Source organism: Ptychodera flava, chromosome 10, assembly GCF_041260155.1.
Source record: "Ptychodera flava strain L36383 chromosome 10, AS_Pfla_20210202, whole genome shotgun sequence".
NCBI classification, from domain to species: Eukaryota; Metazoa; Hemichordata; class Enteropneusta; family Ptychoderidae; genus Ptychodera; species Ptychodera flava.
The window spans coordinates 10540637-10601584 of record NC_091937.1 but is presented as its reverse complement, the minus strand read 5'-3'; the positions used below and the strand labels follow the sequence as shown (position 1 = coordinate 10601584).

The window sequence follows — 60948 nt, the reverse complement described above, 5'->3', positions numbered from 1 at the left end:
TGAAACCGTTCAACAGTGAACACGCAGATACAGCCGCAGGGGATGGGGTGCCTTGTAACCGTACGTGTTACGAAACGAGCGTTCGGTACGGCTTTTTTAGCGCACGCTAAATCCTATTGTTCTTGGTGGTAATTGCATAATAATACTCTTTATCAGTATTTTTCAATATTATGCAATTCTCTTTATCATATTGCACGGAACATGATGATTTTTCATACTGAGGGACATTAACGGTCAAGTCTTTAATGGAGGTTTTCACCCACAGAGTACCGATTTAAGGAAAGCATCGTCCACCATAACCCAAAGAAAATCCACCAAGTAAGGGTTATCACAGTTTGAATCGAACCACGCCACTCGACAGCGTCCCGTATTTTCCATACGTGACACAAGGTACAGAAAAAAAGTCAGCTTTTCCGTCATGAATAACAAAAAACACATCTTCCTCGGTCTCCTGTGTTTATCAACAGTGCACGTCTTACTGTATTCGCCAGACCGCATCACAAGGCATGGGTTTGGTAAGGCATTCAACTGGAGGAATGGATATGGCATAATCAGCATTACGCAGAAGGTAGGAAATAGCTGTGTTTTTATGGTTCAACGATAAAAGAAAAGGTCCTTTTAGACACTGTGCACGTCAGATTTGGTCATAAGTTGTAACACAAGCTCTCAAGGGCTTCTCAGGACATCCAACATGAACCAAACTTAAAAGCGCATCATTCTTTTCTCTTGTCCATTGTTTTGGTAAGGGCCATGATTCTACTTTTCCTATACTACTGGTAGTGACCGTTTCTATTGAAACGTTAAAAGAGGTAATGGGACAACCAAGATAGAAAAGCCACATTCAATTCCTTTGGAACTAGTAAAAGGACAGCTATAAAAGGTCGGTTTCAGAGAAGTTAAATAATGCCTTGTCACTGAAAATATATTTTCATACTTCAAGTATCATGAACAGACATACATTTCTAATAGAACGCGTACGTGTGGCACAGCGCACGACGCACGACATGGCCCGCGACTCCTAAAAATCTTATTTTCGACTGCCATTGGACGTTTCTTCGGGATTCAGGTGCTATATTGTGATTTTAGGTATCATGCTTTCAACAATGCTGAAAATTTCTGAATGTAGTTCTTCAGCTGGAGGTCTGGTACTAGTAGTTTTCTTTTTTTCATTGGAAGATATTCTTTCAACGCCCGGCCACTGTTCTAAACGTCACCAGCGTGAACGAACACTCAGTTGACTTGACGTAAACTGAAATATTGTGACCTTTACCTGGTGTAACATTTGTTTAAATGACATCATCCGATCACACAGAACTCCACCATTTTCCAGTGCCCGTTTTATGAGGACTTTTATCGCGTCATACGTGTTTTAATCTACTCGCCGACTTCCAAAAGGCTGTTGACCTGCGAGTAATATATTTTCTCCTTTTCATAGCATGACAACTTTCCCCACACAGACTTAGACGGGGTGGCTGTGACCAATCTGGCTTGAAATTGGTCATAGCCACCCCGTCTATCAAAATTCATGAGTTTACTTTTCTTGTTTATGTACATACTTATATCAGATGGAAATCTGAGGATTTGCGATTACATCAGGTTGACAACCCCCCACACAAGAGCAATGAATGTAAAAAGTGTGAAAGAGGCTCCCACCTAACTATCCAAAATGTTTTTGTGTCGAGTTTGTGTTTGATTCGTTTCAAAAATGTGTTCCTACATTCTTATCCGATTGTTTGTGATAACAAAAATGTTTGTTTCGCCTCGGATATTTGTAGGGAAGTTTGGATCAGTGTGTACGGTAATGTTTTGTTTGTGTGGGGAAAGCTTATGGCGAGACGCAGCCGGACCTATTGTGTTACAGAGTTGATAGAGTGGCCCTTTGACGCTTGCGTTTCGAAACCCGAGTGTGGTTTCTCATCAGTCGCAGTGCAGATTCTTTCCTTAGTTTGTGTTTGTGAAAAATTATTTTAATGCATTTTAGTGGTCTTGCTCTTCGAGTAGCGAGGCAAGTATATTAATGTTTGGGTCTCGTTGTGAGTCCGTTTGGTGATTCAGTTTGTTTGTTCTATGTTTCTTTACTTCAGTAAATTTGGTTTGAATAGTGTGTCTTTTAGAATTTTGCAGAGGTTTGAGAATTTTTAGGCAATAAGTACCACTGCGGGGTACGGATTTTATGTTTTCTGGATCAAGATACTTACAAGTATCATGATCGATGTGTTTGTTCTCGTACATTTTGTTTAATAGTTCGTGTACTTTGTTCACTGTTTGTTCTGTGTCGTCACTGGCTAGTTGTGTATAATACTTAGTGTTTCGTAATTGCCTTTCGCATTAGTGTACGTAATCTTTCGTGTTGACAAAGACAAAACCCGACCCTTGTCGAAGGGTTTTATGGTAATTTGTCTACTGTTTGCAAGCTGGTTTATCGCGATTCTTTGGGCACGCGACATGTTTTGTTTCCTTGTTTGAAAGGGTATCTCTGGAAGTGCGAGTTTAGCAGCTTCAGATAGCTTTCAGGTTTTTGTATTTTTTGCTGTTCGTGGAGTCCAATTTGGCTTTTCTTTGAATTGGTGTTGTTGCGGTTGTTCGTGTCTCATGATGTCTCCGGTGTTTGGCTTAATTGCTAATGAAACTTTTAATGTTAATTGTTTTCCAAGTCAACTATCCAAGCATTTTAAGAGGGGTGATCAAAAAGGCCAGAACAGCCAATTTTGACCAACCGGGTTCAAGAACCCGGGAAAGGTGTTTACGACATAAACATTACGAACAGTAGGATTAAGATAGGTATGAATAATCCAAACTGCCCAGTTCCTGTGTGGGGAAAAGTTGGAATGGTATACTTCAATGGAATGGCAACCTAGCCTATCTGCTGACTCTGACTTTCATTGTTGATCCACAAATTTAAAGCAATACATCATTTTCTGTATTTGATGACATCACCAATGGATTAGACTCTAATAGTTCTTCGAGCATTAAATCACATGATATACGGAAAGAGAAGTTCGGCCTTTATATCCTTACGTGTAACTTGAATTCTACTACACATTAACTTAACCACAATATCAACCATGAGTGCACAGAATCTATCATCCTGGGCCATTTCAATGTGAATATTATGGAAAATGACAAAAGTGACAAGTGGAAACGGTTTTTTTTTTTGTAAATTGATCACGTTCATACACAATTGATCAACCACCCGACAAGAGTTAAGAAGAATGTTGACTCTCTTGTCGACCATATCTTCGTTCCAAATCCCTGTACTTTAACAGTCTACTGTGCCCCATTACCATCTAAGCGATCATTGGCCTGTTTGTGTTACCCGTAGTTCTAGAAAACAGGTTGTCATACGTAAAGACCACTGTTCTAATATTACAAACGTTGAGACCCGAGTTCCGCGGCGATCGATTCTCGGTCCGCTGTTGTTTATCACGTTCGTCAATGATTTGCCGCTTCATTTGAATATTTCTCATTCCACAGCATTTTGCTGACGATACCACTCTCCATGTTTCTAGTAATATTGTCCTAAAATTGCGACAGCATGAACAAGATTTACGATCATTAATAAGTGGTGTGATGAAAACAGATTGAGTATAAATGGAGAGAAATCATAATTAATGTTAATTACACTGATCTGCACAAAAGCTGTGCCACGTTAGTTGCCGCTGCTGGGAATAACATTGACTAGGATTGCGTTCATGGTCAAAAATAAAACTATTCAGAGTCATGTTGCATCATAATCTGGATTGGTCTTATCACATGAATCACAGTTCCTCCACCTGTGTTGAGCGACTGTGATTGAATCCAAAGGTCAGTCTATCGAGAGTGAAGCGTTTTATGACCTCACGTTAAAAATATTGTACAACAGCTTCATTTTACCTTATCTTTGTTACTGTCCTAATGTTTGGGGCTCTACTTCCGCTGCCAATATAGATATTCTCGACTGTGTCCAAAAACGGTCAATTCGTTTAATATAGGAACTGACTCTTCTGTGCCAATAAAGAATCTTTATCCCCGATTACAACGATTGCTATTAATCATTACAGTAAAATTAATAGAGAAATCCTTGTTTCGAAAGCTACGAGAAAGATCGCACCGGAAAATATTAATGCGCTTTAACGAGAATCGTCTCACGAAGCTTAGGATATGCTGGTCAGTATCTTGTACAGATTCCCAGAGGGAGACCAGAGTTTTTTAGAATATCATTCCAAGCCAAGGTGCCAATGCAAAGAGCACTGTAGACAGTGTAAAACCTATGGAGTTATCGAGAGTAATAAACAAATAAAGATTAATTATAGAGTAGTATCAAGTTTTTGACTTACTTTATTATTGATATCAACATTGAGGTTTTCTACCCCAAAATGTTTTGTATATCTTTGCTTCGGGAGAAGGGAGGAGGGGGGGGGGTCAGTCCGTTTTCGAAAGTTGGAATTGGAGCCATGCCTGTTTTTAAGAGGTAGGTAAACCGACTTTTGATGTTCTCAAATAATAATCTATGGTTATGATGAAAGTGCCCAGTCCTTAGTGAGAGGAAGTGACTGGAGACTTTATAATACTATAGCGGACAAATTTTGATGATAGTGTTTACGCTAAAACGCATGTTTCAAAGAGTATAATATGTATTTATGTAAGTCAATAGCTTATACGCAGTCTGCTGCGAATGTGTTGATTCAGTGTAGAGATTACTACGTTTATCACCAGAAAGCTAGGAAAGAGTCAATAAGTTGTAGCCAATTTTTTTCAATGGCATTACTCGCCATATGAACGCATTGTTCAATTGAATGATACAATCCCCGTTTATGAAGCGAATCAAGGAGTATTACTTTTGGACTTTGAAACTATGTGTTAAGATGGCGTTGCACGTAACACAGTATGTTTTGCTCAGAATCGCCTTTAGCTGTAACTCAATTTCCATTACTTTATTAACCCAAGCTCCACATGTAATGACAGCTTTCCCCCAGACAGATCTGGACGTGGCCAGCTGTCGCTATCGCAGCCAAACAAAAAACTGGCCACTTCTATTAATATTCATAAGGTTACGTCATCTCTCAGCTATCAAACTGATAACACCTGAAAATTCACATATTTTGCCCTTACGATAAAGTGGTAACCCCCAACCGTTTAGCTGACAATGTTTTCTGAATAATGGACTTTCCTTTGCTTGGCAAATTAAATTCTATCGTGAGTTACAACCCACAAGGCATACGGTATGTCAGCAAAAGCTGTGACGATCAAATCTAGCGCAAATGAAACCGACCGCAATGGGTGCAGAGACAAATCCGAACTTTGCTCTTTTTAGCCACTCTTTCACAAGCATTTTGGATTTTGTCCACACTGCAATGACACTGCAAAATGACACAAGAAACCGCAAGCATCCAGATTTATTGTGGTTAGCAATTGCCAGCGGTACCTGCGCACTTAGATTTCAAGGATAAAGTAAAATAAGGGACTCCTATGCAATTACGATTGGAGTTGTGTTGTTTAATGTTTTGTGGTACGGCAGTATTTTTTATCCGTTCCTCCGTGACTAATTGTGTGTAGAATGTTCATGTTGTGCACTGTGTTGTATTTCGGATATTTGGTATTGGGTATTAGCCATGTCAAAACCAAGCCGGAAAGGTCATCTATATATGAGACACAACATAGTAGTCACTGAGCGAGTACACAATCGGACAATACCAAAACATTAAACCACACAACTCCTAACTATTTATTAATAGCCGATGCGTGGAGCCGCGTTCCCCCTTTTTACGATTTATAATATTTAATATCACAACCTTTGAGAATAAACAAATTACTTGGATGCAAAAAAGAAAGAAAGAAAGAAAGAAACATATCTAGGTGAAGGTAAGACTTTGCAAACATACGAACACCAACGACGAAGTGACAGTGTCTTAACACAAACCTCACAATATCGCAACATAGACATTCTAACAATTCTGTTGGATGAACACAGTGATTAAAATAAACCAAAAGACACAAAATCAAGCGACTGATGAAGGAACTGCTAAGGGCTCTGAAACGAAAGCGTCAAATGATCACAGTGTCTCAACATAAAAAACGATCTGGCGTCATAACACCGAATTGCCGACACACAACATGGTGCACAACATGGATATACTATACAAAATAGTCACTGACCGAGTACTAAAATCAGATAATACCTCAAAATATTGAACCACATAACTCGTAAAATTATTTAATAGCCGATGTGTGGAGCAGCGTTCCCTTAATTTACTTTATCAATAGCTTCTCCTTTAGAACCAGCTGTGAAGGAACAGGCCCTTGCGACTCAAACGAAACTTTTTGGTTGTGTAAATATATGTTTTTTTGTAGTTTAGTACTTATTTGTGGGTAAGAAGATGTCTAAATTAACACCTGATCAGTACATAGGCCAAGGGTCATGAGTCTTTCAATCCCTGCCGTTTAAGTATGAGAATATGTTTTAAAACAAAATTGTCGTTTATTTCTACATATACTGTAGTTTAAAAGGAAATGTCACATTTCATAAAGTTGTATCAAGTTTTGACTCAAATTAATGTTATTATTGATGCGAAATGACGGGTTTTCACTCCCAAAATGTACCTTTTCATCATTTGACTAAACTATTGCTACACCATACCAAACTTAAGCTTCTCGGCTGTTTGAAAATATATTCAGAAAAAATATATAGTCTAGTTCTTATGTAAGAATTATTGCTTTCAAAAAGTGTGTTACTAGCGCAACGCCGATTCAACTAACCAATTTTAAGTAGGAAGCAGTTAGCCGTAACGACAGAGGAGACTGTTGGTGACAAATAAATTCACCATAAAGTCATCCTGTCATCTACAACACGATTGGAACTAATTTGGGAAAATTGGATGAGAGTAATTTTGAGGAAAATGTAACGAAATCGAAATTTTTACAGCTGAAATTTTACAAAATGATAGAATAGTGTAAAATTTGAAATATTGTTCTCATCGAACAAAACAACGAAAGCACAATGATTATTGCATACCTCTTTCATCGGATTCATTTTCATGAAAAAAAGTTCATTTTTGTGCAAATGTACTAAAGAAACGGGACAAAATGCTTAAAATTTCTGTAATTGACGACTTTTGAGTCAGGGCACTTTTGAAATGCCCCTTACTTTTTCGTGAATTTAAGGCTTCATAAACATTAAATTGAGTCAGGGCACATTTTAAATGACCTTGACTGACTTAACTCTAAATCAGTCGAAAAGCTGCATTTTGTTCGAAGAAAAGTGACAAACTGAGATTATTACTTGTGTTTCCGTAATGAAGAAACTCCAGACAAGCTCATATATTTTCATTCAAATATGAATATTGTTCAAATGTTTTGAACAATATTGCATTAGATACTATCATGCACTGATTCTTACTCATAACATTTCAACAGCATTGTAAATTTTGAATAAAATTTTAAAGATGGTAAGCAAATATGGTGTAATATGAGACAAATTTCTAAAATTCTTGAGAAATTGCGCCAATCCAACTATCCCAATTTAGTTCCAATCGTGTTCTACGCTTAATCTCTCCTGTAAACCACTGTCATCTCCACTGTGACATTCGTTCTTCTCCTTATATATAAGAAATATATAAAAGGCTGTACATAAAAAAAGGCTAAGGAACGGGTGTTACTGTGAGAGAGAGAGAGAGAGAGAGAGAGAGAGAGAGAGAGAGAGAGAGAGAGAGAGAGAGAGAGAGAGAGAGAGAGAGAGAGAGAGAGAGAGAACGCTTGAATTTCAAGCAACGACTGATATTCGCTTGAGGGTACAATGTCCTAAAGCAAAGGATGATATACTGGTACTTTAAAGCAGTACGTCGGGTTAACTTATTTCTATTTTTAAATCTGAATTATTCATTTCTGTTTCAGAATCCGAATTCAACGAGTACAAGTCAGCCCGCGTCCTTGCTAAGTACCCACAATGCTACTGAGCATAATCCATTAGCGGACGACGTCTTGGCGACAACCATGCTCGCAACAACGGCATTGGATTCCACATCAAGGCGGACGTCGTATTCAGCTCAAACTGCTTTTAATACAATGAAAACAACAAAATCTATAAAATATGAGCCACAAAGAAATTACTCGTACATCCTGTCGCGTAAATTACGCCAGGCAATGCAAGATCGTTTCCTATTTCCAGTAGTACTTTTTGGAGGTGGGCCAAACTTCCAATTCAGACAGCTTAAAACGTCTATTGAGTTTGCAGTTTTCACAAACAGAAGTATAGTTATATCAGACTTCAGACACCATCGCAACAAATATAACGTCAGCAGTGTTCACTTTGAGGAAACCTTTAATGTCAGTGTATTAAACCAATTGTTGCCAACTGTTAACGTAAAACAGTTCAGAGAGAAATGCGGTGCACGCGGTAATACCGTGTTGACATTTTATAACCCGCGGAGATCTGTTTCAAAGAGAATCGCACATGCTTATCGTATAAGCAGAAGATGGCTAAGTAAGAGGGCGAATGTTAGCATACCCGATGAAATGATCGTCAGTTTTCCAAAATCGATGGCAGAATCGTGGCGCAAGTTCGATAAAACTGCCGATGACCGCTGCGTAGTCATGGTGTCGCCTTTAGGTTTTGAAGCAGTGCAACTTCCAAACAAGGCTGCGATATCGGACGCCATCGACAGGTACTTAGTGAGGACATCGTTCTTGCAGAAAGCAGTTGAAGATGTGCTACCTAAGCTGTGTGATGGGAAACCAATACTAGGTTTCCATTGGAGGAACAAGACTGGCGAACGGTGAGTACATCAAGAGATACGTCGGATAGGGGAGTGGACATGCACTCTCCATTCCACATGGTATGCAAATATACGGGAATTACGCATGGACTTAGAGTGCTGACCTGTAATGAGCTTGCTTCATCATCTGAGGTGTCCGCATATTCGTCGCTTTTGCTTATAATACATGGGGAGTATATTTCTGCACGATAGAGGGTCGTCTTATACGCGGTAACAGTACAGTTACACCTGGGACATTTAGTCCCTGGATATATGCCCTCTACCATTTGCCACCCGGCTATTTACTACCAGACACTTACCACTCGGACAGTTACCACACAATACATTTACCACCTGGACAATTACCCCCTCTCTTAAAAATTAAGCTTAAAGAATGTGTGATTCATTATCTTTATTTTCAAACAGTATCAACTTTGTTTTGACATGGCATAGACACTGTTTATGATTCAAACAGCCTTATGGAGGATATTTTATGATGATGGTGATGAAGGAATTAGTAAATATTTTATGAAACATCTAACACACATTCTACCGGCAAAACATGAAACTGAAGGTGTGTGTAATTTTCGATGCAACCCGGTTTTGACTAAAAAAGGGACAAAAATGGAAAAAGAGTCAAATATTATTGTTTAATGTTAGAGTCAAGGTTAGGTTTAAGGTAAGCCAATAAAATTATTCGTATAGAGACGTTGTTTCAGGCCGTTAACTCCATATAGTTGTTATTTTAATGTCATTTATAGTATTCACATATTATATAATGCATGGTTAGACATACAGTGTCAAGTTCAAGATTAACATTTCAATTGACAGCTGGAGATAACTTCGTATGGCGTAGTGGTTAGAGTGAGGTTCTTTAGTTCAGGCGGCCCAGGTTCGATTCCCGATAGGCATAGGGTAAAATGTAGGGTGTATAGTAGTAACACTTCTGGGTCAGCGTGAAGGGTAAGTCGCGTGGCACCCAATAAGAGACAGTCCTAGACAAGATGCACGCAGTAATCACGATTGTTCGGGAAAATTCTTGTTTTCCCATTTCCCATTTGACATCATTTTCGATAAAGCGATATTGTCGTTATAAATAGTATTAGGGGTAAATATCCGGTTGGTAAATGGTTGGTGTTAATTAGCAGGGGAGTAAGTGTCTCGTGGTGATTGTCCAGGGGATATTTGTCCAAGAACCTCATGCGCATGCTTAATGATATGCCCATGTCCTGGAGAGCGATGCTTTGATGTAAGGGTGTTCGGTAATACCTTTTATACAATAGCTTACTTAACACGCGTACACATGCCAAGGGACACAGTGATTTTTTACCCAGAAAGGACAGTGAGCACTTCATTTGTCATTTCTTAACAACTAAACAAAGACGTCAGATTAAAGTGCTACCATTCATGCTATCGATGTCAGTTCAGTCAACATCCCGGCTGTATAGCGTAAAATATCCCAGATTATTACATATTTAAAGTTGTAAATATTTTTTGTCATATAGTTAATATCTTTCAATGCTCTCATTTCTACCAGATGTCGCATCGGTATGTCACACACAAACGAACCCAGGTGTCGTAAGCTTTTGCAAATGCAGTGCAGAACCTTGGAAAGTCTGGCATTAAACATTTCATCGATAATGTCACAGGAGAATGCTGGTTGCATTTTTCTTGCCAGCGCGCCACGAGAACCTCGAGAGGTAAATAGACTTAGAGGATTGTATTATGTGCATTTCTATGCATGTGTGTCGTTTGGTGTTGATAGAGAGTTAAATAGGTAGGCAGACAGTCAAACAGACATACAGACAGAAAGAAAGACAGATAGACAGAGTGGTAGATAGACAGAGAGATATATATTTGATGTTCTATAGGTGAATTTTGCAATGTTACGGTTACAAATTACTCAAAAAAAACCCCTAAAAACAAAAACGATGGATTGAGGGATCAATGGATGAATGGATGGATGAATAGATAGATAGGTAGATAGATTTCAAAATACAGATGTGCTTTAGGGACAATGTATATATAATTATAAACAACAATGTATATATAATTTTCGATGAACTATGATGAACTATAATTTATATATATATATATATATATATATATATATATATATATATATATATATATATATATATACATATATGCATGCATGCATGCATGCATACATACATACATACATACATACATACATACATACATACATACATACATCATACATACATACATACAATCATGTTATTCATGACAGGCTGTTCTCTGTCGAAATAAGGCACGACGCTGTCTTCTGTTGTAACATATTGGCATGTTCAATAGATAATGTATATATAAATTAACAAAAAGTCATATTACACACTTCGCCCAACTTACATATAGTAGCTGTTCTCTTTCAGAATATTGTACGTCAGTTTGCCGTTCACAAATTGTCTAATATTATAATGATTGATGACGTAATCAGTCTACATAACCCTGACATTGACGCGTTTGCTGATGACGATTACTTCATATCTTTGATTGAGCAGGAAATTTGCGCAAGTAAGTCGAACGATTTGATTTGTAATTTTGAATATTAGTCTCGTCTATCGGGAAACTTATGAAACATTGGATAATGCGAGTCAAATATGCTGCAATGTTTTATGGAGAGATATGACATAACATGCAGAGTCTGTTGCAGAGTGGCGCTCTTAGGGCTTAATCAATTTCTTCCGGCGGGGGTGGGGTTGGGTTGCTTGAATTATATTGTGCGGGCATCAAAATGTGGTTAACCCGCTCCTGGGAAATAAATCGAAAACAAGCTGCCAAAACCCTTATGATTGGGTATCATAAAGGAATATAATACACACACAGACACACACAGACACACAGACACACAGACACAGACACACAGACACACAGACACACACAGACATACACACAGACACACACAGACATATATATACACATATATATATATATATATATATATATATATATATATATATATATATATATATATATCATATCAAATACATAGACCCAGTTACTTCAGGATCTATAGTATGACATCACACTATGGTAATACGGTTTACAGAATTTCCGTATACCCCTACTCCTGGCGTCAGAAGTAGGGGTATACGGTCGGAACTACTTTAATTAAACCAGTCAACGAACACCTGTTTTATCAGAAAAATTCTCACAGGAAAATGAAGCGGGTTGTGGAGCATTTGGAAATGCAATGGGCAAGAGCACCGAGAAGGAAATAAAATGAGCACACATTGACACAGTTTTTTGTTCGAATCATTCATATTTCAATGGCGCGAAAATGAGGACACGATCGTCTGCCCCTAAAAATTTTGGACAAAGCGAGCGATGTCGTCAACCGAGCGTTACGTTGCCATGTCGCAGAGCGAAATTGATGCATTCATAACCAACCAGCACAAATCGAACACCATCAAAACAACAAATAATGCAGTAAGCCAACTGATGAAGTTTCTAGCAGCGACGGAGGATGGTTTTGATGCCGAAATTTTCAATTTGTCACCTGAAACTTTGGATTTGTACCTGTCAAAGTTCTTCATTGGAGCGAGACAAAGCGATGGGACAGAATATGAACCGGACACTTTGACAACAACAACGGGGCATCGATAGGTATTTATCAGAGAACGGGTACAAATTTTCCGTATACCGGGATGCAGTCTTTGCGAAATCTCAGGAGACGATTCGAGCCAAAGGATCTGATCTGAAAGCAAAAGGTAAGGGAAACAAATCCAGTGCCAGCGAATCCCTGACGGACAATGAAATCCTGATGATGCGCGAAAAAGGGGTGCTCGGTAACCATTCACCAAAATCGCTAATGTTTACAGTGTGGTGGAATAATACCAAAACTTTTGAGATTTTGAGCATCAGATGAAAACAAGAAATTGCTGGGGAGATATTAAATTAAAAGTTACAGCTTCGGGTAGATAGGAAGTTGACCCGCTTCGGACAATATGCCATCAGTCGTCCGTATTCGCCCAAGATGTTCGCCGTTGACAACAAAGCCATATGTCCGATCGAAAGCTACAAGCTGCATCGTGACCATCGACCTGTTGAACGTTTTCGGACGACTCACGTTTTTATCTCGCCATCAATTACAAGCCTGGCAATATTTAGTATAGGCAGCAGCCAATAGGGAAGAACAAATTAGAAAATATCGTGCAGACAATAGCCGAGAGGGCAAGTATACCGTGACGTAAAACCAACTACAGCGCACGGTAAACAGTCATCCAAAAGCTCCTCGATTGTGGTAGCCGACCGACCAAAATCATGCTTTCTGGTCATCGAAATGTTCAATCAAACAATTCCTACGCCGTTAACTCCCTTCCCCAGCAAGAGCTCATGTCTGACATTTTGGCGGGCTTTGATAACGATCGGCAGTTGGCTTACCAACCGCAGAGCTGAACGCATTGTCGATCCCTCGTAACGCTCTGCCCCATGGTCCTGTGTCAGAAAATACGCCAACGCTCCCGACAAGTCACGTCTACCCAGCTAAATCCGGTTCAAATTCAAGTTCTGGGCAATGTGCTCTGGCAGCTGCAGCAGCGTGAATGTTTACAGGTGCTACGATAACGGGCTGTACCGTGAACGTTACAATAAATGTCGCTGGGTCGCCAGGGTTTCCGCAGCCACAACGAAGGCGAAGGGCAGTCATATATGATACTGACGATAGCTCACAGGAATGAACGTTGAATGACCAAGTTTAAATAAACATTTCACAATATTAATCCAGCTTGTTTAAAGACGTGTTTTTTCATTCATAATTGCAAAGCAGATTCATTTTTCTCTGTTTAGATAACCTTGAATCGTCGCATTGTTTTGTGTTACAACGATATTGGAGCGTTCGATTTTGACAAAAGCGGCCATTTGTTCGTATAATTTTCAGTTTGACAGCATAATTGTAAATTAATCGACAAGAACTCTAAAATGTACAGTTAAATAATGGCTTTATTGTTATTTCGATACCGAAGTAAAGGTCACGTTTTGCTGTAATTCTGAATGAGTAAGGCAAGTGGCAGTTTCAGAGTTCGATTGCACAAGAACAATTCATCAACGCACGATTTTGAACCGCGTGGTCATTTCAACATCGACAATATGAAATAGTATTTTTGACGTTTGCACTTTACCTTAAAATAAAAATGTTGAATATGACAACACTGTGTCATTGTCCTTTCATCAGTTCTCTATGATCAGCTGCCATATCCATTCAAAGAAAGCTATATCCATTCAAACTTAGTAAGCATTGTGATTTACTCGGTAGGATAAAACTGGCCGGCTAGGGCCGGTGCAATGTCCTGAACAAGCTGGGACCGCATAACTTCATCCGCCTCATTGACACAATAAAGTTCCGCATAATATTGTACCCTATAGCCAGTTTTTATTCAAAATAGAAAATTATTGGGTCTATGAATGTGATAAATATATAATCTCCCAGTATTCCTCACTCGTGTGATGTCATCGAAGACTCGGGTCCCCCCCACATAGCTGTATCCCTACAAGCCTCCGAGCCTACCGGCTTGGAGGGATACAGCTATGTTGGGGGCGGGGGGAACCCGAGTCTTCGATGACGTCACACGAGTGAGGAAAACAGGGAGATTATATATATATATATATATATATATATATATATATATATATATATATATATATATATATATATATATAAGTATACAGATGTCCTCGAGGGAGATTACAGTGCTCAATGCAAAAAGCACAGCGTTATAAATAAACAGATTACTTCAAGTACAAAGTAATGAAATCTATAACTTAAGTTTCATGCATCTTGCAATCCTCAGATAGAGTGAAAGGATTATTAGGTCGACACTCTTATATATATGATTAGGACGAACCATTCTACTTGTAAGTAGTGTTAAAATTCGATAAATAATATTTGTTTTGGTGGCGACATTTTGAAACCAACTCAGAGCGTTTGTTTAACAGTGTAGATTTGTCAGCATTGATAATGTTTAAAAAAAGCTGCAATTATCAATTATATATATATATATATATATATATATATATATATATATATATATATATATATATATATATATTAAACACCCTTATCAGTAAAATTGTTGGAATGTCAGTTATAGTAAAAGAGTTTTTACGAGGGTTAAATTGTAAATATAGTATTTTGAATGAACTGTGAATGCATTTTCACTCATACATACATACATACATACATACATACATACATACATACATACATACATACATACATACATACGTGAATGCATGCGTGCATGCACTCACATCCTTCCTTCCATTCATGCAAACTGCTTGAAAGCATGATATTCTATCAATCTAATATTACCTGCATATGTTTATTCTCACAGGAAGCAAAGTTTTTCTTGGGAATGGCTCGTCAAATTGGTCGATGTTTGTGCTCCGCGAGAGAAGAGCATTTCAAAGAGGAAAAACTTACGATGTCGTCACTGATTTTCCCGATTTATCAGAGAATGTTGAGTTGTACTTCTAGAATGAAACACGTGCACTGTTATCTTTACATAACCTTGAGACGGTATTATGGAGATACAATTGATGAAATGACTTCTCAAGATAAAATTGAACTCCACCCTTCCTATACTTTTGACAATTAAGACACCTTGCGTTTTATTTCCGAATATTTTATCTGCTAACACGTCATGTACATGTGTTCGAGTACCCGCTGTGAATAGTAAGTGAGAGCGCCACCTTTGTCATCTGAAGATATATCTCTCATCCTGTGAACAGAATGGACGGAAGACGCCACATATAGTCAACACAGCAGAACACGCTTCTTGAATCGTGAATGTGTTCAAAGTTTTCCTGCCTTTCTAGTTGCTGTGTGCTTGTTTTTAACAAGACTGACCGGTGCTATCGGCATTGTGTCTGTCTCTAGAGTAGGATCGATAGATGGGCGGATGGATAGTGAACTGATGTTTCCGTTAACTGTTTAAGCACGTGAATTCCTGCACGGTGGTTGCTGACAGTTGGTGACAACCTGGCTCAAAGTGTAAAAACGGGGTCTTATTCAAATACAGTTAATCTGATGAGTATAACAAGAAGTATAAAATTTTTAATTATTATTTTGTGTTTTTTGTCGGTTTCCCGAACTACATTCAGGATGTCACAGGCAGTGAAAAACAATATCCCTAATGCGCGGATGTGTACTAAGATGTAATGTACTTGCAACTTGGTCTCGATCATCGATAAAACAAATCGACACGTTTCCATCGTAGTTTTGAAGGGTTTTCGTAATATGTAAAACATTTACAGCGAAAAAGATATAGGTATGACATGTTCATATGGTTTCATATCCGGAGACTTCGTGTTTAAAATAAGAGTCGTCACAGCGACAGTACGCGGAAGTATACAGGACCTTGGTACTCGAGAGAGGGAATTCGGTTGTGCCTTTTAGTGTTTGGCTGAATTTTACATTGCGTCAATTCACTTTGTTGTGAATCGTGGTTACACTTATCCATGTGTTATATGTCCTAAATGTAGTCCTTGTAGAGGCAGAGAATTGTTTACAAATTATTGCGAAGAACTGAAAATAAAGGAGACGGCGAGGTTTTATTGTTTCTGCCCACAAATTTGTTACAAATTCACGGACGCATGATCAAATATTTTGAATCCAAAGCTGACCTTCACGACATCGATGCCCCATGTCCCGCATCGCGGCTGAGGGTTAGTCTTTTTAATCTATTTCATCGGCTCAAAATCGTAGAGATTACAACAAAGAAGGGCTTGGAAGAAAACTGCAGTGTGTACAGAATGCCTTATGTCGCTGCTCGCCCATCTCACTGCCCCTATATGAAAGGTCTTCACAAACATCGAACTACCTACATGTTACTGAAGGATGCAGTCAACAATTCAAAGCCGAAATTATTGCCTGATTTCATCAACCTTTGCCGAGGTCTCTATTCAGTACTACACCAACAACCAGTTGATAACCTCGATGGAAAACTCATGCTTAACAAGTTGACTGATTAAATTTGGTGACACTGCGCCAAAATGGCTGATGGTTTGAAAACCTAACGCGTACATTCCTCATTTGAAATCCCAAAAATTAAACGCTAATACCATAAATGCACCTTCAATCACCGTCAGTCTTGCATGATGCTATTTTTTTATTATGCCAACTTGTGAATCATTTTACTGTTTTAAAAAAAATTGTCTTATACGACACGAGTCAAACTGCGTGTTTGTCGTAATGTAATTTCAACCTTTCATTTCATTCGACTAAATGTATTAAATGATAATATTTTGAACACAGTCTGTAACGATCGGTTCCGTAGATAAGCGTCTGTACACACGTAGGTTACTATGTCACAACGACCACGTGGCATTTCAGGTATTCACAAGTCAAAAACTGATACAGCGAGCTTTAATTCTACGTTCATATGGTGCGTTAAAATTACGTTGACGTCGAATCTTTGGCAATGTTGATAACCAGATTGCCCTGCCATGAGTAGCTTTGTTTCCAGTTTACCTAAACCATCTTTACAATCTTAACGAATTAATCAGACATTTCAGACATGGACCTAACTTGGAGCATCAGAGAACGAGAGCAAACACAGCTCTACCGCTCTTCTGCATCCAAAGGTTGAAAAGCAGTGGCTAATATCTTTTTTTGAATCAGCTTTTCATGCGAAATAAAATGCATCACCAATGTCATTGCGTGTTGAAATTTACAAAGGATAACGATACTCCTTATACAGTCACGTCTTTTTTCAATTGCTAGTCTCAACAGACGATATGACAGCACTGTTCAATAGATTGCTGCAGTGGAGAGACACCATAGCTGTTACCTCGGTTATAAAGGACCAGTGTCTGTACTTATAATTGTTTTCACAATTTGATTTTCGTAGGTCATTATTTCTTGTTCCGCCCCTAAAACATATGGAACTCTTTTAGCTGTAAGTACAATGTAAATGCACACAAAACATGTACAGGGATAAGTTGACATGCGGGATACTGTTTATCTTGTCGTTATTTTGATGGTAGAACAAGAAGGAGCAGTTGACAATCAAGACAAAATGACGCAAATATCCAAAGTTTCACTACTGGTCATTTAACATCGGATAAACGGCAACACCAAAACGTTTAAGGAAGTATACGCCTCGTAAGTGAAATATTAAAAAAATTGCTTCAACTTTCCTCAATAAAATGGTCAATCATTCTCTTACCAAATAATTGCAAGAATACAAACAATCATTGTTACAGTGAAAAGTTTTGGTACTAGAGAAACAAATCACCAAACATTTACCAATATTTGAATTTCAAAAAGGCCACCATCCCTGCGATAACTCTATAGGGAAAAATATTCGATGTTTAGAGCTTTAAAATCAGCCCTCATAAGTAGGAGATGAGAAAAAATCGTTACGGTAAAAATTTGAAAGTGTGAACAATACATTTCTCCGAGTCTCACGATAACAGTATCAACGTGACACGTGCTTTTGCAAAATTAAAGGCGGTTACAAATGTAACACAGATGTACTATAAATTTAGATATAGATAAGTGTGTTGTGAGTGTAGCTTCTCTTAAATTAAGTCTGTCGATATTGCTTGTTAATTCCATTTTCCGAAACTAATTATAAAATTCCAAAAGGCTAACAACGGCCATCACGTGATGTTGGGTATCTCAGATACACTCACTCTGCTAGATTTCCGCATTTACACGTATGTAAAAAGTAATGCTTTTATAATTGGCGTCGGTTAATGTTTTTTAACCATCGGGATATGAAGGCAATCGGAGCTGCAGGAAGTTCCATCAACCAAGGCAGGTCAAATTTAGACAGGTCCATGTCACGATGCTTAATCTGAAAACGGTTTTCTTCTCTCTAATCGGGTTGGTGGCCATATCTGCCCTCCTATATCCTATAGTGTTCAGAGGAGTGTTCTCTCGCGCCGAAATGAAAACTTCGCCATACAGACAAGAGCTGTATGGAGGGTCTAGCACGAAGGTGAGATTGGTAAGTAAATGCGGGGTTCCATAGCCTTACTTTCTGCCAGGCAGAGGGTTGTTACAACAGGCGCAACTATTATTTACTGGTAGCTACTGATGTCATCACGTGACAACACTCGGTTCAAGTGATATTTTAATTGCCTTGCTGTCACTTATGATGATTTGAAACAATCAAATATTTGGACTTTGGCTGAGTATGTCAATATTCTACTCTGCGTTCCGAAATTTGAAAAATGACCGTCCGAAGTAATTGGTAGTGAAGAGCTTACTTGTAATCAGAGCTATGCCGCAGTAAAAAGACCTTGATTCGGAAAAGTTATTTTTAGATCAAATATATTAACAACGTTGACATTGGCAATATCGAGATATTCATCGTCATAAATGTCAGTTTCAGCAGAGTGAGGAACATTTTGATAGCCTTTTTTTAGTCTAACTTGCTACAGCTATGTTACTCAATGTTTTTGTGAATGAGGTATGTTATAGTCAGGTATTGTAACAAAAATATCGTTACACGGATGACAAAAGTGCCAAATTTGCTACAGGTGTTCGCATATATGTGTAGATCAATATTAGCTATTGCTCCAAATATTTTGGCCACCAGAAAGGCTCGATGACGTCATAAATTCAAAATGGCCGCCATTATAAGGCTAAAAATGGTAAAATACGTCTAATTCAGGCAGTTTTCAATATTTTTTTAATAAACCGACACAAACATCCAAATTACAAATACAACATAAAATTGATGCAAATCCATTATTATGATGACGTCATAAAGCCAAAATGGCTGACCAAATTCAAAATATCCCCATATTATCGTCTGATAATGTTCAAATACTGTAATTAAAGCCTGTTTCCAGCATTTTATCCCCTGTACTGAAATTAACACCCCAAATTATATACAAAACATATAATTTATACAAATTCATTATTGTGATGACGTCATAAAAGCAAAATGGCGACCGAAAATTAGAAAATGACCTATTTTGAAGTTCACTGTGCTTAGTAAAATAGCCAATTTACGTGACAAAATAATAATTTAAAGGTAATCTACAATTTGTTTTGATAATCCATAAACTCAAAATAAATGATAAATGTACTAAAACTTAGCCAATAAGCCCGACACAAATTACAAACTATTATAAATTATTTATTTTTAACAATGACCTCTGTCTGAAAAACTGAACCAATATAAAGGAAATAAAGTTATCTTTACCCATAGGTTCTACCTTTGAAAGTGTTACGTTATAGTGAGTAGATCAATAGTGATGTGATTTCATGATAACGAAAAACATGGCGAGAAACCGGTAAATAAATCATGCCTTGACCCTGGTCATGTGACCTTGGTCCCTGAAAAAAGGTTTTATGTTTGTGATTTCGGTCTAGACTTTTGCTTCCTTTGTTTCAGAAGCCTTTTTCGTTTGAATTTTCTTGGATTTTTATGTCTCGATGTGTGGTGACATAGTTTTGTGCTACAGTTACTGTAGTTCTCTTTTTGGAGGATGTGCCGGCCTGAAAAAGATCGTTCGGTCAGGGTTTTATGAACAAAAGAAGACTATTTCTGCTTTTTGAATCTAGCTTAGCTTACTTTTTTGCAGCTTTCGTGAATTTTATGAAAAGCGTCTTTGCCTTTCGTTGTTCACTTACCAGACTGGTTAGGAATTCAAAGATGAAGGAAACTGAAAAAAAGTGACCAGACGAGTTTTTGCTGTTTGGAAACCCAAAACATAAAAACATAAAAAAAAAAACACCAGGAAGAACATAAGCAGAAATGGAAGGTTAAACAAAGATAAGAAATCAAAAAGATTCTCAGATTCATCAACAATCTTGCAAATCAAACCTTGATCAAAGCATTAAGTAAAGGCTTGAAATTTATTCCCACTCCGGAGTCTCTAGAAAAATTGTCGTATGAGATATCAACAAATTTATTCGCATCATAAGATTATGCGATATCATGAGAAGCAATCAATCAATCAATCAATCAGACATCTGTTCTAAGATAAGTACATGTTCAACACTAGTAACCGCGGAAAACCCAAAAATTGTAAAACTTTCTCGAAGCAACTGAGATCGATAGAGGAAATTCCATTCGCAACCCACTTCAGAAAGAATTTGACTCTGGCAGAAAAGACTGCCCTGTACAATCTGTCTAAAAACAAACAAACAAACAAACAAATCTTATTGAAACCCATCAATAAAGGATGAGGCATAGCAATTGTGAATAAGATAAATGACATTAAAGAAATTTATAGACAGCTGCAAATTGAAAATGTTCACTAAAACACTTAGCGACATTGACTATACAACTTGGATATTGTATACGAAATCATTTATCTGCGACAAGAAGATCATTGACGAGGTGATTTACAGTTTCCCCATTCCCATAAGTAGAATAATTTGTACACCACGATGGTATCTCCTGCCAAAAATACACAAAACCAAAGCAGAAGAAACAATCATCACCCAACGTCTCAATAGAAATGGCTGCTCAAGCCCAATAAAACAAATGTCGGAATTTCTAGACCTTGTCATAAAACCAATCGTCCAAAACGACTTATATATGCCAGGGACACAAAAAACTTTATTCTCTAGTTAGAACCAATTAAAAAAACAAGCAAACTCTATTCTGGTAACATAAGACGTGGTATCAATGTAGAAAAACATGCCAAAAATGAAGCCATAAATGCAGCGATCGTAGCGTTGGACTCTAAAACAGTACTGCCAACTAGTATGATACAAAAACCAACCATTAATGTACATGAAAGCCTTAACTGTCGATTATTCTGAAACGCACATATTTTAATTCAACTTAGAAAAATACAAACGAATCTATGCAAGCAGTATTGGCTCACCAGAAATAGCTGATATCATATACCATGAAACGAGAAAGTTATATTAAATCCCGAATCCGGTCAAATATTCGTATGGAAATTTAAAAGGTGACATATTCATGGTTTACACAGGAATCGAACATCAACTTTTAACATTCAGAATATTTGTCGAGGATTGTAACACCCTGTACTCTACGTTCAACTTAGGAATTCAATTAAACATTTTTCGACAAAATCTCATACCTTGACGCAATTGAGAGAGATGGCTCGATTATAAAACCCAACAAAAACCATCTGACGATATTTATCTGCCACCGACTTTCAAATGCTTAATTGAAGGTGAATTACTCAGATATGTACATGCAACAACAATATGGACTTCATAAAAAGGTCAATTTCTCAAAGCAAAATATTTAAGAAAGAGATTACAAAAAGAAAGACATAGCTTGTATAAAAAAGAATGTAACAAAACGTCAGCCATCCTTCATCAACAAAAGTAAGAGTAATGACGTAACAAAACACTAGTCAGCACAACCTCAACAAAACCAGCCTAATCAAACAATGTGATAAGAATCTGGAAATTATGAAGGGCGATTAAACGCTGGCCATGGTTTTCCAGAAAACCTATAATAACATATAAAAGGAAGAAAAACATACACTATATCCTCCTTCAAGCAAAATTCAAACACAAGGAGAGTACAAGTGAACGGTTTGAGCAACAATTCAAGCAAAATTCTGACCAAAACATAATGATTTCAGCATCTCTCTTTAATGAACAATAACTACCATTAAAATGAGCATGTGGGTATACAAAACCATTCAAGTGACTGAAGAAGGGACCAACTTTGGCCCGAAACGCCGCTAGGAGGAATAACCAACATAAAACCTTATTTCCGGGACCAAGGTCACATTACGAGGGTCAAAGCACTATCGATTCACTGGTTTCTGTTATGTAGGTCATTTACCCCACACTCATCATGACCTGAGTTCAATTAGTCTAGAACATTCTCAAGGTCACTGCCCTTAATGACCTCACAACTTGAATTCAATTAGTCATGTTTGGAATGTTCTGGAAAGTTGATTAGTTGTGTAAGGGAGATAATTTTAGAACAGTAATTAGCATGTCAATAAAAGTTCTAGATTGTTCTTATATGCCTTTATAAAGGGACGCGCTCAGCTTCCAGTCAGACTTTTGGGATCGTGTCTCTTGTGTGTTACTAAACTCCAGCAGTAGTCATTCTCAAGACTTTTCAAGACCTTCACTGTCAACGCTGGATTTATACTGTGGACTTTGTACAGCTTCAAGCCTGCAAGCCAAAGGACTGTTCATTCATCCGACTGACTGTTACAACTCTGAGACTGGAGCTTTGCCGTCCCAGCTGAGATAAGTAATCTGTACACTTTAAAGCTTGTACTCTATCCCTGACTTAGCAATTAGTTTTATTTTTGTAATAAATTTTGTTTAAACGTTAACTGCTGAGTTCACCCTTTTGTTCGTTTTCTCTGCACGTAACAAATTGGGGGCTTGTCCGGGATCCGAATATTTTGAGCCGTTTGACAACATTTTGCCTGCCTTTTCAAAACTACTGTATACTGTGAACTCAGCAAAATTCAATCATGGCGGAATTCAAGCCAGACGAATTTATGGATGACCTTGATCAGGACGCATTTGATTCCCTCAAAAAGGACAACCTCATAGCACTGGCAAATTTCCTTAAAGTAGATGTCAAAAGATCTATGCGCAAGCGAGAAATACAGTTCAAGATTGCAAAACACTTAGTTAATTCTGGCCATTTTGAGGAGTCTGCCTTAAAAGATTATGAGCCTGAGTCTTCCTTTGAACTCAGAAAATTAGAATTAGAAATGCAGACAAATTTGGAGATCAAGAAACTAGAATTACAAATAGAAAAGAAAAAATACAAATGCAGTTAGAAATGGAAGAAAGACAGAGAGAGAAAGATAGGCAGGAAAGATTAGAAATGAAACGTTTAGAGCTTGGACAGTCAAGAAAATCATTCCATTCACACGGTTTTGACATCACTTTAAGCATTTCAGGTTAGTTCCCCCTTTCCAAGAAAAGGATGTTGATAAATATTTCCTTCATTTTGAGAAAATTGCTCAGAGTCTGAATTGGCCTAAGGAGTCCTGGTCTATGCTTTTGCAGAGTGCTTTGGTGGGTAAAGCCAGAGAAATTTACATTCAATTGTCAGTAGAGCAGGCTTCAGATTATGATTCTGTGAAGGAATTAATTCTCAAGGGCTATGAGTTGGTGCCTGAAGCGTACCGTCAGAAATTTAGGGATTGTGAGAAGGCGAAAGATCAAACTTATGTTGAATTTGCTCGAACAAAAGAACAACTGTTTGATCGTTGGTGTTCTTCTGAAAAGGTCAGTCAGAATTATGACAAATTACGACAACTTGTTTTGATTGAGGAATTTAAGAGGTGCATTCGGAGTGACATCAAGACGTTTATCAATGAACAAAAGGCAGATACATTGGAGGTTGCTGCACGTTTGGCCGATGATTATTCATTGACCCACAAATCTTCCTTTCTCAGCAAACCATCCCAGTCCTTTTCATACAGAAACAATGCAGGTAAATTTAACTCCTCCTTTTCATCCAAGAATTTCTCAAAGGACAGTAGAAAATCAAATGACAACAGTTCACAAAATTCAAGTAACACTCCCACATCATCAGATCCCAAGTCTCAATCTCCTTCTGACAAACAGTTCGGTACACTTTCTTGTAATTATTGTAAGAAAGACGGCCATTTAATGTCAGAGTGTTTCAAATTGAAAAGAAAACGTGAAGGTCAAAGTGGTCAAAGTGGATCTAAGCCCACCGGCTTTATTTCTTCATCAACTCAATTAGAGTCTAATAATGTGTGCAACACATTTTCTGAGGTTAAACCCCTCTTATCCCCAATTAATGAGGTCAAGGTCAATTCTTCTCAAGATAGCATTATGGGTATTTTCGAGCCATTTATTCATGATGGTTTTATATCACTTTCTAGTGATTTCTCTTCCGCTACCCCTGTCAAAATTTTAAGAGATACCGGGGCTTCCCAGTCTCTTTTGTTGGCAGATACCCTGCTGTTTTCTGAAAAGTCATTTTCAGGTTCTAAAGTTCTTATTAAGGGGGTAGATTGTAATGACTACATTCCTGTTCCTCTCCATAATGTCTATTTGTCTTCGGACTTTGTTTCTGGACCTGTGGCTTTAGGTATTAGGCCTTTTTTGCCTTTTGAAGGGATTCACCTTCTTCTTGGAAACGACCTTGCTGGGGACAAGGTCATTACTAATCCACTTGTGACTGATAATCCTACTTTAGATCAGGATCCAGAGCCAATTGAACAAGAGATACCCGATTTATTTCCTTCATGTGCCATTACTCGAGCCATGTCAAAGAAAAATTCCGAGAATCAAAATACTTTCAAAAATAATGTCACAGATGTTGACTTAAATGACACCTTTCTCAGTCAGGTGTTTGACACGGATCATTCCGTTATCCCTCGTGGATTTGCAACTTCCAGTAAAACTGCTGACCAAAGTCAGACATTTTCTAGATCAAATCTCATTGCAGAACAACACAAAGACCCAGATATTTTGTCTTTGTTTGACAGGGTAGATGATGAAGGTAAAACTTCAGATAGCTCTGTTTCCTATTATACAAAATCTGGTATTCTCATGCGTAAATGGAGACCTCCAGATGTTTTGGTTGATGACGATTGGGCTATAAAACATCAAATTGTGGTTCCAAAGCCCTACCGTGCTGAAATATTGCGCCTGGCCCATGAAACGCCCTGGGCTGGTCACTTAGGAGTCAGGAAACTTATCATAAAATTCTCAGTCACTTTTATTGGCCTAATCTCAGGCAGGATGTAGCACATTTCTGTAAAACTTGTCACACATGTCAAATGGTAGGAAAGCCGAATCAGACCATTCCAAAGGCCCCTTTACAGCCAATTCCTGCATTTCAAGAACCATTTAGTAGGATACTAATAGACTGTGTTGGGCCCCTACCAAAAACAAGATCAGGAAATGAGTACATGCTGACAATAATGTGTACATCAACTCGGTTCCCCGAAGCCATACCACTGAGAAATATAAAGACAAAGACTATAGTGAAAGCTTTAGTCAAATTTTTCACTTTATTTGGCCTCCCTAAATGTGTCCAGTCCGATCAAGGCTCCAACTTTATGTCTGGTATTTTTCAACAAGTAATGGATCAGCTAGGCATTAAACAGTATAGGTCATCCGCCTATCATCCAGAAAGTCAGGGTGCTCTTGAGCGATTTCATCAAACTTTGAAAACCATGATTAGGACCTACTGTTTCGATACAGAGAAACAGTGGGATGAAGGAATTCATTTTTGCTCTTTGCTGTTAGAGAGTCAATTCAGGAGTCTCTTGGTTTTAGCCCATTTGAGCTTGTATTTGGACATACAGTCCGTGGCCCACTTAAGCTCGTTAAAGAGAAATTCCTATCAGACGATGATGATTGTCTGAATATTTTGCAATATGTGTCAGATTTTCGTACAAAACTCTCTAAAGCATGTGAATTAGCCAGAGAAAATCTTGAGTCATCTCAGCAGTCAATGAAAACCAAATATGATAAAAACACCTCAAAACGGAAGTTTGAACCAGGTCAAAAAGTTCTTGTTCTACTTCCGGTTCCTGGCAAACCACTCCATGCTCGTTACTTTGGGCCATACCTAATTGATAAGAAATTGAGTGATTTAAATTACATCATAATAACACCTGACAGGCGAAAACAAAAACAGCTATGTCACATAAATATGCTTAAGCCATATTTGGATAGGGATAATCCTACTATAACTCAGCCTGTCAGTGCAGTCAGTTCAAACCATTATGAAGATAGTGATACTGAAACTGACTTGAGTGAAAATACTCTAAACTCAAAGCTGGGCTCGGTCAAGCTTCAGAACTCAGAAATCCTGGAGAAGCTGGAGTCTACAAAGTTGGCACACCTCCAGCCAGAACAACAACAACAGGTGAAAGAACTGCTCCATGAATATAAACACCTGTTTCAAGATGTTCCAACGAGGACAAACGTCATCTATCACGACGTTGATGTTGGGGACAGTAAGCCTGTAAAACAACATCCATACAGACTGAATCCAACAAAAGCGAAATATCTCCAGGAAGAAGTCAAATACCTGCTGGACAATGACTTTATTGAACCCAGTAAAAGTAACTGGAGTTCGCCGTGCATACTTGTTCCCAAATCAGACCACAGTTATCGTATGTGCACGGACTTTAGGAAGGTCAACACTTTAACAAAGACAGACACTTTCCCAATCCCGAGGATTGATGACTGCATCGACCGAGTGGGAAAAGCCAAGTATGTGACGAAATTTGACCTACTGAAGGGATTTTGGCAAGTCCCTCTGACGGATCGTGCTCGTGAAATATCCGCCTTTGTTACACCAGACGGATTGTTCCAGTACAAGGTGATGCCATTCGGAATGAAGAACTCTCCGGCAACGTTCCAACGGATGATCAACGACGTCATATCCGGGCTAGACGGATGTGCAGCTTACGTTGACGACGTCGTCCTGTATAGTGACACCTGGGAGGAACACATCAAGCTCATGCGGAAGTTCTTTGAGAGACTGAGCAAAGCAATGTTGACTGTCAACCTTGCCAAATCTGAGTTTGGTTGGGCGAGGGTAACTTACCTCGGACATACTGTAGGACAGGGTGAGGTAAAACCTGTTGATGCCAAAATCAGTGCCATTTCAAGTTTTCCCATACCAAACTGCAAACGACAACTGATGCGCTTTCTCGGTATGGCTGGTTACTACAGAAAATTCTGTCCAAATTTCTCCACAATTACTGAGCCTTTGACTAACTTACTTAAAAAGAAAGTAAAGTTTGTCTGGTCAGAGCAATGCCAACAGGCATTTGATACACTTAAAGCCATACTGCAAAGTGCCCCAGTGTTGTCTGCACCAGATTTCACTTTGCCATTCAAATTAGCTGTAGATGCTAGTGATACGGCTGCTGGTGCTGTTTTATTGCAAGAGGATAGTCATGGTGTAGATCATCCTGCTTGCTATTTTTCACGCAAATTTAACAAATCCCAGAGAAACTACTCTACAATTGAAAAGAGTGTTTATCTTTGATATTAGCTTTACAGCATTTTGAAGTTTATGTTACTTCTTCAAATCAGCCAATAGTGGTTTATATTGATCACAACCCTCTTGTTTTTCTGCAGAAATTCAAAGGCAAAAATCAGAGATTGCTAAGATGGAGTTTAATGTTACAGGAGTTTAATCTTGACATTAGACATATCAAAGGCAGAGACAATTTAATTGCAGACTGTCTCTCTCGTATTTAGAACTTATTGTTGTTCACACTTTTAAGATTACATTTGTAAAAGAAAGATTTTTCATTGAAAAATTTTCTTTTTTGAAGAGGGGGTGTGTTATGTAGGTCATTTACCCCACACTCATCATGACCTGAGTTCAATTAGTCTAGAACATTCTCAAGGTCACTGCCCTTAATGACCTCACAACCTTGAATTCAATTAGTCATGTTTGGAATGTTCTGGAAAGTTGATTAGTTGTGTAAGGGAGATAATTTTAGAACAGTAATTAGCATGTCAATAAAAGTTCTAGATTGTTCTTATATGCCTTTATAAAAGGGACGCGGCTCAGCTTCCAGTCAGACTTTTGGGATCGTGTCTCTTGTGTGTTACTAAACTCCAGCAGTAGTCATTCTCAAGACTTTTCAAGACCTTCACTGTCAACGCTGGATTTATACTGTGGACTTTGTACAGCTTCAAGCCTGCAAGCCAAAGGACTGTTCATTCATCCGACTGACTGTTACAACTCTGAGACTGGAGCTTTGCCGTCCCAGCTGAGATAAGTAATCTGTACACTTTTAAAGCTTGTACTCTATCCCTGACTTAGCAATTAGTTTTATTTTTGTAATAAATTTTGTTTAAACGTTAACTGCTGAGTTCACCCTTTTGTTCGTTTTCTCTGCACGTAACATTTCTCACAATTTTTAGACAATGTTATGGTGGACATTTTGAATTTGGTCGGTCATTTTGGCTTTATGACGTCATCATAAGAATTAATTTGCATTAATTCAATGTTTTATTTATGATTGACAATGTTTGAGTCAGTTTATTTACAAGAGTAGTGAAAACTGGCTGAAAAAACTGTATTTTACCATTTTTAAGCGTTATAATGGCGGCCATTTTGAATTTATGACGTCATCGAGCCTTTCCGGTGGCCAAAATTTTTTTGAGCAATAGCTAATTTTGATTTACACACATATGTGAACCTCTGTAGCAAATTTGGCACTTTTGTCATCCGCGTAACGATCTTGCTGTTATTTGTTGCTAAGCCACCTGACTATTCAGTGTATTGTAACATAAAAGCTATAATTATCTCAAATCCCACTCGAACCCTCTGCTATTTTTATTTCTCCATTTGATAAAAAGCATTCTACAGGAATGGAAAACAGTGTCGGATTTGACGGAGCTGCAAACTTTGAGATGGAACTGACCACGATTCCGACCAATCATTCTACATTGACCAATCATGTCGGAACCACGAACATAGCAGTCACGAGATATAGCTCACCCACACGAAATCTGCCTTTTGGTGTTCCGTACACCATCCCTGCGGAAAAACGTCAAGCTATGGAAAACCGCTTTCTCTACGCAGTAGTTCACTACGACGGAGGGCCGAACTTTCAATTTCGGCAGCTAAAGATTGCTATCCAGTTTGCGGTCTACTTGAACAGGACTTTAGTCCTTCCGGAGTTTAAGCACCATCGGACACCCTACCACATGGGAAGAGTTTCCTTTGAGGAAACGTTCAATGTCAGTATCTTCAAAGAATTCATGCCTGTCATTAGCATGCAAAAGTTCAGGGAGAAATGTGGCCCACACATAAGCAATGTTATATTTTTCAGTCGTTATTTCGAGCACAATGTTATGAATTTACTGCAAAGATCATACAGAAAGCAAAGTCACTACGTACACGAACAACTCAACATCGAACTACCGGACATAAAAGCAATTACTTTCCCAACATCTGGTGCAGAGGCGTGGCATGTAATCGACAAGACGAGGCACGCTAGATGTGTGGTGATGATTGCCCCAGTTGGGTTCGAATGGGTGAAATTACCAAATATGGCTATGGTATCGTATGGAATGGCAGGGCATCTAGTCAGAACATCACTTTTGATAACAGCTGCTGAAAACATCCTGACAAGACTGTGCGACGGGAAACCCATACTAGGGTTCCATTGGCGAAACAAGACAGGTGAAGAGTGAGTGTACATTTAGAAGATAGGGAGTTTATTTTGGTATTTATAAAACAGCACAATAATCAAACAAACAGCTGAGCCATTACACAGCGAAGAAAGTACCTGTAAAACTAATTTTGTCGTAAATAGCCATATGGAGTATATGCATTGATTGCCCTTGGATGTGTAACACAGAATTGATTTATTTATAGATTCTACTTTTAGTTAACAGATAATTGAATATTGGATGAATCTTTGCAAAACTTGATTTTGTGCAAATATGCGCTTTGTTATGTCCGCCAACATCTCAACCTAGACAAAGTGACGTCAATTTTAAATGATTATTTTATAAATACTGGATTAATTTATATAATTTTGCTATTCGGGATCAAGGAACAATTAGGTTAGTTTTATCTGTTATCATCGCTATCTAAGCATACTTTACAAAATTTACAGTTTTATGTAGGTTCGCTGATTACTAATTCTGAATTTGTGTGACTGTTTATCTCACAACGCTTCAATAACCTACTGCAGGTGTCGCATCGGTCACCTGCAAAAAGCTGCCGATTCTCGATGTCACTCTCTGCTTCGGAATCAAAATGGCATCATAAGGCGTGTTGCTTCACACATGAAGTCTCTGAGTAAAGAGCAGGACATTGGTTGTGTGTTCGTTGCTACTGCACCCAAAGAACCACGTGAGGTATGTCAGGATGAGTTGTTATAATTTTATCTGCCTCATCGTGATTGCAAGAAATTCTCATTTTCATAGTCATTTCGGGCAGCTAGACTCTCTCTTGACTTACATGTACGTACAGTATTGAGGGTACTTATTTGTCATACCTGGCTCTATTTATCCCAAAACCAATGACGGAATTGATTATATGCATTGCAGCTTAAACCGCAATAGATTGATTATATGCCTTCTTATACAGCCACCATGAGATCATCTTCTAACATCAGTGTATCATTTCGAGGCATCATTAGAACATGCATGAATCAATTTCTTTCAAAATTTTCACGTGAACGCTGTGTCAGCCTGATACACTGTAAAGTTCACTTTGTTCGACGATGTGGTGTTTCATGTCCACATGTATTCATTCAGGAAGACATCGCGCTACATGATTGCTGTCATAGCAAGGTATTGCAAAGGGTTACATGTACAAGCCGATGTTTTATGCTAAGGTCTTTATATAAGGTAACAATACGTCCACCGGCTCAATGCCGTAAGTGTTTAGTGCTTGACCTTGATATGCGTAGCTAGATTATTGTGTACGTACGTAGGTACAGACGAACACGTTTTTTTTTCTGGTCTTCCACTGCATCACTGTTATAATTGTGCGTCATTTTTGTGATTTTGAAAAAATCTTCACAATGTTGTCAAAGAAACAAATTATAAACAAGCTAAATAATTAACATTATCATATGCACAAGTCAAGTTTGTCGTCCCTGAACAGAACATACTGGGATTTACACTCTGATCGTTCTACATCACGACAACCCACGTCTATGTCATCAATTTTGGTGCGTCGGAACTTTTTTGCGTTGATTTTTGATGTGCTCGGCAATGTAAACAAACAACATCGCGGCCTGTATTTCTCCCGCGATCAAAATTTGTGTGACGTGAAAACTTGTAAACATCGGTCATAATTTTTAGAGTTTGACAAAATTACATCCACTTAGCAAATTTGAGTCATTCTGTTTTAGTTTAGGGGGGGTCATATCGGCATAAACACCACCGCTGTCTGAACTTTCGACGCACAGAGTACTATCATGCGGTAGACATGGAGTTTCCACTGCAATAAGTCAAGTGCTCATCCAGACCGACCGCTGGCAGAAAACATTATGTATAATTTCCGAAGGAATTTCGTATATAATATTCGGAAACAACGAACGCGATGCTGATCTCAATAACGTGAGTTCCGTAAGCATTGCAACCGTGTACGTTCGGGCGCGACAATACCCAATGTTTGCGCCGTTGAAATTCAGTCGATATTTGTTCTCGGAAAATATCGTAACTTTTTCTGGGATAAATTTCCGGGCATATGCCTTCTTTGAAATTGTGTATAACTTAACGAAAGTACACAAATGTCAGGTTATTATGTCATTCATAATTTCCTTTGTCGATCTAAAAACAATATTAGGGAATAACATCAATATATTACATTCAACACCGTAAAATTACCGGACTATGTGTGGATCTACCTTCCCTTCTCAATACTTAACACTCAATACTCAATAAATATTCAAAAAGAGAGAACTAAGGTTTTAAAGTCAGTAAAAATTACATCTTTTAATATTTATAGAAAAGAAGTTATTTGAAAAATTTGAAAAGCACCTCACCCTTATCGGCCCATAACTTTTGTCAAATGGCAAGAAACAAAAACATTAAAGAAAAATGGAAAATGTAGAGGGTAGGAGACAAAGGGTTGTCATCGGTGGGCACGAGTCTGCGGAGATGTGTGTTCCCTCTGGTGTTCCTCAAGGCTCACTACTGGGTCCGCTTTTATTTATTTTTATATCAATGACCTGCCCATGTCTATCCATCATTCGACCATGTTTCTGTATGCCGATGATTCGAAATTTTCTCGGATCATCAAAACTGAATCGGATTGCAGACTATTGCAATCAGATATCTCTCTTGTTGGTAATTGGTGCAAAGCATGGAAAGTTAAACTAAATCTTAAAAAATGTTTTGTCATTTCATTCTCCAACAAGCGTATTCCAGTTCATTCCAATTATAAGCTTTATAAGCAATCAATCACACGTGTTGATGTCATCAAGGATCTTGGTGTTTATTTCTCCAAAAATCTAAGCTTTGTACATCACATCAATTGCACAATCAAAAGAGCACATCAATTGGTCGGTTTTATTAAACGGACTTGCTGCGACTTCACTAATACCACTGCCATCAAAAGTATTTACATTGCACTTGTTAGGAGTATCCTTGAGTATTGTTCAGTAGTGTGGTCTCCACACCAGAAGTCGTACATTGACAAAATTGAACGAGTTCAGAAGAAATTTATTAAATTTCTTTGTTTTAAGGAGGGTGTGGAGTACAATGTTGATAATTATTTTACATTATGTTCTTATTTTAAACTTTCGCCCCTTTTTATTCGTCGTCAAGTTTTAGATCTTTTTTTATTCACAAGTGTGTCAATTTCATTACCGATTGTCCAGATATTAATAGCTCCTTCACTTTCTTTGTGCCCCCAAGGCGTCTCAGGTCTTCTGACCTTTTCCGGATTCCAAATCACCGCGTTAACCTGTCTAAATATTGTTTTTCGTCTCGGGCAATGTCACTTTTAAATAGTGTCTATCGTTTTGATATTGATTTGTTTACCAGTCTTAGTGCTTTTAAAACACAAGTGTCATCTGTTTTATTATCTCTTGCTGATAGTCATTTTACTACCGAGAATTTTTGATGTTTGTCAGTCTCTGTTGTTACTTGTTTAGTGCCTTTTTTAAAATTAGTTTCTGCATGTTGTAATTTGTCTTTTTCATGTTTTAATTTTTCTCTGTTTGCATCCAGTTATTGGGCTATGCCTGTTGGATGTCAGAATGAATAAATAAATAAATAAGTAAATAAGTAATGGAATCGTGAGTGCTGTGAATGAGACGGCTTTCTTTTACTTGTAGAATACATCAACCTTTTTTGCAATAAAGAATGATGTATGACCTTTTCTTAACACGACAATGGCGCCAACGTTATCACGAACCTATTTCCACCTTTTCTCTTCTCACTTTAGCATGTGGTGCGAGAAATTTCTATGGTGACGGAAAATGAACCGAAGGTGCTGACTATTGATGACGTCATTAATTTACATAATCCTGATGTCGATAAGTTTCGCAGTGATGACTATTTTATTTCCCTGTTGGAACAAGAACTTTGCGCGAGTAAGTATGTTACTGCTTATTAAAGTAGACACTTGATATTTCAAGAGAAGGTCACAAGTTAATAAAGGAATATTCTTTGACATTAGTTTGGAACCGATGCAAAGATGTTTCATTCGCTGTCCAAGTATTTCCAAGCTGATGGGAGTGTACTTCACGAGTCCTCCAAATGCATCATCTCGCGATGAAACGATATGAGTGATCATATTTCGCATTCATTTTCAGTATTTTGCCATTTACATTTCATGTTTTGTCCCCTTGATGAAATAATTTTGAATGCCGCCACCATGCGTGGGTTTATTCTTCGCTTCCTCCCTTAAAATGTTAAATCGTTCATTGTTTGTACAAAATATAAAAAAATGAAGAAAATGTCTCCGGAAATGGAAGAAAAATGGTTAGTAAGACGGTCTCTTTGTGGCAATACGTATTGTAAATTGTCTGTTTAGATTGTTATAAAGGATTCAATTATGTGCACACTTGAGTAACCGCCAAAGGCATGAACAAAACTGCTGTTTGGGCGCCATACCGTGGATACAAAACCAATTTACTGCCTTCCCTTATAATCCGACAAAGTGCCTGCTGATAATTTATTTTTTTGACGTTATAGGTTTGAAACTTTAAAAATATAATCGATAAATCTACTTTGTCCAGCTGTGCCGAAGGGCGATGTATTACCGCCTCCGACCATTTTTGTCTCAATAATTTCGAAATTGTCGATTTTGTCGACCCTAATTACTTCGACTCTACCGACTGGATTAAAGAAACATTATATTACCACTCCCAGTCGGTCGCATCTTACTTGGTGGAGCCACATGGCTGACGAAAAACACAGTTATGTGTTTTTTTTATACCAGTGAATAAGAATAATAATATTCACAACTCGCAATATCGTAAACATCGTACCTTCATGCTAAAACCTAAATTGTGATTTGTATTAAGACTATAATCGATCGCAAAATAAAATAGAGCACTTGTCGGCCAAGTTTAGACACTTTTGTCCGAAAAATCTTCGGATTTGCAAACTTTATACATCGCGCGTGACAGTACGTTGCTTATATTGCAATACTCATTGAGCACGCATACAGCGCACTAGCACGCAGTAAATATAACATTTGTGTAAAATAAGTTCAGGGGGGCGTTGTATTTCGCGTCGGAAATTTTCATTAAATCTTGACGGTTTTGTTTGGTTCGTTGATAATATAATGGAGACTCTGCCCGGACCATTATGGGCGCGGGCGACAGGAAAGCCAAAAATAGCGGGGTCCACAAGAATCGCCCGTTAATTTTTGGCTTTCCTCTCGCCCTTGCCCTTCAATAAACGTTAATGGTCAGGGCGTTGCCCTTTATTTCTATATTCTTTTGGATTGGTTTACGAATTTACTTGGATTACTACAGTGTAGAATGAACCAAACATTAGCAAAAGTTTACATGACATGGGCTACAGGGTCGATTCAGGTCTGTGCAAAACCGTAAAACAACAGCTTTATCCAACCGCGGGCATTTGAAATTGTTCACAATTATCACATTTATTGAATGGTTGCTATTCGGCGTTTATCTCTGTTCTATTCCTCCAGGAAGCGCCGTATTCGTTGGTATTGGTAAGTCAAATTGGTCAAAGTTTTTGTTCCACGAACGAGAGGCGTTCGGCAGAAAGCAAACCTATGATGTCACCAGAGATTTTCCTGATTTGAAATTTTCCAGACTCTATGTGTGAAGTATGCCGTGTTGGAATTATCTTCTGTATGGACATTTCTTCATTATTTGATAGGAAAAGTGTTAAACTGTTGCTGTTTTCTTGTGACAAACTAAATTAAGTGATCATGTTTAATTGTCCATTGCACTCAAATGCTTGTATTTTACTCGATACATCGTTAGTGTATAGAATACAATAATTTTACTAAAATATCAGTGGTATGTTTCGTTATTTCAAGGCTCTAACACCCCCTGAACGCCTAAAATTAAAGGTGTTCAACAAGTGCATATAGTGTGTTCGTGTCCATTAACACATCCTTGATTGAACGACGTCCATACGTTCAAAAAGTGTTACAGTCCCTTAAACGTGTAAATGCGTTCACTTTTTGAGAAAAAATTAAACATTGGTGTTAAACATATTTGAACACAGACGCGTTCAAAACGTGTTACAAAAAGGCGTGTAATTGGTGTTCTATCCTTGAACATTTAACTATGTAGTGTGCCTTGATTGACACGAAGCCAATCCCTCAGGACCGTGGTACTTTCACAAGCAAAGACGGTCGCAAAATGGTCAATGTCACGGTCACAGTTGGGGGAGGAAAGAACGGCACCCGACGTATGGCATCCACGGTATTACTAGGGCAAAAACTTAGTAGCCCTCATGTTATGAATAATCAAATTTAATCAATGCTTCGAGAGAGGTAATTTACACCTCGGCCATATTTCCTTTTCCACACTAATTGTTCTTCTATGGCCGACACGGAAGTAAAACACAACGAAACTGCAAATGGCGACCGAACGAAAAAGCTCTGTAGTAGTAACATGAGATTGTATATATCTTTGACAGTTTTCGACATTTTTTGTATTTTTACATCTTGCGACAATGTCCCCTATTCAACCAGTGACGAATTTAGCCCTCCATCCCCTCGGCCCGGGGGTTTTAAGATGCACAGTCGACGCTTACATGGTCAATAATAGTATTGATTCATGATTACTATACTAAAGAATAAAATAGAATTAATTGTTACTTGCTTTATACATCAGTAAGTCCAACGGGCATTGCGTAAACAAAATATTTTAACGCGAAATTTACTGGGCCACTCATTGATATGGGTCAGCTGATGTGCACAGCTCGCTTTGTCAGACCAGGGCAGATATAGATGTTTGTACAATTTGTCAAAGAGTTAGATATAAATGGCAATTTTTGTACACAATATTTTGCACTTCATGATAACAATCCACCGTGCGTGTGACGTTATTATCTTTGCCATAGCAACTGTACTGCCCAATATCTAGCTTTGCCAGCTGAAAACCGTTCTGTCTGAAACCCAGCAATTACCATCTGGTTATTGACTCTGAGGGCGCTTTTCTAAATGTTCAATCCAAGCATTCTTAGCGTGAGTCCTCGTTCACATGCAGACACATTTATCTCTTTTTCTATTTTTTAATCTTAAGGTAACTATATCTTGTATCATGGACCATATGAAAAATAATATTTACTTGGTAATGACACCGATATGTGTTATTGATGGCGAGTTAAAAATCATACTTTGCACGTTTAAATTTCGTATTTTGTTTCTTTACAATCACTCAAAAACATGACTGCGCCCATAAATAGAGTGGGTACACCTCGGTTACTCGCAAGTCGGATTTCTACCGCTGGCTGCGCTACTATAGAAAATAGGGTCAGGTATGGGCTATTGTGAAGTATGACTATCATTGGTCAATAGTACCAATGCAGTGATTGAGTAGAATTTATTTTCAACTTGGAGCTACCTTCGAATTTAGATTTTGTATGCCCATGGAGTAACTCCATAGTTTCCCGAATCAAGCATCCTATCTCAGCATTGGATGAAAAAAGAAAAATGATTTTTTTTGAGTCATTGTCGTACATGCCAAAGGTCACCAAGGTCACCAGGTCACGCCAGAGAAAAAAATCATAGACGATTGTTGTATACTTCGATTCGGTGACCATGCACCCCATCCAGCCCTATAGACATTATTTATCTCGCAGTTTGTAAGTCGCAGATCGACTGTGGGCCTGCCTGCGAGATGTGACTGTGACTATGACGTACCTGCCACTCAATATAAAGGAAAATGAGGGCAACTCCACACATCGGCTCAACCAAGTTTGTTTAATATTACGATATGGTGAATAAAAGGATCATTGCATTTATTTTGTGCGGAATACATCCCTAGTTTCCATAGTCATGTGATCTGGGTCCCCGGTAAACCGGTTTGTTGATTGAGTGATTCGTCTTAACGGTGTTTCGGAACCAAAAATGGGGTTCCTTCATCAGTCGCTCTCTTGTTTTGTATCCCCTCCGCTTGGTTGTGTGATGAAGTCCGCATCTTCGTCCTCGAAGAGGAGAAGCCAGATTCGTTATAACCATAGCATCTCTGTTTGTGATGTACAATCGCTACTATCAAATTAACATGTTGGAAAACAAAACAATTCGAGCGACTGATGAAGGAACCGCACTCTGGTTCCGAAACACCGTTAAGACGAATCACTCTAACACATAACCGGTTCTTTTCCCGGGACCCAGATCACATGACCAGGGTCAAAGCACTATCGATTCACCGGTGTCTCGCTATATTTCTCCATATCATTAAACCACATTGATCGATTCAATATACCGCATCACTATCAAAGGTAGAAAACGATGTGTAAAGTTGCTCTCATTTTCTTATATACACATGTCGCAGTTGTGAAGTCGCAGGTCGCTGTTGTGAAGTCGCAGGTTACACCTAGGTCTAAATGCCGAAGTCGCAGGTCGCAGGTTTCAAACTCGCAGGACGCAGGTCGCAGTTTTGAAGTCGCAGGTCGCATGTCGCTTGTCGTGACCGGATTTCCATACTATACATCAGCCCATACCTGCCATATTTTCGTTAGCAGCGCAGCGCGCAGCTCAGTCAGCGATCGAAATGGGCCAGGGAAGCAGACTTGTTACTCGCAAAGTATATATTGAACCTGCGCATGCGTAGTTAGTTACCATCTGGCGCCACTAGTATTTAGCTCCGAAATGTCACGGATTGTCGACATCAGTAAAATTATTATACCAATTTGTCATTTATAAAATGATTTGCATACAGAGCAGACACATGCAATACTGGCTGCAAATGCACACCAGAAGATTGACGAGGATGTTTACGAAGACTCGATGCAACATCTGTTTCAATGAGGGAACGTTTCAGATTGTCGCATAAGTTCAAAAAGCGAAATTCATTCGTTTACGGGAGAGGGGGTTTGACCTCCATTCTATCAGTGAACTTCACTTTTGCACTTTTGTATGCTTATCATAAGTTCTTTGTATATAAAAATAAAAAAACCTGCACATCCGTGCCAACACATTTTTACATGAACTGTTTCTTTAATCAATCGTGTCCGAGTCCCAAATACAATGTACAGACAGTAATATTGTATCCTAAACCTTTCATTCATCAAATGATAAAGATTAAAAAACATCATTTTTTAAATGTGCTATAAGCGTCTGCTACTCTAACCACACCTGGTCATTTCACTCTCACTGTGTTAACGAAGAAGCACTAGATACTGTAGTCTTTCTGGGACGCACAATTCTCAGTATATTGTTGTCACTGGCACACATCAACATTTCGCACTTTTGAAGTTTCGTTTAGGAGAGGGGGAGGGAGTTTTGATTTAAACGAATATGAATTTCGTTTCTTGAACTTATGCGACAATCTGAGACGGTTCCTAACATTATTGAAAATAAAAAGCTATCACAGAGACTTTTAAATATTATCTGTATTGTGCCCTAAAGCAAGGTACTTTACTCCTCATTGCTCCATTGGGTAGTGCGTTATGGGTACTCCATCCTGTAAAGGGGCCCGCCTGTTGGATGAGTTATGGATGAGTGTAAAATATTTAATAAAAATAAATATTATTAAAGGTGGAAGAATCCGACGGGTAAAAAGCAAACTGCATCAAGACGAAGGGCCGGTCCGACTGACACAGATGACGACAGGAAGAACTGAATACTACGAAATGACACCAAAACTTGTTTGAACAGCGGGGTAGAGAGCTCGATGCAGGATGGCAGAGCAATATTTCAATAAAAATGAGAACATATCAAGTATATTTGGTTCCTAGTACTCGAGTTTTATGCATTCACGAGATCTTCACATAGGTAGATTCTATTGTCTGAGAGTTGCTTCACGTGCTGAAATGTAACGTATCAGTTTGGGTAAAACCATTTAAGTCATAGGTACGTTCGACTGAAATTTTTAAAATCAAAATTTATTTTCGAGTCGGCAATTTGAGACTAACTCAAAACGCCCGTTTAAGAGGTAATGCTTATCTGCATTGATCACGAATAGCTCCTCTTTGAGACAAAGATTGCATTTCTTAGACACATTTGAGTAACTGCTTGCTTTTGATGGGATTGACCATGATGTCCGCAATGGCTTGATTCCCCATTGCCAGATTTAGATACACACTTTGATAAATCTATGCTGTTAGCATATGCCTTGCTTTGGTACGATCGCAATGATACGCATAGCGTGCTTTAAATGTGTTAGCAGTTGGGCCGATATAATGTTTTGAACCATTCTTATATACACACACACACACACACACACACACACACACACACACACATATATATATATATATATATATTTATTTATATATATATATATAGATAGATAGATAGATAGATAGATAGATAGATAGATAGATAGATAGATAGATAGATAGATAGATAGATAGATAGATAGATAGATAGATAGATAGATAGATACAAGATATAGATATAGTTTAATAAATCTATGTCAAGATATCTTCTACTTTTTTTGAAAAATTCAATAAAACACCTAAAGACATCAAACATAACATCACACTCCGAATAACTTATAGTGGTACCTGATAAGTACTGATTTGGAAGCCATGGCAGTTAACTTTATTATTTTCAAATCCCCGAAACAGTCGCCTTTGTAGATGACTGATGAACACCTATGGAGCTTTTGATTACGATCATTCTTAGTTACATGATAATTGTTATAAACTAATCCTGCTGATGTCATATCCTCATCATTTATCTGACACCAGCTTGGGGAACTCATTATGATCCACTCTTTGCATTTACGTGACGTTACTAGTCTATAAGCCCTCCCTTGAAGTGGAATGGCCAAACGGCGCAATAATATGAACAATATGGTTGCCATCACTCCTTACCAGCCAACATTTTATCAGTACAGTGATGAGTAAGCGAGGTCGATTTCAGTTGATTTCGGAACGTCAATAAGGGACTGGTCAGTTTCTTCGGCATGGGGGGGGGGGCGGTGGATTATATTTTGCAGACCTCAAAAAGTGGCTGACCCCCATTCCAAATTTTGAAAACAGGTAACCCCCTTTTCCAAATTTCGAAAACAGGGTAACCCCCCTGCACACGACAACTGTAAAACAAAAGGTGGACATAAATCATAATATATATATATATATATATATATATATATATATATAATATATATATATATAATATATATATATATATATATATATATATATATACATATATACATATATACATATATAATATATATATTATATTTTACGTACATTTATATTTTAACAGTCATTCTGTGTTTTAATGAAATTGTTGACATGTCAGTTGTAAGATAGGAATTTCAAAGTGTCAATCTAAATGTTTGAATACAGTACATTTTGAATGAGCTGTGAATATATTTCACGCTTTCTATGCTTAACCAGATGTGCTGAACTGTTGTACAGAAATGGATGTCAATCATTAATATCAAACAGGAAAAAGCAGTAAATCAAAAACTTTGATGGGTGTTAAGATTTTGTAGTCATCCAATTAAATCTCGGAGCCATAGAGAGGCATTTTAGCCAAATCTGATGTGTGCAGTGTCTGAGATGACCTTTTCTTGTAACATTGAAACCATAAAAGCACAGCTAATAATGACAAAAACTGCCTTTTTACTGTTATTTTGGTCATGAAAAAGCATCATTCTACAGAAAACCTGAGACACAAAGGAAAACAGTTGCATCAATGAGAACGAAAGATATCTTGTCATTTTTCTATCTCTAAAATAAGTCACTGTATCAAATATGTATTGTGAAATATTTGTGCATGTTGCTTTCTCATACTGAATTCTCATAGAGAGAACAGAAAAGTATCAGGAATTTGTCATGCTTTTCATATGAAATGCAGATTTCATAATGGTACACTTTCACTTAGCAAACATCAAGATATCTCTGACATATATATCTGATTTATTAAAGTATGTCGCCCGAAGGGCGCGGAGAAATTTGAAACATCCTGACATCTCTGATATATATGTCTTGTATATTAAAGTCATGCACAGGAAGAGCGTGCTGAAAAATGTCTGATATATTAAAGTAATGCCCTCGAAGAGCACACTGAAAAATATTGATCATACAGATATCTCTGATATATGTATGCCTGATATGTTAAAGTTGGTCGTGCTGAAAAATGTGTCTGATTCTTACAGTTACGCGCCCAAATGGCACGCCGAAAAATGCAACTGGATGAAATTTGTGGCAGACACGATGCATTTTAGGCAATGATGAGCCTGTGTCGAAATTCAAAAACACACTGACCCCCCTATTGGGCATTTCGAAATCATGGTGACCCCCCCCCCTATCACCAAAGTCAAAAACAGGGTGAACCCCCCCATGAATCCACCGGCCCCCCCCCGCCGAAGAAACTGACCAGTCCCTAAGAAAATTAGACGAAGTTTGGTCAATAACGCCTCGTATACTCGTCAAAATACGGACACGTCACTCAAATACGATCTGGTATCGACCAAACTTCATGTTATAACGCCTTATTATATATATATATATATATATATATATATATATATATATATATATATATATATATATATATATATAATATATATATATATTATATATAAGATATGTATATATATATATGTATATAATTTATATATTTATATATTATGTGTGTATACAAAATATCGATATATATATAGAGAGAGATATTATATCGCACAATTGTATTACATATACATACATACATACATACATACATACATACATACATACATACATACATACATACATACATACATACATACATATAGGCAGAGAGAGAGAGAGAGAGAGAGAGAGAGAGAGAGAGAGAGAGAGAGAGAGAGAGAGAGAGAGGCTTGTAAATTTCTCTCTTTTGTGTGTTTGATGCATGTTGAGTCGATGTAACATTTGTCGGAAGGTATGTTACACTTTTGTCCAAAATTAATTCCAAATAATCCACATGGTTAGCAACGGCGACCCCACGAGTTCGGTATCCTAGCTTTGCTCATCAAATGGTATCCAACTTCCAGCATTTGCATATATACAGATACCCTCAGACACCGGGCAGTTAATTTCCCTATGATTAAACTGCGTAAATGAGTTTCAAACCATCTGGTACTGATGTAAACAAAGGTACAGAGCGCACATTTACCACGATAGGGCAAATTTAAAGACTGGTCGGAGTCGATCAGGATGGTTAATCTAAAAACGGTTTTCTTCACTCTTATTTGGTCGGCGGCCATATCTGCCTTGTTATATCATTTATTGCTACGACAAGTATTCTCATCTGCAAGATTGAAGGATTTAGTAGACGATGAAGGGCTCTACAGTGATTCTGTGAAGGAGGCTGAGTTGGTAAGTGCGTACACAAATTGTTTTTATTCCAGCTTTGAGTTGTTAGTAAATGCCTTGCGTAGGATGGTTAAAATCGACACAATCAGTGTATTACCATTTGGTGTATATATATATATATATATATATATATATATATATATATATATATTTATATATATATATATATATATATATATATATATATATATATATTTGTGCGTCTGTCTGTCTTTGTCTGTGTGTGTGTGTATATATATATGTTTGTTGAATGTAGAATGCGGCTTTGAAGATAGACATTAAGAATCAAATTTTTAACAACTCTTTTTCAATCTACCGCTTGTTGGGTTCATTAAAGCTCCGATCCTGAAGTAAATTATTTTTTCTTTAAACTGAAATATTCCATTTTTCTAATGGAGTTAAAAATGGATGCCGGCCATGATTTTCTGAAATGTCATGTCTCGGTAAACCTTAGTAATGCGTTTCTCTAGTACTAAAATTTGCAATGTAATCACCGATTTTTAATTTTAAATTTGAAAGAGGATAATTGAAAGTTTCCTTAGGGCAATTTGAGCGATCGTCTTTCAGTTTCGAGGCGCATGCTACCTTATCAACAACTAAACTTGAAGTCTGACTTCTGTCGTCGGGTCTACTTAGAATTTTCTTTGGGTAATGTGTTCACGCATTTACGAAATCACGTGCCTCGGAACAGAAAATTGTAACTTTTGTTCACAACTATCCTGAAGGAAGCTATAAACAATCGTTTTCATACTTGAGAAAAAAAAATCAAGGGTCATTGTGCAAAAAAATCCAGGCTGGCAATTTACCGATATTTGAAATGAAAGATAGCAAGGATGTCCACTTTCTTAGCTGTATGTTGGAAATTTAAAAGGTTTGTTTTCAGGAAATTCCTACCTATTCTGATTTCACAACGAATCCGCACAAGCAGAAGACTACACCGTATTGAAAAAACCTAGAGAGTCCAAACATTTCTGCTAACGTCCTTAACACTGCATGAAAACACAATAATACTTACTGCATTAACATGGATTATTGCCTGTATTTTAGCTGAAGAGTGCATATACAGATGAATAGTCAAGAATCCGTTTTTTGTATTCAGCAAGCCTGTATTCATGTGGATTCATGTGAATTCACGTGTATTACACTATAATACAGGCAACTCATTAATGTGAATTTATCTGAATTATTGGGTCTTCATGCAGTGTAAGTGAAAATGATGTGTGCACCAATTCATTATTGAATATACTAAATTTTAGTCTGATCGTGGAGAGGCCAGTTGGACGGGTCCTGCTAAAAGGATGTTGTTTGTAAAAATTGCAATCCAAATTAAAATATCCAAAATTGTATATACCGTCATTCAGTTAACACAAACAAGGCGGCCGTTTTCAGTTTCAGATGTCGTTTAATGTCTGGTAATTTGTTCTGGTACCTAACTTTGCACGGTGACCCCTAATGTTTAATCTTGATTTGGCAAGATAACGGTTGAAAGTTTCATTAAAGGATAGGGCAAATTTCAAGTCACAGTTATTCATGTGTCTCAATAGTGTTAAAGTTCCATTAAAAATACGCGGATACCGGTACTACGCCGATGTTTGTTCAATACTAGTTTATTGTGCGTGTTTTATGTTTCCGTAATAAAAGCACAATACAGGAAGGAACAATCCAGATTCATTACATCATGATTTTAAAGGAGCGACAACGTTTATGACAGAACAGACCACGATGAATTCAACAAATCCTTCAAAATCTACCGATAATGATAGAGGACCGGCACCACGGATGTCGGTCACGAAACCCGACTCACAAGAACGGAATCAGTCGGATAGCGTCCAATACCTACTTCCGGCGGAAACACGCCAGGCGATGAACAACCGCTTCCTCTTTCCGGTTGTCCATTTCGACGGCGGACCGAATTTTCAGTATCGGCAGCTGAAAACCGCCATTCAGTTTGCTGTCTATCTGAACAGGACATTGGTACTTCCAGAGTTCAGGCATCATCGAACTTCTTACCACATGGGACGGGTTTTCTTCGAGGAAACGTTTAACGTCAGTGTTTTTCAAGAATTCATGCCTGCCATTAGCATACAAACATTCAGGGAGAAGTGTGGTTCACACATCATCGACATTATACAATTTAGACGCTCCTTTGAAAAGGACGGTCCGGATCCACTACCCGAATCATATGACAAACAAACTGGCTACATACACCAACGCTTAAACATCGAATTTCCAGACGCGAAGACAATAACTTTCCCTAAAAACGACGCAGAAGCCTGGAGTAAAATCGAAAAAGCAAAGGACGCAAAATGTGTGGTGATGATTTCTCCGGTAGGGTTTGAAAAGGTGAAACTGCCAAACATGGATACGATATCACGGGGTATATCCGGGCATCTTGTCAGAACATCTATCGTAGGTGGCGCTGTTGACAGTATCCTACCTAGACTCTGCGACGGGAAGCCCGTGCTGAGTTTCCATTGGCGAAACAAGACAGGTGAAGGGTGAGTAATAAATTTACTGAAATAAAAGAAACATGAGCATGTGATGGATGCTTTAAAGGGCCAAGCTCTGTCTCAGTATCACCATGACAGGCCCCTTGACGTAGACAACTGCCTTTAAATCTGAAACTATATCTTTGACCTAAAGTAACCAATTGGACGAAATTAAGTGATGGAATTTTCCATCGACGATTTTAACTTAGAACGTAAGGATAGAGCTCATAAGTCTAGGAGTGGTCTCATTTCCTATATTAGATCTGATTTACCTTACAAAAGACGTTATGATCTTGCGTGTGATCATCTTGAGATAACGTGGTTAGAAATAAAACCACACATGAGTAAACCCTTTCTTATTGCTTCTGTGTATCGACCACCGAACACCACACGCGATGTTGATATAGATATTATGAGTAATTTGGAGAGGGGTTTTCTTGAAGGTACTGAATTGATTGTATGTGGTGACTTTAATGTTGACCTACTGTCAAATTAAGGTGTTAATCACTTTATTCACCAGTCATTATTATTGTTTAATATAGTGCAACTTGTCGAGGGTATCACTCGCCCTTCGTCCAAGTCTTGCTTAGATCATATTTACGTTTCGAATCATGTAAATTTTTATAATACTTCTGTTTGTGAGTCCGGCTTATCGGGTCATTTTCCTGTTTTAACCAGGCGTACAGATCTTTCAAAGCATTCTCTGCTGAGAAGTTCTTGCTTTAGTTTCTACTTGATAAAGTTATTGATGTCAATGATGCTTTTGAAACATGGATTTCGATTTTCAATGAGATTTTTAACTTACATTGTCCTTTCGTCAAAAGACGTGTTAAGCGTTTCAGACAGCCAGAATGATTTTCTAGAGAGATTTCAGATGTTATGAAAATGCGTGATAAGACTCTTTAACGCGCTAAGTCATGTGATTCTCATAATCTTTGGTCTGAGTGTAAGGTTTTAAGGAACAAAGTCGTTCACCTTATTATCCAAGCTAAAAGGAAGTATTATGTGAATACCCTATGTAGTAAGAGTTCTAATCCTGCTGTTATTTGGCGAATTTATGATAGTATCATGAACTCTAATACTTGTAAGAGCCCAATTTTTTCTAAAGATGGATTGTCCTTGAGTAAACCTACTGACATTGCTAACGCTTTCATGAATTATTTTACAAATATTAATAGTCATCTCGACTATTCCTCTGTTTCTGGTAATTTTGTAAAGTTACATGAATTTGTTGATGATTTACTCAGAAATCAACATGTTTTTAGAATCCCTCCTATTTCAAGTAACTTTGTCTTTTCTTCGTTATTGAAGGCGAAATGTACTGGTTTAGATAATGTCCACTGCAAACTCCTGAAAATTGCTGCTCCTGTAATTACTGTTTCTCTTGTACGTTTATTTAATATGAGTTTATCTCAGTCTGTTTTTCCAAACGCCTTTAAATGTGCTAGAGTTGTTTCATTGTACAAAGGATCAGGAAGTGTCAATGACTTTGCGAATTACCGTCCTATTTCTATCTTACCAGCTCTTTCGAAAATACATGAGAAACATGTTCAAATTGCTCTGTATGATTATTTGTCATGTAATAATTTGTTGTTAGATTACCAGTCTGGTTTTAGAAAAAAAAAATTATCGTGCCAAACTGCTTCATTACGCCTTACAGATGATATTTTAGTAATATGGATGACGAATACCTAAATGGCGTACTCTTGCTTGACCTCTCAAAGGCTTCTGATGTAATCGACCACAGCATTCTTTTGAAGAAATTGTCAGTTTATCGTGTATCTGAGAAGCTTTCAGTTGGTTGAAATCTTATCTTTCCAATCGTCATTTAATTGTTAGCTATATGGGCGGTATATCTGAGAGAGCTCTCGTTCAAGCGGGCGTTCCACAAGGCTCTATTTTAGGCCCACTCTTATTTTTTATTAATGATTTATCATTATCCGTAGTTTCTTCTCATTTACATATGTACGCAGACGATCAGACGTTGCTTGCATGTGGGAAATCCATAGATGATTTAAACAATACTATAAATAATGATGCTGTACCTATCAAGAGCTGGATTTCTGCAAACTCTATGCGCCTTAATGTTAAGAAAACTAAGAGTCTTTTGATTACAAATCCTTGTAGGTTAAATCGTTTAAATTGTCGTGATGTATCGTTATCTGTAGACATTCATGGATTTTCTATACCGTGTGTTTCATCTGTAAAGGTTTTAGGTGTAACTCTTGATGAAAGCTTATCTTGGAATGATCGTATAAATTGCATGTGTACGTCGTTGAGCAAAAGAATTGGTCTTTTACGCAGGGTACGTTCTTTTATACCCATTGATCATCGTATCATTTTATACTATGGTTTAATTCAAAGCACATTAGATTATTGTTGCGTAGTACGGGGTAACACGACTGAGAAAAATCTAGAGAAAATTTTTACACTGCAGAAGAGAGCTTTGCGTATACTTTTTGAATTGCCCTATGATTTTCCTTCTGTTGAATTGTTTTCTGTATTCAATGTTATGTCAGTAAGACAAAGAATTTATTATTTCCTTGCAATTGTAACATTTAACTGTGTGACAGGTAATGCTCCGCAATATCTTTCAGATATGTTAATCTTCCGAAGTAGAATTCACCAATATTATACACGTTCTGTAGAAAAAATGGATTTCAATATTGCCAAAGCTATGTATGGGTCAGAGAAGTTTTAAATATCGATCATGGCAGGTCTGGAATTCTTTACCAAGTGCATTAAGACATGCTCCAAATATAACAACGTTTAAGGTGAAAGTGAAACAATTTATTAAAGAAAATGTTCCTCTGTAATTAGTAATTTTTTTGTTGAGATTTTTGCTCTTTCTATTGATATTCTACTGCTTTTTTCTGTATATTTGAGCCCCGACGAAAATTACTCTTTGAGTAACTCGGTCGCTCAGTAAAAGTGTAACTAAAATAGGCTTTAGTATGCCGCCTGCCAGTTTCAGAGAACCTGAGCACATACATAAGCAGGTTTCTAACATTCCAAAAGGCTTATCAAAAGACACTTGTGATAAGAAACTCGTCACAGGAATTTTCAAGATGTACTGTATTTTCAGTTCGGTAAAAGTGGCAGCAAATATATAATTGCCTGGCAATACACTGAGACTTGATGCTGTGCAGTGTTTATGTCATTAACAGTTCTTCTGGCCGGACCAAGAAATACAGTAGGGTTGTATAACACGGGTTTTAAGCAGTTAAGATAGTTTTTTTTTGTAAACGGATTCGTTTGTGACTGACTCAACCTCCTTAATCAGAAAGTATTTATAAGCCATATCGGCAAAACTTGACAACGAGTTTATCAATATAGTAAGACGACCGCGTGCATTTCAACTGTTAATGAGACAATGTTCTATTTGAACTTGCTTATTGAGTAATATTTACATCCTGCATTTTATCATTTCATTTACATTTTCGGCCGAGCTAGTGCATGGAATAATAATAAAGTTAAAATATGTGTACGAATATAATACTGGGTCCATTCACACAACAGCTTATAGTGGACATGAATGTAATAAGTTACTGTATGTTCACTAAAGCGCTATCAACGTCTTCTAGGTGTCGCATCGGTCACCTTAAGACAGAAGCCGATTCCAGGTGTGATTCCCTTCTCCAGACTCAGTGTGGAATCATAAGAAACATCTCTTCACATATGAACATTCTGAGTAAACAGCTGAAGATTGGTTGTGTGTTCATCGCTACTGCGCCAGAAGAACCGCGAGAAGTAAGTTTGCCAGAATGAATTTCTTTTGCGCAGTCTTTTTTTTGTACCTTGCTTGCCAGAAAGACCGCCTGGAACAACAATTCAGGTAAAGCCTTTTATAGTGAGACTGAACCAGTAAGAGCGCCACCAACGGCAAATCTAAACTAATTTTGTCGATGTTGATATATGGATAATACATGCTCACAGTTTATGACATAGAATCCATACATATTGATTTCATTTGTTCTAATACCACCACAAAGGGGCCATTTTGTCATGTTTCAATATGGAGAATCAACAGGTCGGCGTGTGAGAATTTTTCTTTTTCAAAATTGGCACAAGAACGATGCAGGAAAAATATACAGTTAAGTCTTGTAACCTCCACAAATGTAATAATGTCCACCAATGTAATAGCAACCACAATCGTAATAAAATCAACCACAAATGTAATAAAACAGTCAACCATTAATGTAACATCCCGCAACCACAAATGTAATAAAAAATTAACCATAAATGTAATTAAACTCAACCATAAATGTAATAAACTTGAACTTGTGTATGTGATCATTTGTTTATCAATGCCCTGAGTAAATAATAACTTTATTAAGACAAGTGTAATGTTATAACATACTTTCCTGAAACTAGGTTTCCTTTCCGAAACACAGAATATAGTACTTTGAGAACACTATCAGAAAACGGCGAGGTACTGATCAAACCGTTAGATAATGGAAGTGGAACAGCAGTTCTAGACACTGATAATTACATAATAAGGAAGCGTCAAAATAACTCGTCAACCAGTGATACCACACAAAGTTTATGACAGATGACTCAGAACAAATAACAGAGAAATATACAACCTTATAACAGAAATTTACGACACAAAACATGTTGACGAGAACATATATCCATATTTTAATCTAGTCAAAAAACATTACGAACACTACCTTGGACACAGTAGAACAAAATTAGACATCCTAACATCCCAGCAAAGGAACAAACTTCAAGTGGGACAACATAGGAATACCGAAAATCTATCGATTATTCCAGACAATTTATCCACTGAAGATAAATTTGAGGCGACTAGTACTGATTATGAAAGTGCGTCAAATTTAAAAAACGGCGTTAAAGGATCGTAGTGTTATATAGTCCCCTCCACTCTGGAGTAGAGACTGCACTGACACTCAGATTACAGCTGTGTCTCGCCATGGCCAATCAGTTTTGTACACAAAATAGGGAAACGTAAAATACACTTTCAAATATACAAAACACACTAAACGCAAACAATTAAGAAATGAATAATGTGTGGCGTTGCTTTGCTTATTACAGAGATAAACATAGAAGGGCTAATTCCTCAAAATCAACTACAAAATAGATTTATTACATTTATGGGTCACAAGTATTACATTTATGGGTGATTTTCTATTACATTTATGTTTACCATTTATCACAATTGTGGTTGGTGTTTTTATTACATTTATGGGCGATATTACATTTATGGGTGCACTTTTTTACAATTATGGTTGATGTTACATTTATGGAGACTATTACATTTTTGGAGGTTACAAGTCCTCTTTGCGATTCTTATACAATATACTGAAAGGCTGTAGTTTGAATTGTATAATGGAGCCATTGATCAGACATGCATGATTGCATTGGGTTTATAGTTGCTACCCAGACAATACACCCTGACTTTCGCATCAATTTTAGTTTCTAGTGTAACGCGATATGTTCCCCAGTAATGGCCGTTTGTTACGTAATTTGATACACATTGCATGGCTTTAACAAATCAAATTATTTGTGACACTGTGTAACGATTTATCAAGTTCAATGCTTATCATATTTTACAATACTTTTCATTGGGCACAATGCTTGATGTACAACAATATATACACATATACTGATTCTATATTTGTTGATACGTTAAGTATACACGTACGTATACTAATAAAATGCACCACTACAGTGCACACTTAGTGTGCAAAAATCTGCAGTACATATACTCTTGTTCTGCATAGATAAACACTAAGTATATCAGCGTATTGATATATATATTCCGTATACAAAGATATACGAAGCGTATAGCACTAATGTTGTGTTCTATGTATGTCCATATACGTATATATCAAAAATTTTGTTTGTATTTTTATCAAGAATATTAGTTTTTTAAAGACCGATTTGTTCTACACACTCTTTGAGTGACCAATGGAAGCTGTTTTCAATCAATTTGATCTCACTCTTTCACCATCTAACATTTAGCACGTGATACGAGAAGTTTCTGCTGTTACCAAAAATGTGGCAAAAGTCCTAACTATTGATGATGTTATTGAATTGCACAATCCCAAGGTGGACGAGTTCCGTGATGATGACTATTTTATTTCACTATTTGAACAGGAACTTTGCGCAAGTGAGTATATTCCTACAAAGCTGTTGATTGCACACAATGTTTCGTAGGCTTTGTAAATAGATTATTTTCAAATCGATGAGTGTATTCGGCATAAATTACTTCTCGGCGTACCTAATCTCCTTACGGGCAAAATGATATACTTTTATATGATACACTAATTTAATATTTGTCTTGCTTACATTGCAATATTAGTTTTTTCCTTTCTTCGTGGGTCGTATTATACAGCCAGAGTTCATTCATACTGCCAAAGCCGATACCTCGTGATGCTAACTTATTAATGTAATCCCCTAAGGGGCTAGTTGTTGAGCTGATATTGACCATCATTACTAAACTGCTGATTTGTATATATTTTTCAATTATAACGATAAGATTTAGCTATCTGATCGGATAACAGCTTCTGAGAAGCTACACATCAGCGCTTACTAAATGAGTAGTTTTTGGCTCACAGTTGGTATACCAAAGAGGGCTTATCTGATAAGTTAGAGGCATCTGCATGTCTGTCTGTCTGTCTGTCTGTCTGTCTGTCTGTCTGTCTGTCTGTCTGTCTGTCTGTCTGTCTGTCTGTCTGTCTGTCTGTATGTCTGTATGTCTGTCTGTCTGTCTGTCTGTCTGTCTGTCTGTCTGTCTGTCTGTCTGTCTGTATGTATATATGTATGTATGTATGTATGTATGTATGTATGTATGTATGTATGTATGTATGTATGTATGTATGTATGTATGTATGTATGTATGTATGTATGTATGTATGTATGTATGTATGTATGTATGTATGTATGTTGTGTTGTGCTTTGCTATGCGGACTACGGAAGGGTATGATTGCTAATTATCTTGCAAATTAGTGCACTGTGTATAATACGCATTGGTATCGTTAACAAATGAATTCTACTACGACTAAATAATAGCAACATAGTGACTCTGTTAATAGTATTTTGACATGATTTTTTAAGTCGGATGACATATTATATTACGGGTAACGTCAACAAAAAATACCGTTACTGAAGTTTTAACCAAGTTTACAGAATGTTGACACGAATTAACAGTAATTTGACATGATTTTTGAAGTCGGATGACATATTATATTACGGGTAACGTCAACAAAAAATACCGTTACTGAAGTTTTAACCAAGTTTACAGAATGTTGACACGAATTTTTAGTTCATTTATGACAAAAATATATGCCTTTAAACTTGTTTGTGTAAAATTTTCCTGGTGTTAACGTTGCTATTAGATAACACTAGGCAAAATGCTTGGTATACAGCAATATATACCCATATACAGATTCTGTACCTTTGTGAAAAATACGTTAAGTATACGCGTACGTATACTAATAAAATGCACAAGTACAGTGTACACTTAATGTGCAAAGATCTGTATTACGTACACCCTTGTTCTTCATAGATATACACTACGTATATCAACGTATTGAAATGTTCCATACATGAAGATATACGTTACGTATACCATTAATGTTGTGTTCGATATACATCAATCTACGTAAATATACTAACGAATGTCAAACATTTTGACCAGTGTAAGATTTACTGCAGTCAGGGTGACCAGAATCTGTATCGGGCAAACAGTCCCACGTTGACAAATCTTAGGGTCGAAATGAATACTCCGAGGTGAGAGGTCAGCTATAGTCATGCTACATAAAATTACTTTTTTCTATCTTGTCAGAAAGCGCCGCCTTCTTCGGGTTTACCAAATCCAATTGGTCAAAGTTTTTGGTCCAAGAAAGAGAAGCGTTCAACAGAAAGCACACCTATGATGTCGTGAGGGATTTCCCTGATTTGAAATTTGCCAGAGACTTTGTCTGAACTTCGGACAACACTGCGTTGGAAAAGGGGTCTCTGATTTTCTTATTTCTGATTTAGTTTAGTTTATTCATTCATTCATTTCATGTCCATAATTTCAAGAACTGTAATTGCATCACAATCTATGATTGCAAGATACAAAGGCTCTATTCTTATGAGGTATAAAGACCTCACGTTATAAACTCTCACTGTGTATTACAAAAGTATATACGACTGAAAATATCTCAGTGAATAAATAAATAGATACATAAACTTATATATAATTAAATCAATAAGTCAATAAAAATGTTGTCACAAAAAACCCACACAAGTCTTATGAAGAATTTGTGAATAGGAGCTAGAAAATATCTAATGCAAAGCTAATGAGTGTCTATAGCTCCCGATGGGTGGTAACTGAGAATTAATTAAACAAAAAATCTAAATTATACGAGGACGGAGGGTAAAATGTGAGAAAAAGACAGCTAATCGTGGTTTAAAATCCAAGACTTAAAGAGCTTGTTTAAACTGATGTCTATTTTTTATGTTTCTTGCAGAAGCTGGTAAACTATTCCAAAAATTGGCTCCGTGGTAACTAAATAAAAATTGACCGAGACACAGTAACGTTCTATTTGGTACAATTAAGAGGGAACTGGCTACATATCTGGTATAATACTGATTATTGATGTAAGACAAGTAGTCTGAGAAATTGTGTGGGAGTCTGCCATACAAAAGATCATGAATGAGAATTTCTGTCTGGAAAAGAAATTTTACTTAAATGTTCAACATATTTAATTCTCAAAAAAGGGGTGCACTTGGGGTTTGTCGGAGTTGAACGTGATGACTGTAACAATGTTTTTTAACAGCTTATGAACATGAAGTAGTTTGGATTGGTAGGGTTACCTCAAACCTCGATACAGTAAGAAATATGTGGTAGAACAAGGGAGTTGTACAAGAGAATAAATAAAATGTTTTTGGGACAAAGTACCCGAGTTTAGAAAAGAGACCGATTTTAGGGCTGATCTTGTTACAAACTTACTTAATGTGTAATTTCCAGGAAAGGTTATGGTCTATATGAACTCCACTATACTGTGGCTGGCTTGAACGTATCAGATGAAGAACATTGTCAGTGATTGCTTTGATAAACTGCAAAGCGTAGAGGATGTTATCGACCAGATTAAAAAGACACACAGAGTCATTTATCAACTTTCTGTACGAGTAGACAAAAACATGGAAGTTGATAATATGGTAACTACGTCACTTGTTATGCTTTATGCGGCTATGTGAATATCTCGAAAATTAGTTTTGTTGTTAGATACATATTCATCCTTCAGGTAATGGTTACATACTTCTGGATAATGTTAACAATCTTTATATATGACATACATATATGTATGTAATCATACTTTGCCGATATCAGATGTAATAAAGTTTATCGCGTTTCTTTTACAATCTTCCTTTGATGATGAAAAACTACAAACCAAATTATGTAAATATCCGATTGACTATTTGTCATTGTAGACATGGCAATAATGATAGCGAACAGTATTCTATATACGCCACTATGTTCCGTTTGTGCACTGCGAAACTGAAGTATATCTGAGTGTTTCATATTCCGCGAAGCATGTAGTACCAGTAGGCGAGCGGCGAATCCACAAAAAGGGCCTTAGTTTAGGAGTTAATGTACCCACCTTACATACGGCCACATCATACGTCATTTGAAAGCTTATTATCTCTACTTTAAGAAAATTGACGATGTGGAGCTGCCAAGTAGGGCCACAACCTCCTAATTTTCATAATTAACAAGGGTAACCAATTTGCATAAATGCGATATAATATTTGAAATTGATTGATAACTTCTCTAACAATACGTTTAAACTATCGAGTGATATATCAAATGAAGGGCCTTTCCATGCAGAATACAAAATGGATATTCAAAGAGATATTGAAATTGATTTCACTGAAATATTTTCATGTTTATATGGAAAACAATATTTTCCCCTTTTGAATAACAATATTTTAAAATTTTAACACATACAGCCACAACACACAGCCACATCATACATCATTTGAAAGCTTATTATCTCTACTTCAAAAAATTGACGATGTGGAGCTACCAAATCGGGTCATAACCCCTTAATTTGCATAATCAACACGCATACCCAATTTGCATAAATGCGATATAGTATTATAAATTTATAGTTAACTTCTCTAAACATACGTTTAAACTATCGAGTGATATATCAAATGAAAGGTATTTGCATGTAGAATACAAAATGAATATCCAAAGAGATATTGAAATTGATTTCACTGAAATATTTTCATATTTATATGGAAAAAATATTTTCCCCTTTAGAATAACAATATTTAAAAATTTTAACACATACAGCCCTATCATACAGCCACATCATACGTCATTTGAAAGCTTATTATATCTCTTTGAAGAAAATTGCCAATGTTGAGCTATCAAGGAAGGCCGTACCCCTTTTATGTGCATAATTTACACTGGTAAGCACTTTGCAGGAATGAGATATAAAATTAGAAAATTCATTGTTAACTATTCTAAACATACTTTTACACTATCGAGTGATATATGGTATTTGGTAATGGTATTTGCATGTAAAACACAAAATTGATATCAAAAGTGATATTTAAAGTGATTTTACTGAAATATTTTCATATTTCTGTTGAAATAAATATTTCCTCTTTTGAATAATGGTATTTTAAAAAAATTAACTAAAGTATCAATGCAACCACAAGTATTATGATGTGAAAAAAGTGCGTAGAACATGGAGAACAAACAGCTGAAATTAGTTAAAAAAATTAATACTTTTTTGTTGAATGTATGTTTTAAAACATATGAACACCTCTTCTTGTTTACAATATTATCCAATACCGATGTCTAGCTTTTATAGGTTAGAGGCTGATTCTTCGAATATGCCTTTTGTTTGGAGTATAATATAGCCATTCACAGCATAAGGAAACTTTTATTATGTTGTAACCATGAAAACAGGATATAATAACATTTTGATTTTAACATATATTGTAAATGATTTGAACGCCAACATTATTTCGTAAAGATGTGCTGGGAAAATATCACCAAATACTATTAAGTGCAAACATAAAAAAGATTCACATGAACGACACTATTGTAGTTGTTGAAAAGTAGCTCTGTAGCTGAAACAATGTTTCAGAGTAAGCTGCAGTCAAAGTAATGGCATGATTCATGATCCAAATCATTCATGTCATTTCCAGTAAATCTAGTAATTGTAGGAATTCATCATCCTCTTCTTCACCAGCATTGTCATGAGTAAAACGGTTGCCACAGTTATCGCTGCCTTGGCAAGAACAAAGGTCTGTGCAGGGAAGATTAATTTGACAGCAGACACAATTGGTGACATGTAATAAGACAAAGAAGCTCCAAACATCGATAATATCTTAGTTGTTGTATATTATGTTATCTTTGGCCGTTTTATGTATAGTGTTGATCTGCCATGGCGAGACGTAGCCCTAATCTACGTGCCCTGCCCTATGGGGTTGCAAGTCTAATGTGACACTGCGATCCTTTGATGCTACCTTTCGAGAATAGAGTTGTCTTCATCAGTCCTTCATTTTCTTTTGGTGAAACATGTGCACTGATTGAATGATTGTAGGTGTTACCAATCGAGTTGTTCCACTGAAGTTCAGTTTGTTCAAGTACGGAAGCTAGAATGTCTACTGTTCGTTCGGGCTGTATTTGTGTATTCTCATTTGAATTGGAGATCGGACTGTTGTAGGTTTTGTAAAGTTTGGCATCATCGTAACATTTATATTTCCGTTTCTTATGTATGTGATTAGGCTACGCTCACAAATAACGGTGGGGCGGAGAATTCGGGTTGGATTCGAAAATTTTGGGAGATTGTAGAGGGGTACTTGGAGTTTTTGATCTGCATATAGGGGACCTGAAAATGTTTTGGTTCCCTTTTACTTTTTACGATTCAAAAGTTGTGGAAGTAGTTTAATGAAAATTTAATAACATTTAAATGTCATCCGATTGTCCAAAGTTAGTAATAATTAAACAAGATTTAGAATCGTTTTGTCGCATTTCATTACTTTTATCTCGAAAATATCTTGTATTTTGTATTGTCTTGTTGTTGCATGATTGTTCTAATGTATCGTAATGTTTCGCGTTTAACAAGGCCCTTGAATGTTACCGTTTGGTTTCATGAACCGCAATATATCTGTTTGTTTTGTGTGTGTTTTGCAGCCGAGAATGTTCTCTTTGTTGCACCGATGACCTTTATAAATAATGAGGTCTAATGATATGATTTCTTGAGAAGAGCTTTCGAAAATTTGAAAGTATGATGCATTTGTTTATGTTTGATATGAATTAATTAAGCTCGTGTTGAGTTCCAATGAGAATCATACATCGTCTCTGAATCTCAGTCAGAGCGATATTTGTTCAGTGTGTTGCTGAATTATTCTCATTTTGTCTTGTGAAATGTAATGTCGGGAATTTCTGGTAAAACTGGAGATCCCGTACCGCACCAAAATACCTGACGGTAAAATTCACTGTTGACTTGAAAGTGTTGTTTTTCAAGATCATTTTCAGCATAGCTATCATGTATTTTGTTGTTGGTTTTTTGATTATGCAATCATTTGATGATCTTTCCTGATTTAATGCTCTGTCGACTGATTCCATTGCTTCATTGTGCGTTGTATTAGTGTACATTGAAACAATGTCTAGTGTTACAATGTCGCATTGGCCGGAACTTTTATTGTCTCAATTTTCCGTGTAAAATCTGTCGTATCTTTGATGTATGTTGTTTATTTCTTCACGATTTGTTTGAGAAAATAGTCAATGAATTCTGATCTGTGAAAGGTTGGACTGCATCATCCACTTATAATTGGGCGGCCCACGAACTTTCCTGGTGGGCGTCATTTTGTTCACTTGTATTTTATCATGAGGTACCAACTTGTAAGTGGTGCTAGTATTTTACTGTTAACTGGAATAATCGCCATGGCCAATTAACACTTTATATAAAACAGCCATACACTGACAATATACTCAATATCATACACAAAATGCAAACAACGAAGATATGAACGGTGTGTTGAGTTGCTTTTCCTTCATTATATAACAATAAATACGATAAATGAAATATGGTGCCTTCCGTCTACATATTCCACATAACTGAACTGAAAATACAGATGTAACACAGATGTAGTAACCAATGATGTCTCCATCAAAACAAGATTTCAAGAGAAATTGAAACAAAAATGACATCAATAAAACAAAAGGGCCATTCAACACACAGCTATTTATAACAAGATTGGAACTAATTTGGGATAATTGGATGGTGAAGTAATGTCGGTTTAATTTGCAAATTTAAGCTCATCTGCTTTTCTTTTTACTTGTTTTTAAGAGTAACTTGTAATATTTCAACACTCAACTATAGAGCGCAAAACACGTTTTAGAAAATTTGCAAAATATGAAGACAAAATTATCCCGAATTAGTTCCAATTGGTTTTATGTGTTCTTGTTGTTCAGCTATATGGGAATTAGACGGGAAAATGTTCCAGTCTGCGTATCCTTAATAAACAAAAAATCAATTGCAACACGAATTCAGATGTTTATCCCCATAACATGAGCATTATTCGTATTTACTACACAATATTTGAATATTAAAAACGAGTCAAGATTTTTACGATTTAATTGAAAATATTCAATGAAAATATTTTGAATACACGTTTGGAGTTCATGATTCTATTCTACATGCAAATTCCTATCATTTGATATATCACTTGATAGTTGAAAAGTAAGTTTAGAGTACTAACAATGGATTTTTGTAATTTTATATCGTATTCATACAAATTAGGTACCCGTGTGCATTATGCAAATTAAATAATTTACAGCCTATTTGTCAGCTGCATATCGTCATTTTTCATGAGGCAGAGATAATAGGCTTTCAAATAACGTTTGATGTGGTTGTGTGATGCGGTTCTATGTGTTAAAATTATTGAAATATTGTTATTCAAAAGGGGAAAGTATATTGTTCTACATTAGTACGAAAAAATTATAGTAAAATCATTTTAATATCTCTTTGGATATCCATTTTGTATTCTCCATGCAAATACCTTTCATTTGATATATCACTCGATAGTTTAAAGTATGTTTATAGTAGTGAATAAATTTCGAATTTTATATCGCATTTAAGCAAATTGGGTACCCATGTAAATCATGCAAATAAGGGCTACGTCCGTACTTGACAGCTCAACATTGTCAATTTTCTTGAAGTAGAGATAGTAAGCTTTCAAATGACGTATGATGATGCTGTACGATTTGGCTTTTTGTATTAATTTTTTTAAATATTGTTATTGAAAAGGGAAAAATATTTTTTCAATATAAATATGACAATATTTCAGTGAAATGAATTTAAATATCTTTTTGGATGTCTGTTTAGTATTCTTCATGCAAATACCTTTCATTTGATATATAACTCGATAGTTTAAAAGTATGTTTCGAGAAATGAATAATAACTATCTAATATTATATCGCATTTATTCAAATTGGGTACCCGTGGGATTTATGCAAATTAGGGCTACGGCCGTACTTGACTGCTAAATGTTGTCTATTTCTTCAAGTAGAGACAGTAAGCTTTCAAATGATGGATAATGTGGCTGTATGATGCTGGCTGTATGTGTTCAAATTTTTAAAGTATTGTTATTGAAAAGGGGAAAATATTTTTTTCAATATAAATATGAAAATATTTCAGTAAAATTTTTAAATATCTTTTTGGATATCAATTTTGTATTGTACATGCAAATACCTTTCATTTGATATATCACTCGATAGTTTAAAAGTATGTTTAGAGTAGTTAACAATGAATTTCCTAATTTTATATCACATTTATGCAAATTTGGTACCTATGTGAATTATGCAAATTAGGGGGTTATGGCCCTACTTGGCAGCTCCACATCGTCAATTTTCTTGAAGTAGAGATAATAAGCTTTCAAATGATGTATGATGTGGCTGTATGTAAGGTGGGTACATTAAGTGTGAAAATAGGTGAGCCTGCCGCTCGCCTACAGGCAGCGCGTTCAGCTAGCGACGACAGCAAACATTGTATCAATTTCTTTTCAATAGCACAACGATTGAAATCTGCTTGCGTGTAGCTCGTGGTTTAGGTAGCTTCATGACTTTTTGCCACAATATCCCCTATTATTGACTTATATACAATAACATCCGAACGTATCCGTTCGTGCCTCGTACTCAAATCAAATCAAATCGACGACACTTTTTTTCAGTTATTGTGACGCTTGTATGTTTCAGGATATTTTGGCGCACTTTTGGCACGTTTGGCGCCATTGTTAGCTGGGAACGGCATGCAACATCGATCGATAACGTTCACTTCACAATTAAGCTTACAGTGGAGACTCTGCACCCGTTCACCTCCATTCTGTTTTCTAATTTTGCTTATCGCGA

At 37.0% G+C, this 60948-nt stretch overlaps 3 protein-coding genes across 3 annotated transcripts; all 3 read left to right on the top strand.

Moving 5' to 3' along the window:
* Nucleotides 1-336: 336 nt before the first annotated feature.
* Nucleotides 337-10510, top strand: LOC139142996 (uncharacterized). The gene is made up of 3 exons (XM_070713189.1): nucleotides 337-568; nucleotides 7870-8750; nucleotides 10267-10510. The coding sequence occupies exons 1-3, from the start codon at nucleotides 419-421 to the stop codon at nucleotides 10508-10510; spliced, it is 1275 nt and encodes a 424-aa protein (XP_070569290.1). The 5' UTR covers nucleotides 337-418.
* Nucleotides 10511-18518: 8008 nt separating this feature from the next.
* LOC139141418 (uncharacterized) lies at nucleotides 18519-35602 on the top strand. The gene is made up of 5 exons (XM_070711044.1): nucleotides 18519-18706; nucleotides 29002-29837; nucleotides 30348-30513; nucleotides 33560-33707; nucleotides 35279-35602. Exons 1-5 carry the CDS (start codon nucleotides 18545-18547, stop codon nucleotides 35416-35418), a joined length of 1452 nt encoding a protein of 483 aa, XP_070567145.1. The 5' UTR covers nucleotides 18519-18544; the 3' UTR covers nucleotides 35419-35602.
* A 7220-nt stretch (nucleotides 35603-42822) lies between these two features.
* Nucleotides 42823-54481, top strand: LOC139141417 (uncharacterized). Its single transcript, XM_070711043.1, has 5 exons — nucleotides 42823-43074; nucleotides 44713-45569; nucleotides 49145-49310; nucleotides 51546-51693; nucleotides 53371-54481. Exons 1-5 carry the CDS (start codon nucleotides 42913-42915, stop codon nucleotides 53508-53510), a joined length of 1473 nt encoding a protein of 490 aa, XP_070567144.1. The 5' UTR covers nucleotides 42823-42912; the 3' UTR covers nucleotides 53511-54481.
* Nucleotides 54482-60948: the final 6467 nt, after the last annotated feature.

Coding starts and splice junctions, on each gene's coding strand:
- LOC139141417 (XM_070711043.1), top strand. CDS start 42,913: ATGGTTAATCTAAAAACGGTTTTCTTCACTCTTATTTGGTCGGCGGCC. Junction 45,570..49,144: donor CGAAACAAGACAGGTGAAGG/GTGAGTAATAAA, acceptor AACGTCTTCTAG/GTGTCGCATCGGTCACCTTA. Junction 49,311..51,545: donor CGCCAGAAGAACCGCGAGAA/GTAAGTTTGCCA, acceptor TCTAACATTTAG/CACGTGATACGAGAAGTTTC.
- LOC139142996 (XM_070713189.1), top strand. CDS start 419: ATGAATAACAAAAAACACATCTTCCTCGGTCTCCTGTGTTTATCAACA. Junction 569..7,869: donor TAATCAGCATTACGCAGAAG/GTAGGAAATAGC, acceptor TTTCTGTTTCAG/AATCCGAATTCAACGAGTAC. Junction 8,751..10,266: donor AGGAACAAGACTGGCGAACG/GTGAGTACATCA, acceptor CATTTCTACCAG/ATGTCGCATCGGTATGTCAC.
- LOC139141418 (XM_070711044.1), top strand. CDS start 18,545: ATGCTTAATCTGAAAACGGTTTTCTTCTCTCTAATCGGGTTGGTGGCC. Junction 18,707..29,001: donor CTAGCACGAAGGTGAGATTG/GTAAGTAAATGC, acceptor TTTGATAAAAAG/CATTCTACAGGAATGGAAAA. Junction 29,838..30,347: donor CGAAACAAGACAGGTGAAGA/GTGAGTGTACAT, acceptor AACCTACTGCAG/GTGTCGCATCGGTCACCTGC.